This window comes from Kogia breviceps, chromosome 1, assembly GCF_026419965.1.
Source record: "Kogia breviceps isolate mKogBre1 chromosome 1, mKogBre1 haplotype 1, whole genome shotgun sequence".
In the NCBI taxonomy this organism is placed as follows: domain Eukaryota; kingdom Metazoa; phylum Chordata; class Mammalia; order Artiodactyla; family Physeteridae; genus Kogia; species Kogia breviceps.
The window spans coordinates 88,651,265-88,707,118 of record NC_081310.1 but is presented as its reverse complement, the minus strand read 5'-3'; the positions used below and the strand labels follow the sequence as shown (position 1 = coordinate 88,707,118).

Genomic DNA, 55,854 nt, shown 5'->3' with positions numbered 1-55,854 from the left:
GTGTGTGTGTGTGTGTGTGTTTAAACTCTTTATTGGAGTATAATTGCTTTACAATGTTGTGTTAGTTTCTGCTGTATAAAAAAGTGAATCAGCTATATGTATGCATATATCACCATATCCCCTCCCTCTTGTGCCTCCCTCCCACCCTCCTTATCCCACTGCTCTAGGTGGTCACAAAGCACTCAGCTGATCTCCCTGTGTGATACAGCTGCTTCCCACTAGCTATCTATTTTACATTTGGTAGTGTATATATTTCATTTCTACTTTGTCCCAGCTATCCTTCCCCCCTCACTGTGTCCTCAAGTCCATTCTCTACATCTATGTCTTTATTCCTGTCCTACCCCTAGGTTCATTAGAACCATTGTTTTTTTTTAGATTCCATATATATGTGTTAGCATACAGTATTTATTTTTCTCTTTCTGACTAACTTCACTTGGTATGATAGTTTCTAGGTGTGTGGTTTTAAAGAGTGTTCTAATTTTATTTTTTTATATGTAGCTGTCCAGTTTTCCTAGCATCATTTATTGAAGAGACTGTCTTTCCTCTGTTGTATAGTCTTGCCTCCTTAGTTGCAGATTAATTGGCCATAGGTGTGTGGGTTCATTTCTGGGCTTTGTATATTGTTCCATTGATCTAAATTTCTGTTTTTGTGTCAGTGCCATACTGTTTTGATGACTGTAGCTTTGTAGTGTAGCCTGAAGTCAGGGAGCCTGATTCCTCCAGCTCAATTTTTCTTTCTCATTGCTTGTGTGTCTCCATACAAATTTTAAGATTTTTTTGTTCTAGTTCTGTGAAAAACATCATTGGTAATTTGATAGGGACTGCACTGAATCTGTAGATTGCCTTGGATAGTATAGTCATTTTCACAATACTGATTGTTTCAATCCGAGAACATGGTATATTTTTCCATCTGTGTCATCTTCAATTTCTTTCATCAGCATATTATAGTTTTCAGGGTATAGGTCTTTTGTCACCTTAGATAGGTTTATTCCTAGGAATTTTATTCTTTTTGATGCCATGGAAATGTAATTGTTTAATTTCTCTTTCTGGTCTTTTGTTGTTAGTGTATAGAAATGCAACAAATTTCTATATATTAATTTTGTATCCTGTTACAATACTTTACTGAATTCATTGATGAGCTCTAGTAATTTTCTGGTAGCATCTATAGGATTTTCTATGTATAGTATCATAGTCTGCAAACAATGACAGTTTTACTTACTCTTTTCCAATGTGGACTTCTTTTATTCCCTTTTCTTCTCTGATTGCTTAGCTAGGACTTCCAAAACTATGCTGAATAAAAGTGGTAAGAGTGGACATCCTTGTTTGTTCCTGATCTTAGAGGAAATGTTTTCAGCTTTTCACCATTGAGTATTATGTTAGCTGTAAGTTTGTCATATATGGCCTTCTATGCCAACTTCCTGGAGAGTTTTTATCATAAATGGTTGTTGAATTTTTTCAAAAGCTTGTTCTATATCTATTGAGTTGATCATATGGTTTTTATTCTTCAGTTTATTAATGTGGTGTATCACACTGACTAATTTGTGGATATTGAAAAACCCTTGCATCCCTGGGATAAATCTCACTTGATCATGGTGTATGATACTTTTAATGTATTGTTGGATTTGGATTGTTAGTATTTTGTTGAGGATTTTTGCATCTGTGTTCATCAGTGATATTCACTTGTAATTTTCTCTCTTTTTTGTGGGTTTTATTTGTGGTTTCTTTTTTTGTGGTTTTTCTTTCTTTTTTGTGGTTTCTCTCTTTGTCTGGCTTTGGTATCAGGATGGTGGTCTTATAGAATAAGTTTGGGAATATTCCTTCCTCTGTAATTTTTTGAACTAGTTTCACAAGGAGAGGTGTTAACTCTTCTCTAAATGTTTGGTAGAATTCCCCTGTGAAGCCATCTGGTCCAGGATGCTTGTTTGTTGGGAGTTTTTTAATCACCCTTTCAAATTCAGGACTTGTGATTGGTCTGTTCATTTTTCTATTTCTTCCTGGTTTTGTCTTGGGAGACTGTACCTTTCTAAGAATTTGTCCATTTCTTCTAGGTTGTCCAATTTATTGACATATAGTTGCTTGTAGTAGTCTCTTATGATACTTGATCCTTTGTATTTCTGTGCTGCTATTGTAATTTCTCCTTTTTCATTTCTGATTTTATTGATTTGAGCTCTCTCCCTTCTTTTCCTGATGAGTCTGGCTAAATGTTTATCAATTTTGTTTATCTTTTCAAAGAACCTGCTTTTAATTTCATTGATTGCTTCTATTTTTTCTTCATTTCTATTTCACTTATTTATGCTCTGATCTTCATGATTTCTTTCCTTCTGCTAAGTTTGGGTTTTGTTTGTTCTCTCTCTAGTTGCTTTAGGTGTAAGTTTAGGTTGCTTATTTGAGATTTTTCTGTTCCCTGAGGTAAGATTGTATTGCTATAAACTTCCCTCTTAGAACTGCTTTTGCAGAATCCCATAGGTTTGGATTGTTGTGCTTTAATTTCCATTTGTCTCAAGGTATTTTTTGATTTCCCCTTTGATTTCTTCAGTGATCCATTTGTTCTTTAGTAGCATATTGTTTAACCTCCACGAGTTCTTTTTTTTTTTTTTACCTGTAATTGATTTCTAATCTCATAATATTGTGGTCAGAAAAGATGCTTGATATGATTTCAATTTTCTTAAATTTACCAAGGCTTTCTTTGTGGCTCAACATGTGGTCAATCCCGGAGAATGTTCCATGTGCACATGAGAAGAATATGTATTCTGCTGCTTTGGAATGGAATGGTCTATAAATATCAGTTAAGTCCATCTGGTCTAATGTGTCATTTAAGGCCTGTGTTTGTTTGTTTGTTTCTTTTTTTTTTTTTTTTTTTTTTTGGCAGTACATGAGCCTCTCACTCTTGTGGCCTCTCCCATTGCAGAGCACAGGCTCCGGATGCTCAGGCTCAGCAGCCATGGCTCATGGGCCTAGCCGCTCCGTGGCATGTGGGATCTTCCTGGACCGGGACACAAAGCCATGCCCCCTGCATTGGCAGGCGGACTCTCAACCACTGTACCACCAGGGAAGCCCAAGGCCTGTGTTTCTTGATTGATCTTCTCTCTGGATGATCCATCCTTTGATGAAAGTGGGGTGTTAAAATCCCCCACTATTATTGTGTTACTGCCAATTTCTCCCTTTATGGCTGTCAGTATTTGCCTTATATATTGAGGTGCTCCTATGTTGGGTGCATATATATTTACAATCATTTTATCTTCTTGGATTGGTCCCTTCATCATTGTGTAGTGGCCTTCATTGTTTCTTGTAACATTCTTTATTTTAAAGTCTATTTTGTCTGATATGAGTATTGCTACTCCAGTTTCCTTTTTATTTCCATTTGCATGGAATATCTTTTTTCTTCTTCTCACTTTCAGTGTGTATGTGTTGTGTGTATGTTATGTGTTGTGTTTTGATTCCTTTTTCTTTTGTGTGTGTGTATCTATTGTAGATTTTCATTTTATGGTTACCATGAGATTTTGATATAGCAGTCTCTATATAAACAATATTGTTTTAAGTTGCTGTCTTTTAATTTCAAATGCAATTCCAATATCCTGCATTTGTGATAGCCCCTTCTCACAATTGTTAGTTTTGGTATCATATTTGTCTGTGGATAATTTCCTACCTTTACTGTCTGTTTGCCTTTACCAATGACCTTTTCCATGTGTAATTTTGTTTCTAGTTGTGGCTTTTTCTTTTCTGCTTAGAGAAGGTCCTTTAGCATTTGTTGCCAAGCTGGTCTAGTGGTGCTGAATTCTCTTAGCTTTTGCTTGTTTGTAAAACTTTTGATTTTTCTGTCAAAACTGAATGAGAGCTTCGCTGGGTAGAGTATTCTTTGTTGTAGGTTATTCCCTTTAATAACTTTAAATATATTATGCCACTCCCTGCTGGCCTGCAGAGTTTCTGCTGAGAAATCAGCAGATAACCTAAAAGCAACCTATTTGTTGCTTTTCCCTTGTTGCTTGTAATACTTTTTCTTTGTCTTTAATTTTTGTCAGTTTGATTACTATGTGTCTCGGTGTGTTCCTCCTTGGGTTTATTCTGCCTGGGACTTTCTGCACTTCCTGGACTTGGTTGGCTATTTCCTTTCCCATGTTAGGGAAGTTTTCGACTATAATCTCTTCAAATATTTTCTCAGACCCTTTCTTTTTCTCTTCTTCTTGGACCCCTATGATTGAAATATTGGGGCATTTAATTTTTGTTCCAGAAGTCTCTGAGACTGTCCTCATTTCTTTTCATTCTTTTTCTTTATTCTGTTCAGTGGCAGTGATTTCTACCATTCTGTCTTCCAGGTCACGTATCCATTCTTCTCCCTCAGTTATTCTGCTATTGATTCTTTCTAGGGTATTCTTCATTTCAGTTATTGTATTGTTCACCTCTGATTTTTGTTCTTTAGTTCTTTTAGGTCTTTGTTAAACATTTATTTCATTTTCTCAATCCATGCCTCCACCTTTTTCCTAGATCTTTGATTATCTTTACCATCATTATTCTGAATTCCTTTTCAGGTAGATTGCCTACTTCCCTCTCTTTTAGTTGTTCTTGTAGGTTTTTATCTTGCTCCTTTTTCTGCCACAGATTTCTCTGTTGTCTCATTTTGTCTAACTCATTGTGTTTGTGGTCTCCTTTCTGCTGGCTACAGGATCATAGCTCCTTTTGCTTCTGGTGTCTGCTCCCTGGTGGGTGAGGTGGGTATTGAGCAGGGCCTCCCCTTTGCTCTGTGGTTGTAATTGCCCCGTGAGGGGCATAGTGCACCCCCTAGTTGTGGAAGTAGAGGCCTCAAGATCTGTTTCTTAACTGTGTTTCTGATCTGTGGTGCAAGGTAGGTGGGATTGAAGAACTTCCATTGGGAGAGAAGCCTCTGATTATTCCTCTCCTGGGACTGTTCTCCTGTGATTGTGCTCTGTTGTTCCAAGATCTTGGCTCATCTTCACTATCATTATTCTGAAATCTTTTTCCAGAAGATTGCCTATCTCCACTTCACTTAGTTGTTCTTCTGGGATTTTATCTTGTTCCTTCATCTATGATATATTCCTCTGCCACTTCATTTTGTCTTTCTGTGACTGTTGTTTTCATTCTGCAAGCTGCAGGACTGTAGTTCTTCTTGCTTCTGCTGTCTTCCCTCTGGTGGATGAGTTTAGCTAAGAGGCTTGTGCAGGTTTCCTGATGGGAGGGACTAGTGGTGGGTGGAGCTAGGTCTTGTCCCTTTGCTGGGCAGGGCCATGCTTAGTAAGACTTTACGCCACTTGTCTGCTGTTGGGTGGGGCTGTGTTCCTGCTCTATTTGTTGTTTGGCCTGAGGCTTCCCAGTACTGGAGCCTATAGGCTGTTGGTTGTGTTAATGGTAGCCATTAAGACTTCTCCCGCCAATGAGTACCCTCCAGAATTGTTGCTACCGTGTCTTTGTCCCCAGAGTGAGCCCCAGCCATTCCCTGTCTCCACAGGAGACCCTCCAATACTAGCAGGTAGGTCTGGCCCAGTCTCATAGGGAGTCACTGCTTTTTCCCCCTGGGTCCTGGTGTACACAGGTCCTTGTGCACATCCTCCAAGAGTGAAATCCCTGTTTCCCTCAGTCCTATGTAATTCCTGAGATCAAATCCTGCTGGCCTTCAAAGTCAGGTTCCCTAGAGATTCCTAGTCCCATTTCTGGACCCCCAGGCTGGGAAGACTGGTGTGGGGCTTGGAACTTTCACTCTAGTGGGAGAACATCAGTGGTATAATTGTTTTCCAATGTGTGGGTCATGCATCTGGCATCTATGGTATTTGATTTTATTATGATTGTGCCTTTCCTACAGTCTCGATGTGACTTCTTTGATTTTGGATGTAGGGTATCTCTTTTGGTAAGTTCCAGCGCTTCTTTTTTTTGATGGTTGTTCAGCAGTTAGTTGTGATTCCAGTGTTCTCATAACACAAGGTGACTGCATGTTCTTCTACTCCACCATCTTGAGTTTCTGAGGCCTCTCCTTCATTTCTGAAGTATAACTTGTCCAGATAGAGTATTTTTGGTTGGCAATGTTTTTCTTTCAGCACTTTGAATATATCATTCCACTCTCTTGGCCTGTAAGGTTTCTGATGAAAAAAATATGAAACACTTCACAAATTTGCATGCCATTCTTTCATAGCAGCCATGCTAATCCTTTTTTTTTTTTATAAATTTATTTATTTATTTGTGTCTGTGTTGGGTCTGTGCGAGGGCTTTCTCTAGTTGTGGCGAGTGGAGGCCATTCTTCATCGCAGTGCACAGGCCTCTCACTGTCACGGCCTCTCTTGTTCTGGAGCACAGGCTCAGTAGTTGTGGCTCATGGACCCAGTTGCTTCGCAGCATGTGGGATTTCCCAGACCAGGGCTCGAACCCGTATCCCCTGCATTGGCAGGCAGACTCTCAACCACCGCGCCACCAGGGAAGCCCCATGCTAATCCTTTTATCATTCAATTTTAGTATATGTGTTGCCAAAATGAGTATCACTTGTACTGATATTATGTTTCAAACCCCATAGCAGCTGCTTTCTTGTAAGTCTCATGTTGTCTCACCCACATCCATACAACCAAGGACTCAGCCAATGAATGTACCACATCTGTATACCTTCCTTCTCTCCAGAAACTCAGAGAAGTGGAGCTCTGGGTATGTTGGCTCCATTTATTCCTCTCTAGCCTCATTTTTCTGCACACTTCTCTACCTACCAAAACTTCATTTGTACAGAGCTCATTAGGCTGTTTCACACTTTTGAGTATTTACATGTGATATTTCCTCTCTTTAGAGTCTCTCAATTTCTTTATTATGCTAAGAATAATACTGTCTACCATAGATTGACTTCTCAAAATGTTCTAGAACTATAATAAGTAATGTGTATGCATTATCTCATTTTACTCTCAAATAATCTCTATGAAGTAGAGTGTTCCCCTATTTTAGAGAGACCTGTATAAACTATTTCCCCAATATCATGTGACTAGTGAGCAAAATCCAAGAATCAAACCAGGTCTGATTTACTCCATGCTCTCACTTTTGAACACTAGGTGACATCACTTCCCTGTCATGCTAATTTCTACAAATTTTTTCTCATTTAACAAAAGGTTTAATATCCTTTAAAGCTTACATGAATGTGATTTTCTTAATTTATTAAAAAAAAAAAAAAAAAACTCCCACTGGGACTTCCCTAGTGGTCCAGTGATTAAGACTCTGTGCAGGGAACATGGGTTCAATGCCTGGTCAGGGAACTAAGATCCCATACGCTGTGCTGCATGGCCAAAATTTTTTAAAAATCCCACTTAAAACATGAGTACAATAGAATTGTTTAAATTCTTATGCTTCCTGATGTATGATGTATGTGTAAGACAGGAATCTAGTTTCCCAAAGTCTAAACCAAATTATTTGCCTTTTTGAAAAGCTAACCTATCTAAAGTAAACTGTTTATCCATTTCCTACCTCAGTGAAATTATAGAATTTCAGGTATCAGCTTTGACCTCTGGTCTGTTGTTCTCAGTTGAACCAGGGAAACAAAATTCATCTCACCCACACTATATTTATGTTTTGTATATTATCCTTAATGATATGATATTGTGCCATTTTCTATTCCACACTATATTTATGTTTTGTATATTCTTAATTTCAGAGATTGTGGCCTTCCTATTCATTGTTTCTGCAACAGAAGACCCACATACATTTTTATATTTTTGAGAAAATAGTAACTACCTCTTATAAGGAAAGATGCTTGTAAAAGTATAAATAGAAGATATAGGACAACAATTATAGGTACACATATACATGTATCTTAGGCTAAGTCTTCTTGCAGAGCTCTCCTTTTAGGAAACCATATTTAAGCTTCTCTTGTAGTAGGTAGTTCTTTGCTTGACATTTCTGGAGCAATGGGATATGTTCCTGTTTTCTCCTGCTTCCACCCCCAGGGCAGCTGAGCTTGTTAGAGTACTTGGATACAAAGATATCAAATGTCTTGGAAGGGATTTATGTCAGAAAGAGTTGATATCTGCTACAACTATTCATTCAATAAACTATGAAAAATCTGTGTAACATGCGTGCTTCTAGTAACTCATTTTTCATTCTATCTCAATATATTGAGTCTTCCCCAATATCTGTTTCTTTCTTGGACTCTGGTTTGCCAGCTAAAATTCTCCAGTATTTTTTGCAAAGCAAGGCTATCTCTCATCAGTTCTAAAATTGAATTTTTAAGTAGAGCCTCTCAAAGAGAGTGTAGGAATGCAATAGAGATAAAATTAAGGAGCTATCCTAGAAGACAAATATAATGGAGTTACAAAGTTTTGGTCATATAAAAAGTTACTTGAGTTGATAGCAACATGTAGATGGTTTAATGGAGTTAAAAACCTTGTTCTAACTAACAAAAGTAGATAGAAATAATGTTTAAATCATATGCATAACTTTTGAATGTATTTTTATCCCAGCAAATAGCAACCAATCAATTTCTTACTCTGATGATGTCCTAACCATAACCCAAGCTTGGATGGGAATTCATTATTCAAATGAGAATAAAGCAATTGGGATTTTATGTTTCTGCTTCTGCATGTAAGGAGCTTGAAAGTCACCACTCCATCCTAACAACAAGTAAAAGGCTGAACATACTGAAAATCAACAATACCTCTAGGATCCTTAAGAGATGAGGATACAGGGCAAACTATTGCCCCCAAGACTGGAGAGACAGAAATACAAAATACAAGGAGTCACAGCTTTCTGGGTGGCAAGTAAGGTTCCCAGGGCTGGCAACTGTTATAAGAACCAGTGCTTGGGTAGAAAAGCCTGAACTATAATTGACCAATTGGTGGACGCTCAGTGTGGACAAACCTGAGAGTTAAAGTATACAGGGGGACCTGGAGGTATTATGTGCCCTGACTTCAGTTTATACTGCAAAGCTACACTAATCAAAACAGTATGGCACTGGCACAGAGACACATATGTCAATGAAACAGAATAGAGAGCCAAGAAATAAATCCACACTTACATCATCATTTAATCTGTGACAAAGGAGGCAAGAATGTACAATGTGAAAAGGTATCCTCTTTAACAAGTGGTGTTGGGAAAACTGGACAGCTACATGTGAAAGAATCAAACTGGATGATTTTCTCACACTATATACAATAATCAACTCAATATGGATTAAAGACTTAAGTGTAAGACCTGAAACCATAAAAATCCTAGAAGGAAACATAGGAGGTAACCTCATTCACATTGGTCTTAGCAATGTTTTTATGCGTCTGACTGGAAAGGCAAGGGAAATAAAAATAAAAATAAACAAATGGGACTACACAACACTAAAATGTTTCTGTGCAGTGAGAGAAATCATCATCACAACAAAAAGGCCACGTACTGAGTGGGAGAAGATATTTACAAGTCATATAACCAATAAGCAGTTAATATCCCAAATATTTAATGAACTCATACAGCTCAACAACAACAAAAAAGCAAACAACTTGATTAAAGAACAGGCAAAGAATCTGAATGGACATTTTTCAAAAGAAGACATACAGATGGCCATCAGACGTGAAAAGTTGTTCCACATCACTGATTATAAGAGAAATGCAAATCAAAACCACAATAACTTATCACTTAACAGTTATTTGTTAGAATAACTATTATCCAAAAGATAGGAGTTAACTAATATTGGAGAGTGTGGGGAGAAAAGGGAATCCTAATACACTGTTGTTGGGTCTGTAAATGGTGCATATATTCTGGAAAACATTGTGAAAAGTCCTCAAAAAAATAAGAGCAACCACATGACCCAGGTATTCCACTTCTTGGTATAATCCAAAGAACAATCAAAAAGCTAATTTGAAAAGATATATGCAATCCTATGTTCACTACAGCATTATTTACAAAAGCCAAGATATGAAACAATTTAGGTTTTTAATGATGTATGGATAAAAATTAAAAGATGTGTTATATATGCACAGTGGAATTCTACTCAGCCATATAAAAGAATAAAATCCTGCCATTTGTGACAACAAGGATGAATCTTGAAGGTATTATTCTAAGTGAATTACATCAGACTGAAAAAGAGAAATATTGTATGATTTCACTCATATGTGAAATCTAAACAAAAAAACAAACAAAAAAAAACCATATAAATAAGGAGAAGAATTTAGTGGTAATCAGAGGGAAAATGGATTGTGGGGTGGGTAAAACTGGGAGTCAACTGTATTGTGATGATAAATAGACCTGTGGCTGTGATTACTTTGTTGTGGATATAGATTTTGAATTACAGTCTGTACAACTGAAACATATAATAAAAAAGTCAACGATAAAGAGAATCTTGATAGCAGCAAGCAAAAAGCAACTTATCACTTACAGAGAGCTTAAATAAAATTATCAGCAGATTTCTCAGCACAAGCCTTGCAGGACAGATGGTAGTGGGATGATATATTTAAAGCGCTGAAGGAAAAATCTGTCACTCAAGAATACTATGTCTTACAAGTTAGTCCTTCATAAATGATGGAGAAATTAAGGCATATACAGATAAATGTAAGCTGAAGGAATTCATTACCACTAGACCTGCCTTACAACAATGCAAAAGGGAGTTCTTCAAATTGAAACAAAGGGTGCTACACATTTACTCAAACCCATACAAAAATATAAAGTTCTCTGCTGAAGGTAACTATATGGACAAATATAAAAACTTGTGTTATAAGAATTTAAGTCTATAACTCTATATTTTATTATTTTTAGGATTTAAAAGATAGAAGCATAAAAATTACAAATCTGTATTAATATGTACACAGTATATAAAGATGTAATTTGTGACATCAATTACATAAATATATGAGTGAAGTGGAGCTCTAAAAGTGCAGAGATTTTGTATGTGATTGAAGTTAATGTGTTATCAGTTGAAAATATATTGTTATAACTTTGGGGTTGTTTTATGTAATCCACATGATGACCATAAAGAAAATAACTATTGAATATACACAAAAGAAAATGAGAAAAGAATCAAAATATGTCACTATGAAAAATCATCTAAACACAAAGGAAAGTGACAAGGGAGTACTAAATGAGGTTCAAAGAAATTTTAAGACATACAGAAAGCAAACAACAAAATGATAATTTTTTTTTGTTGTTTTTGTGGTACACGGGCCTCTCACAGTTGTGGCCTCTCCTGTTGCAGAGCACAGGCTCCGGACATGCAGGCTCAGCGGCCATGGCTCACAGGCCCAGCCACTCCGCGGCATGTGGGATCTTACTGGACTGGAGCACGAACCTGTGTCCCTTGCATCAGCAGGTGGACTCTCAACCACTGCACCACCAGGGAAGCCCACAAAATGACAATTTTAAGTCCTTCTTTATAAGTGATTACTGTAAATATAAATAGATTAAACTAATGGATTAAATTAAATTATTTAAATAATTAAAAAGGCATTATTGGCAGAATGAATTTTTATAAATGAGGGTTCAACTATGCAGTCTACAAGAGATCTGGTTTAGATCTGAGGGCATGCATAGGTCAAAATTGGAAGGATGGGGAAAGATATTCCATGCAATAATAACCAAAAAATAGAAAAGCTATATTAATATCAGAAAAGATAAAGTTTAAGAAAAAAACTGTTACAAGAGATAAAGAAAGACATTGTATAGTGATAAATGGGTCAATTCACGAAGAAGATGTAACAATTATAAAATGTATGCTCCAAACATCAGAATTCTTAAACATAGGGAGCAAACATTAACAGAATGGAAGAGAGCAATAGACTGCTCTACAATAATAGTACCATATTTTAATACCCCACTTTCAATAATTAATTACACCACCAGACAGAAGATCAATAAGGAAGTAGAGATCTTGAACACTATAGACAAATTAGACCTAAGAAATATACACAGAACACTCCTCCCAACAACAGCAGAATAAACATTTTTCTCAAGTATACATAGAACACTGTCCAGAATATACCATAAATTAGACCACAAAATAAGTATTAATAAACTAAAAGTTTGAAGTCATGTAAAGTATAGTTTCAGTAGCAGAAAGAAAACTGGAAAATCCATGACTATGTAGAATTAAACAGCATGCTTTCAAACAAACAATCTGTCAAAAAAGAAATCACAGGAAAAATTATAACATATTTAGAGAAATGAAATGAAAGCACAAAATATCATTTCACTGGATGCAATGAAAGCAGTTCTAAGAGAAAAATTTATATCTGTAAACCCTTACCATTTACAAATAAGAAACCTCTCAAATCAACAACCTAACTTTACACCTCAAGGAACTAGAAAAAGAATAAACTATCCAAAATCCAAAGCTAACAGAAGGAAAAAAATGATTAAGATAAATGAAATAGATATTAGAAAACAATAGACAAAATTAATGAAAATAAGTTATATGTTTGAAAAAATAAAATCTACAAAACTTTAGCTAGACTAAGAAAAAATGATAGAAGAAGACACAAATAAAACTATTAATGAAAAAGGGACATTACAACCAATGTCACAGAAATAAAAAGGATTATGAGACTAATATAAACAATTGTACACCAACAAATTGGATAATATAGGTGAAAAGATACATTCCTAGAAGTATATAACCATCCCAGACTGAATCATGAAAAAATAGAAAATTTGAACAGATCAATGACAGATAAGGAGATTGAATCAAAATAAAAATCTCTTAATAAAGAAAGCCCAGGGCCAGATGCTTTTACTAGTGAAATCTACCAGACATTTAAAGAATTAACAACAATCCATTTCAAAAGAATTGAAGAGGAGAGAATACTTCCAAATTCTTTAGGAATTTGGAGGCCAGTATTACCCTGATACAAAAGCCAGACAGAGACATTACCAGAAAAGAAAACAACACATCAATATCTCTGATAAATATTGATGCAAAAATCCTCAATAATATAGTAAACAGAGTAAAATAGCACATTGAAAGTATCATACACCATGACTAAGTGGGATTTATGCCAAGAATGCAAGGAAGTTTTACCATATGAAAATCAATAAATGTGATAAACTGCATTAACAGAAAAAAGAACAAAAATCATATCATCTCAATAGATGCAGAAAAGCATTTGATAAAGTTAAACACCCTTCATGAACTCTCAACAAATTGGGTATGGAAGAAAACTACTTCAATACAATAAAGGCATACCATCCCACAGTTAATGTCATACTCAATGTTCAAAAGCTGAAAGCATGTCTATAAGTTCAGGAACAAGAGAAGGCTGACCATTCTTATCATTTCCCTTCAATGTATTACTGGAAGTCCCAGCCAGAAAAAGAAATAGAAGACATGCATATTGAAAAGGAAGACAGAAAATTACCTGTGTTTTCAGATGACATGATCCTATATGTAGGAAACTTTAAAGACTCCACCAAAAACTTAGCACTAATAAACAAATTCAGTAAAGTTGAAGGATACAAAATTAACATACAAATATTAGTTGCTTTTTTATACACTAACAATGAACCATCCCAAAAGAAAATTAAGAAAACAATCGCAGTACAATAGCATCAAAAAGAATAAAATACTTAGGAATAAACTTAACCAAGTACACAAAAGACTTGTACACTAAAAACTGCAAAACATTGAAGAAATAAATTAAAGGAGAAACAGTTGGAAAGATATCCTGTGTTCATGGGTTGAAATAGCTAATACTATTAAAATGTCCATACTACTCAAAATTACCTACAGATTCAATGATATCTACATCAAAATCTCAATGGCATCTTTTACAAAAATTGAAAAAAAATCCTAAAATGTATATGAAATCTCAAAAGACCCAGAGATAGTTTTGAAAAAAAAATTATAGTTTTTCAAAAAATATTTTGAAAAAGAAGAATAAAGCTGGAAGCATCACTCTGTCAGATTTCAAAATATATTACAAAGATATACTAATTAAAACAGTATGGTACTGGCATAAAACAGACATTTAAAAAAATGGAACAGAATAGAGAACACAGAAATATACCCATGAATATACAGTCAACTGACTTTTGACAAGAGTGCCAAGAATATACATTGGGTAAAGCATAGACTCTTTAACAAATTGTGTTGGGGATTCTAGACATCCACATGCAAAAAAATGAAAGTGGACACTACCTTACACCATACACAAAAATCAACTCAAAGCAATATGACCTTATATGCAGAAAACCCTAAAGATTTCCCTGTTAGAACTAATAAATGAATTCAACAAATTTGCAGGACAAGAAAGTCAACACACACGAATCAGTTATGTTTTATACACTAACAATCTGAAAAGTAAATTCAGAAACAATTCAATTTATTATGGCTTAAAAAATAATGAAATACTTAGAAATAAACTTAGCCTAGAAGGCAAAAGACTTATATAATGATAGCTACAAAATGTTTCTGAAAGAAATCAAAGACACAAATACATGGAAAGACATCATGTATTCATTGATTCGAAGACTTCATATTGTTAATGTGTCAATACTACCCAAAGTGATCTACAGAGTCAGTGTAATCCCTATCAAAATCCCAATGCCATTTTATTTTTGCAGATACAGAAATATTCGTCCTAAGATTTATATGAAATATCAACAGACTCCAAGTAGTCAAGACAATTTTGGAAAGGAATAACAAATTTGGAGGTCTCACACTTCCTGATTTCAATCAAAACAGTGTGGTACTGTCATAAAGACAGACAAGGAACAGGCCAATGGAATAGAATAGAGGGCACCAAAAAAAATCCTCACATATATGATCAAGTTATTTTTGACACAGGTATCAAGACCATTTAATTAAGAAAGAATAGGGTTTTTTTGTTTTTTGTTTTTTGTTTTTTTTCCGGTACACGGGCCTCTCACTGTTGTGGCCTCTCCCATTGCGGAACACAGGCGTCGGACGCGCAGGCTCAGCGGCCATGGCTCACGGGCCCAGCCGCTCCGCGGCATGTGGGATCTTCCCATACCGGGGCACAAACCCATGTCCCCTGCATCGGCAGGCGGACTCTCAACAACTGCGCCACCAGGGAAGCCAGAATAGTTTTTTTAAATGGTGTTGAGTAATAAGGATATTCACATGCAAAAGAATTAAATTGAACCCTTACCTGCATCATATACAAAAATTAACTCAAATTGATCAAAGATCTAAACATATGAGCTAAATCTATAAAACTCTCAGAAGAAAACATCAGTGGAAACTTCATGACATTGGATTTGGCAATGGTTTCTTTGATGTAGCATCCAATGTATAGTCAACAACAACAAAAAAGATAAATCGGAGGACATCAAAATTAATAACTTCTATGTATCAAAGTAAGCAATCAACAGAGTGAAAAGGAAACATATGGACTAAAAAATCATTTGCAAATTATATATATGCAAAGGGATTAATATCCATGATATGTAAAAATTTCTACAACTCAATGAAAAACAGTCAAGCAACTTGATTAGAAAATGTATGAAAAATTTGAAGTAGACATTTCTCCAAAGTTGATATATGAATGATCAATAAGCACATGAGAAAGTATTTAATATCAATAATCATTATGGAAATTCAAATAAAACACAATGAAATACCACATTACATCCATTAAGTTGGCTATTATATATATATATATATATATATATATATATATATATATATATATATAAAGGAAACAGAAGATAACAAGCTTTGGTGAGGATGTGGAGAAATTGGAACACTTGTGCACTGTCAGTGGGAATGTAAAAATGTACAGTTGTTATGGAAAACAATATAGGGATTCCTCAAAAAAATTAAAAATAATATTATGATCCAGTAATTCCACTTCTAGGTATATATCCTAAGAAATAAAATCAGGATCTTAAAGAAATATTTACACATCCACATTCATTGATGTATTATTCACAATAACCAAAAGATTAAAGCAATAAAGTATCCCTCAATAGATGAATTAATAAACAAAATGTGGTATACACATACAATGGAAAGTTATTTTACCTTAAAAAGAAAGGAAATTCTGACACATGCTACAAAATGGATGAACTTTGAAAACATTATGTTAAGTGAAATAAGTCAGTCACAAAAAGACAAATACTGTATGATTATATTTATATGAGGTATTTAGAGTATTCAAATTCATAGAGACAGAAAGTAGTGTTTCTGGTGTTTGCCAGAACATGGGGGGAGGGAGAATGGTGAAATTGTTGTTTATTGGGTATAGAGTTTCACTTTTGCAAGATGAAAAGAGTTCTGGAGATTGGTTGTACAACAATGTAAATGTACTTAACACTGTTTAATTATATACAGGCATACCCCAAAGATATTGTGTGTTTGGTTTCAGACCACTGCAAGCAAATATTGCTTGGTTTTTTGTGGTACGTGGGCCTCTCACTGTTGTGGCCTCTCCCATTGCGGAGCACAGGGTCCGGATGCACAGGCTCAGTGGCCATGGCTCACGGGCCCAGCCACTCCGTGGCATGTGGGATCTTCCCGGACAGGGGCACGAACCCAAGTCGCCTGCATTGGCAGGCGGATTCTCAACCACTGCGCCACCAGGGAAGCCCCACTGCGCCACCAGGGAAGCCCGCAAATATTGCAATAAAGCAAGTCACATGATTTTTTTTTTTGTTTCCCAGTTCATGTGAGTTATGTTTACTATACTGTAGTCTATTGTATACAATAGCATTGTATCTTTAAAAAACAGTGTATGTACCTTAATTTAAATATAATGTTATTGAGAAGTGGTGCTGATTAGACTTGCTGGATACGGGTCGCCACAAACCTGCAATTTGTAAAAACACAATATCTTCCAAGTGTAATAAAGTGAAGCACAATAAAATGAGATATGCCTGTACTTAAAAATGGTTAAAATGGTAAATTTTATGCTATGTGTATTTTAACACAATTAAACAAAGCAAAACTGTTCTCATATTCAAAGCTTCACAAGTTTTGCAACACAAAGACCCTTATCAACAGCTCTTTGGGAAGAACTATTCAATAAGGAAAGAAAAGTAAGGGTAAGCAAATGCCTTCATTAGATGTTTTACAAATAAGTAAAGCCAGAACAAAGGAGAAGAAAACAGGAAGTATGTCAACATGGTAGGTTTGGAGGTTGGGGGACCAGAGGATATGAGAATTCTCTAAGACACTTGTCCTTAAAAAGAAGATAAACACTTTTAAAGAAACTTGACAAGAAAGGAGAAGCAGAAAGCATAGAATAAGTGTTACAAATTTTAATAAACTCTGATGGAAGCATTAAGTTAAAATATATACATAAGTAGGTACATAAATGGACAAAGACAATTTTTTTCAATTTGGATTAAAAATAAATCCAGCTATATGTTATTGACAAAATACATATAAAGCACAGTCACTTAAAAGTTGAATAACTAGATATAATAGTGTAGCTTTAAATAGATTTTTAGAAAAAAGTATCAGTACAGAGTTTCACTACATAATGACAACATATTCAACCTCTGAGAAAATATAATTTATGTATTTACATTATATATATATGTGTGTGTATATATATATATGTGCACATATACAAAACTTGTCATTACTTTACATTGCTCAGTATGGCAACATATAGTAATTTTTTTCCCTTTATTTACATAGTCTATATACTTGTATTTATAGGTATCCTCTGCTTTCCAAGAGTTTACATTATGCCACTTCACTTTTACCAAAGACCTACGTTAGTGTGGTAATGGCTTTTTTTGTAAAAGTGAAATTCCTCTTTGGATTTTTTTCAGTTAGCAAAAACGGTACTAATATAGGTCTTTGGTAAAAGTGCAGTGGTGAAAAGCAAACTTTTGGAAAGTGGGGGACACTCTTTGCTTTACGCCATTTTGGCTTATGAAAGGTTTCATAGCAACACTCTCCTTTCAGATAGTGAGGGAAACCTGTATATATGTAAACTATATAAAAATATATGGAAGATTTCAAAAGAACTACAATGAGAAATTGACAAAACTACCATTACAGCTGGAGATTTCATCATATCTCTCTCAATTGTTGAAACAACAAGGCTAAAAAAAATAGTTATGATTAAGATTCAGAAGATTAACACAGTTAACAATTTAAGAAACTTTATTTGACTTATGACGTTTTGAATCCAACATTTATAAACTCTTCTCAGGCACAACTTAAATAATTAGAAAATATTTATCATGTAAAAATGGCCAGTTTTACTAGTACCTACACATAGTCAGTAAGTGTCTAGCACATAATAGGTGCTCAATAAATACTGATGAATGAACTAATGAATGAATCAGTGATCTCCTGTTATTCAGGAGTAGGAAATACTGGGAAATAATTTGAAAGGGAGAGAAGCAACTTGTATACGGTGCAGGGATTCTGGTATCCAGCAGACAGCTCCTAATCAAATTCATCCTAAACAATTCTACTTATTCATAGCAAGATTCCTTTTCCATCTCTCCCACCATCATGTTTACAACCACATTCTGGTCTGCTTGCCCTTTATTAGAAGAAGAGTTCAAATCCTCAAAGATAACTAAGTCTGAGTAAGTGTCTGAAGTGGTTCTGACCACTTTTAAGCAGCTTGGTTTATGAGTGGTTGCAGGGCTTTTGAAGGGACACTGTGACTACAGAACTAAGACTGTTTGGGATTTCAGCTCTTTGTTGAATTCCTCTTGTGGATTTAGGAGTCATCTCCTTGGTTCCATTAGGTATTAGACATGTAACTATAATGAATAATAATAGCAATCAACAAAGTTAGATTTTATTCTTGTAACACTTAACTGGTGCCTCATTTCTGCTCCTTTCAGGGGGGTGTTGAAAGTCAGCAGCTGAAGCAGCACATGGTTTAATCCTTGTAGAGGTAGATGGCAAGTGCCAATGGCAAGTGCCAATTTGTAGTTGACAATTCCAACATACGTTATCTTAATTCTCCAACAACCTAAAAGATAGGTGCTATTAACAATTTCAGTTTTGTAAATGAGGCAAAAAGGGGTTATCTAAACTGCACTACATTTTACAACTGCTGATTTGTGATTGGGATTTTACAACTGCTGATTCAAACCCAGGGTTTTCTTACTGCACGTTCTTTATATTATTACCAACACTGAAAATTGCACTTGTGGTTCTGATGTTTTGGTACTGTCTGAGAGTCATAGTGCCATATATGTGTCTATAGGTATGTAGACAAGCAGAGAAATGCAGACAGGAAGATGGTTAGAACTGCTTTATTTTTTTCTACAAGAAAATGATAGAATTTTTTTTTTTCCCAAAAAGGAAATGAGAGTTTAAAAAATGTTCTGAAAGTGCAAGGAAGTGTGGTAACACCTTCCTTTGTTTGAACCTAGACGGTATACACCCCTCTTTTGTTGGGGAGGGGTGTCTCTTGGGGCATATATTTATCTTACTCTCATATTCCTTACTTCTCCCTTTACCTCCTTTACACTCAATAAACTTATTTATTTATTTATTTATTTATTTATTTATTTATTTTAGCAGAAGTGAGGCTACTACACTCTTATTTCTTGATGCTGTTACCGGGGCTATCAGAACGAAACGCACATCACAGCTCAAAGAAACCATGTTTCTTTAATTCATGAAGTCCAATCTCCATATTTTACATATTAAAAGTAGTACAGGTCAAAAAAAAGTATATAGGTCAGGGAAGGTGTGTGACCCACTTTGAGTCAGAAGTAGTTTGTGGCAGAGCCTTGGTTAAATCTCAGGCCTCCTGACTTCCACTCTACCTCCACAGTGCCTCCTATGAATGTAGGGAACAGATGTCCTTCTGCATGGTTCAGGCAAAGCTGGGAGGCTGGTGTCTCCCGCAGGCCTGGAGAAAGGGTTCCTAGGAGGACCGTATCTTAGAGCTGCTTTTTTTGACATCCTGCTCTGCATTCTCATGTTCCCAATTAGTAGTCATTGCGGGAGGCAAGAGGAGACAACTGAGGCCTCCCCAAAGCTCCCTCCTCCTCAACTCAGGCAGGGCGAGGCCTCTGCAGAGAAACTGCTGATTATCACTAAAGTTGAGGCTCTGCTTCATTAAGGAGGTGCATCCCCTCCTGGGAATGGTTCCCTGGCCTCACCCCCTGGCTTTCCCAGCTCAACTAAACAGCTTGTTTGCCTTCTCATTAGCAAATTTGTTAGCACTTGCTCTGTTCCCGAGTTGCCCAGAAGAAAAGTTTTGTGGGAAGATTTCCTTAGCTGGATAGTCGGCCTCTCATGCTTCCCTGTGGGATACCTCCATAACCAGGTCCTTCAAACAAGCTGTGTGTGGCAGTGATAATTCAGCGATGGCCCCAAGGCTCCTCTGCTTGACCAAAGGGAAGTAGAAGGAAAAGCCTAGCCTGGCTAAGGATATGGAAGTTCACTACAACCACCTGAGATCTGAGAAGGAAGAGAATATCTGACTTGTGTTGGACACATTTCTCAAAGATTTCCAGGCTCATCTTGTGCTTTTGGTCCTCTGAGCAGAGGTGCCTGTGCTGTCTGGACTCCTCCCCACATACAGAATTCCTACAGACCCCACACATTGGTACAGCTCTTTCATATTCACCAAGCACTCTCACACTGCAGCAGCGCCTCCCCACTGAGGCAAGGAAGAACAGGATAAATGTTATTATTCTCTGTTTTTTAAATAGGGGCCTGAGGCCTACCTTGTACAGAGACTGACTTCACAGTTTTGGGGGATTTCTAACCCTTATTAGTTAAGATCAGGTGAAATGACATTCAAAATTGCTTAACATTTCAGCCCATTCAGACCAACCATCAGTAATTTAATTTGATACCTATATGTTTACCACCAACAAATTAGTAGCAATAGCAGTAATACTATCTATTGAGTGCCCACAATAATGGGTATATAAACTTATACTACATGAGGAAACTGAGGCTCAGAAAGGCTATGTGACTAGTTTAGGATCATAGCAAAAATGATGCATCTAATGATCATAGCTAGGTGAGGGGAGGGGGGCAGAAAATTTTATATAAACACTAATATAGGACAGGTAGGGAGATGGGTTCAATAATTAGTAACAGATGGAAAGGAAGGCATACAAGGGGAATAAATTGGAGGTGCAATCAAAGATAGTAGATTCAGAAAATGTTAGAGGTCACCATTACCCTGATTTTACCTTCCCTGACCTGTGGCATCTGGATCTACCAAAAGACTCGTCCTTAGTCTCTTAAAGTACAGTACCAAGTTTCTGTGTGCAACAGCAGAAAAAGAAGATTCATTAGTATGTCAGGGGCCTCAGCTCCTCTTCCAATTTCCCCATTTGCTCTGCCCCTCACCATTGGTAGGAGTGTTTAGTTAAGTTATGCCATCATCCAGCCCTGGGTTCCTGGACCTCAATCTGTATGCTGAGGCGCTAGTCTTGTTGACTCTTTTGTTGAGTGCACAAATTTATACTACCTGTTCAGAATACACCCTTGTCTATGTCTGCTACAGGTAGGCAGGTGTCCTGGAATGATGAATGCTCTTTCCTTCTTTACATTAGTTCAGCAATTGCTGTGTAGCCCTAGCACAAAGCAGATGCAACATTCTTGAAATATCAAAGAAGACACCAGGAAATCATCTGATCTCATATTTTCAAACAAACATACAGCATTAGAACCATAATAAATAAAATAGATGAGTACAATGAAGAAAACAGACTGAGATAGAAATTAGAAATGGGGACCCAAAGCCCTGGCCACTCCCTGTGCCCTCTTTTCTACCCTGGCTCCTCAACCACTTCCTCTGCTGAGATAATTCAGTTTCACCTTCTCACTTTTTCAGATGAGAGAACTGAGGGCCAAGGAGGTGACATGAACTACCAGATATGCCCAGCCTATTAGGGACTAAGACAAGACCAGAGTGTGGCAGAGACAGGTCACTGTATGGATCATGAATGTTCTTTATGAAAATGTTTTTAATGGTTCTTATGCAAAAATGAAACTAGAAATGTTCCTGGACATGGATTCAACCCCAGATCGACTCCAGTGGACTGGGTGACCTTGGCAAGGCTTCCACAGCCTCGTTCTCTCGCTTTGCCAAATGAGAGTAAGAAATGGGTGACTGAGCACATTCCTTTCTGCTTAGGGAGTTTTAATTCCACAACTGCAACATTTGTAAAGAAAGCAAGATCCAAACTCCACCTGGATGAGTAAGATAAGAATAAACAGAATATAGAGGAAATAGTGTTGGTCCAAATCCCAGTTTTGCCGCTTTTTGGCTCTATGATTCCAAATAAAAAAACTTAACTTGTCTGAGCAACCGTTTCCTCATATTTAAAAGAAAAATATTTATAATGATCTCTACCACACAGTCCTATAAAGATGAAAGGAAACAAAACATGTAAAGTGATCAGTACTTAAATGTTCCTGAAGCTTGTGGTACTCCATAAATAATAAAATCTTTATTATTCTAGAGGCAGGGTTGTGTATTGGTCAGAGAAGGGATTTTGAAGACTGGTACCTGGATTCAATCATCATCTCTACCACTTTCTTTCTGCACAACCTTAAACAATTCATTTAATCTTCCTGTTTTCCATCTGTAAGATGTTCCTTCATCTGTAAAATGGGGACAGCAGTAGAACCTCATTCAAAGAATTCTTTTGAGGATTAAATTATTTTATATACATAAAACATATAGAATAATTAACACTACATATGAGATAGTCATTATTACTTCAAATTTGTCACATATTTTTTCAAGGAGAATTTCTTCCCTTAGGCATGCCTGATTTTACATATATCTCACACTTTTGTCACATATGAGGGTCAGTAGAATTGATAATACTCCAAACTGAACATTTTCCTTGGGCCTAGGTGTCCAAAATCACCCTAGACATCCTGTGTGTTTCTCCTTGCCCTTGTGAAATTTATACTATCCCTTAATGCATGGCTTTGGGGCCCTTATCCTCTTCTTACTATTTCTCTTCTCTTACACTGTGGTCACCTCAACTTGCCTTTATTGGGGTGGTCATGGGGGTAGCAAAATACTATTCAGTCAGCACATTCCCAGGTGGCAGTCCAAAAGAATCACTGACAATTTCTTGGGTCACATTAATCAATACTGCGTAGTGAGCTTGAGGACTTACAATCCTATTGTGGAGACATCTTACAACTCAAGGTAGCATATATTTCACCAGTGATTTCTGGTATGGAGCCTCGTGTATTCTTTCATTTATGAATAAGTGAACAAAATCATGAATGAAAGAATGGACTCCTAAGGATCAAATGAGATGACATAGATTGTATCCTTTCTATAACCCCACCAGGAGTCATTACTCTTTTTTAGATCAACTCAGTTCTTCAAACTCATCTTACTCTTTACTTCACAATCTTTTATTCTCTAAACCTTCTGAGGTCCTTCGCTTCAGACCTTCCTTAAGGCAGAGCTTCCTAACAAACATAAGTATTAGGTGAGCTGAGTTGCCCATCTCCCTCTACTTTACCCTTTGAGTCATAAGATAGAGCCTGAGGAAATTACAGCCTCTGGACGGTTTGCATTTAAGCAGACTTTGTTAACACTTTTTACAATTTGCTAAGATGTGAAAAGAAGTGGGAAGCAATGTATGAATGTGACACATTGGGATGGATCCCTCAGGGTTACCTCTTCCTTTTTCTATGTTGACAGCAGTTTATCACTCTAGAAGAAGTTATATATATAATATCAACTCTGATTGCAAATTCTGTAGTAGTATCAAAGTTAACATTCTATCACGGAGGATGTATATTCAGTTTATCATCGAAGTAAAGCCCAAATGTTTTTAAGAATAAAGCAGGGCACTATTAATAATTATCTTGGGACAACAGACATTAACCAGAACTCACCAGAGCAAACCAGGGTGTATGATTGCATTATGCCACTGTATTGACATATATTTTAAGAATAAACACATTGGTTTCAATAGATAATATACCTACATTATTAAAAAATCAAAATAGTTCATAAAAAGGTATATGTAAAAGAGTATTTCTCCAACCCAGGCCCACTGGTCCCATGCCAGCCCTACTCCCCACAATAAGAAACAACTTTCATCAGTGTTTCCTACAACAGTGCGGTGTTTCTTTATGTAAAACCAAGTAAATATGAGTATTCTTATAAGCCCTATGGAGACCATTTCCTATCACTGTAGAAAGTGCTTTCTCATTTTGATAAACAGTTCCATGGTGCTCCATTGTGTGTTTAATTTAACCAGTCCCCTACTGAAGGGCTCATGGGTTGTTCCAGTCTCACTATTACAAACAGAACTATAATGAATAATCCTATGCATACATCATTTCATATACGTATCTTCAAGATGAATTCCTAGAAGTAGGATTGCTGGGCACAAGTGAATGTGTAGTTTGCATAAAGATTGCTCAACTTTCCTCCAAATTTATTTTGCTATTTTGTACTCCTATGAGCAATGTATGAAAATGTCTGTTTCCCTGCAGTTTCCCCAATAAAGCATGTTTTTAAACTTCTGGATCTCTGTAAGTCTGAAGGTAATAAAAGTATTTCAATGAAGTTTAAAGTTGCATGTATCATTATTAGTTAAGATGAATATCTTTCCATGTATTTAAGTGCTCTTATTGTTTTATAAATACCTATTTGGAGATTGATCACCCACACTCCAAATTAAGTATCTTGAGGAAAGGGATTATGTTTTATGCATCTTATACTTTGCTCAGTAAGAGGTGTGTGAAATAAGAAGCATTTAATAAATATATTTCATGAATGAGTAACAGAATCACTGGTTTCCTCTCTCCACACACTATTTAAGCTGCCTTGTTAATAACACATTTCCTAACCTTTGGATCATCACATTTTTTTCTCTTGGAAAACAATATTCCATATAAATATATGCATAATATAGAATATATAGATAAATAAAAATTCTAAATCATTTATAAAATTATTTTTAAACAATTATTCATCTATTCCTTTCTAATAATTTCCTGTAATATAGGGTTTTTTTCAAATGTTAATAATCATTGTACAGTGTTGACACTTGAGATAATGTTTTCTTCTCTTAACACTCGAATAGGCATTCTTTGTTGCCTCTTTTGCTAAATCATGAATTTCTTAATGGAAGCACCAGACCTTGTTCTTTTCTTTTGCTCCATTTCTAATACAGAATAAGTGTTAATTGAGCATGTTTTATTGGTGGGGGATGATATGAGAGGAAAATAAACAATTTGCTTAGCTAAGCAAGACCTAAACTTGAAATGCTTCAACTTTTATTTTCCCTCTTCATGCTACTTTTAGGTAAAGCACCTCATCCCTTATTCATTTACAGTGCTAAATATGTATTTTGCACTGATTTCAGTTTGTGTTTGAGCTTCTTATAAACACAAATTTGTATTACATTGATTGCTTTCTGAAGGCAAATGCATAGCCATTATATACTCTTTTGGTGCAAGCCAGGATTATATACAATTGAACACTGCAAAGCATGGGTGAAGTCTGTCCCAGAATCTGCCTTATAGATCCATAAACAAGGCTACAAATTGGGGTGTTTTGGTATTCAGGAATGTGAGGGATGCAGCAATTTCATAGTTGCAACTATTTATCCTAGAGAAATGTCAGGTATTTCACTTGAAGTGGAATCTATGCACAAGACTAGAAAAGACTGAACAAGAACCTCTAAATGCCCAAGCATCTGAAAAAAATTTTGCTCAAGGACAGATTCTTCCGATATTGAGCTTACATTATTTTCTAAAGCAAAGCTCTCAAAAACAAATATCACACTTTTCTGTTGTTAAAACAGTTCCAGCTCTCACAGGAAGATTTTCCTGGCTGATTTGAGATTTAATGGTTTCTCTTAGGTTTATGTGATCTATCGCAAATATTTCATGATTAATGTTCTGATAGCCAGTTTAATTTTGTTATTATCTTGTCCTCTGCCTCTGATTGCTAAATGTGAAACCACATTTGCATCGGCCAATGGTGCAAATCTACTATTCTCCAGTGGATTAATTCTTTCAATCTGTTACTTATATGACCATTATATCCATGCAGTACATGCTTATGTATAATGCCTAGTCAAGGTCAGAATTTGTATGCTGACTGCAGGACTTTTATCAAGATGATGCTGATGGTAATAAAAGTGACAACGATGATGGAAAACTGAATAAGCATTATGCAGACATTCTATGTAATTATAATGGTGGTGGTGGTGGTATAAATGATGATAGCGATTAGCAATACTGATGGTTGTATTGGTTTAGGATAGTATTTGGCACATGGTAAATATTCAATAAAGATTGAATCAGTGAATAAATGATAGTGGACATGGAGAAGGTAGTGGTAGTGATGATTGTCATGGGAATGAAGAGAGTCATAGCAGAAGTGATGGTGCCGCTGATCTTGTTTATACTGTAGTAGGCTAGTAGTGGACAAATTGATGATTTACTCTTCCTAGGTCACCTAGCTCTTATTGGAGTTGAGTGGAAATGAAACTAAGAAGTCTCCATGCAACGCAATTTTCAAGAAGATGAAACTCACTTCTGGGGCACTCAATGTGTTATAAAATTTGTGTACATAAGATTATGCAAGATGGGTTGTCTCTTTCCATAGAAAGCTATAGGGAATTTTCAGAAAGTTCTAGTGGCCTAGAAAGTCAATGTCCCTGAGGCTTGATCCCAGAGCTCAACAATCAGGGTTGCAGGGTTGAGAAAAGTCATTGTGTATATGTACCACACCTTCTTTATCCATTCCTCTGTTGATGGACATTTAGGTTGCTTGATTATCTTGGCTATTGTAAATAGTGTTGCAGTGAACATTGGGGGGCATGTATCTTTTTGAATTATGTTTTTCTCAGGGTATATGCCCAAGAGTGCTATTGCTTGGTCATATGGTAGTTCTATTTTTAGTTTTTTGAGGAACCTCCATACTGTTCTCCATAGTGGCTATACAAATTTACGTTCCCACTAACAGTGTAGGAGAGCTTCCATTCCAAAGGTTAAGGTTATCCTTGTGAAAAGAATCGATGTGCAGGATTGAGAGAGAGGGAAGGACAAAAAATGGTACATATTCAAAGCAACTTGAAGCACAAATACTAAACTTTGGAAGGTTTAGAGGAAATAAAATAGCCTAATGGCTGGGAACAATGAGTCTATAGGAACCATTATATTTCATGCCAAGAAAAACGGTGAATTCAATGAATAATGACACTTATTAATAGCAGTGATAATGATTCATTAGACTCCAAGGCCTGCAAAAGCCACTTAGTGAGCCCTCTGTACTTAACAAAGCATCTAACATAGAATTGCTATTCAAACTTTTTTTTTTAATAAATAAATCTTGAAATCTGGAGGAATAAACCCTTTTACCTCTTTCTGTGTAATTAGTCATCACATTTACTCACTGAATACCATATTTCCTTTGGAATTCTTCTTAGTTAGTAATTGGTCTAGGATCAAAGCTATGTAAAGTGAGCATAAGATCATGGCATATAAAGACCTGTCTCTGGGATCAGATAGACTTGAGTATCTGCCTTGAATTCCTAACAATTCATTCTGTGTACTTGGACTAGTTATTGAAACTCCATGTTAAATGTTTCTCATTTGGAAAAAAAAAAAAAGTTTTAATATTTATTTAGCAGGATTGTTGTGAGGATAAACAGGTTAATACACGTAAGGCCCTTACCATAAACTCAGACAGTTTTAAAAAAATCTTATCTCTTATGCATATCAAAGAGCCCTAGAGCTAGGAATGATCTTAGTAATTATCTAATCCAGGCATTCCCACATCTGACTCATCATTAGAATATTCTTGGGAACTTTTTTCTCAATCATAAGTTCTGATGATCGGTTTGGGAATCATCAGCTTGGGAAACTACTGATCTAATCCAAACATGTAATTTTACAGACAAGGAAAAGTCACAACTTAGTGGCAGAAAAAGGTATAAAATCTTGTCCTTGAACCCCATAGTCCAATAGTCTTTCCATGATGCAACAATCACCTGAGGAGTGAGAAATTCACAGAGGAAAGAACATACGAGTCCTAGTACTCATCAAAGACTGGTAAGATTTCATGTAACTTTTGGGGAAAAACTTGTATAATTTCTTTTCTTGAACACTGAATAGATTAAATGAAAGTGTGTATTTACAGGGGACAGAGAAAGAAGTAGAGTTCTGAGGTTAAGTCCCAGCTGTCACCAACGACCTATATGACTTCAGGCAAGTCTTTAAACTTCTTTGATCTTTTGTTCCAACACATAAATAATGGTGCTATCTGACATAATTACTTTAGTTCTTTTTAAAACATGAAGAGGATTCATATATGTAAAAATATTTTAAATGGTAAATCAGTAGGGAAATGTAGTAGACTATTACTGTTACTAATTTCGATGTCATTCCAGTGGCCTAAAATTCTACAACACATGGTGTACATGATCAGAACATGGCTGTTAATTAATTGTGGATTAAATAAGCTAAAAGCAAAGAAGCTTTCTCTCTAGTGTGAGGAAATTGTTTATTGATGTGGACTGCTGAACAACATGGGGTTCATTACTAGAAAGAGGGTTGGAGGAAAGTTAACAGCAACATCAAGAACCATGGTGTCTTTCATGTCTCTTCTGTCCTGTTCTCTGGTCTCACCAGCACGTGGGACCACAGAAAAGAAGGGCAGGAGTCTAGCTGATAGAGTGTAAGGAAGAAGCTAGCCTGCACTATAAAGCAGGAAAACCCACATATACTGTTTTCAGCTACCACAACCACGTTAAGGGCGTCGATGTAAACATGCTATATGATTGCTACCAATGACTTGGACACAGCAGTTTTTCATTCTTGCTTATAATAATAGAACAGGTAGCTGTGACAATAGAAAGAGAAGCATAATCATGAACAAGACAAGGAACAGCGCAATGCTGAACTTCTCAGGAGTGTTTTCAGACTCTCTAAGATCTCAATCTAGCTCCCAACCACACCAGCCCTCTTCTGGTAGCAGAAAAGCCTCCCAATTGCATCTTTCATATCTTTATTCCTCAGGCTATAGAAAATGGGGTTGAGGAAGGGAGCAAGGATAACAAAAGGGACTGCAATTATTGTGTCCCATAACACTGAGTAGGTGGCTGAGAATCGCAAGTACATGACAGCCACACTGCCAAAAAACAACAAGAATACAGCAAGGTGGGCAGCACAGGTAGAAAAGGCTTTGTGACAGCCTTCAGCAGAGGGCATCCCCAGAATCACCACAATGATCTGGTTGTGGGATAGGGAGATAACCAGGAAGGAGGCCAGGATCTCCACTGCACGGATGGCATCCACAATGACCACCAGGGATGTATCTGTGCAGGCCAAGCTCAGCACAGGTGTGGGGTCACAGAAGATCTGCTGGGTCTGATTGGAGTCACAGAAAGGCAGGGTGGCAATCCATGCAATCTCAGGAAGCACAAGGAGGAAGCCACAGAGACAGGATCCAGCTGTCAGATGGATACAAAGTTTGGGAGTCATGATGGTTGGGTAATGGAGAGGATTGCAGATAGCTATGTACCTGTCAATGGCCATTGCTGTCAGAACACAGCCTTCTGTGATACCAAGTGAATAGAAGAAGTATATCTGCATGAGGCAACCAGCAAGATAGGTGGTTTTCTGCTCACTGACTAAGCAGGACAGCATCTTGGGGATGGTGATCATGGTATACCAGATCTCCAGGAAAGAGCGGACACTGATGAAGAAATACATGGAAGGTGTTCAAGACCATGTCCAGCTGGATGACAATGAATATCATTAGGTTTCCTGTTATGATCAATCCATAGATGAGAAACAAGGGAATAAAGAGTAAGAGGGCACCTTCATGCAAGTGTGGGAACACAGAGAAGAGGAACACAGTCACCCTCTTCTGATTCCCACTGGTCATCAGCTGTGTCATCTGGGAAAGTAAGAAAGAAGACAAAGAAATTCCTGGAATTGGGATGGAGATTATCCATTGAAAATTGCTTCACTCCTTTCTGTAATCAGTTACTTAAGCTGACACTGAGGCCCTACACAGGCCAGTTAGAAATATCTCTCAGCTGCACCTCTATGCCAGAAACATCCGAAATATTTGCTTTTGGACCCCTAAATGAATCTTTTTGTAAACATCTTCAAATGATACAAAGAAAACACAAAGCAGCACACAAATTTAATCTTCTGGAAATATTTTCTGGAGGTTCAGCCACTTTAAGTTCTGAGTTTTTCTCCCCACTCTCTACCCCTCTGCGTTTAGTTTTAAAACACATTCCTTTCTTTCTAACTATTCTCAACTCCTGTTCTTTAGAAAAGCAATTAAGAATAGAAAATACTACCAGCAACCTTTCTGTCAATAAGTCTTCATGTTGCTCTCCCATCTTTCCTAGCTCTGATATCTAATCTTAGTCTGGCTAAAGTATTCAGCTTTATCTCTCTGCCTCTTTTCTGTTGGTTTCATAGTAACAAGTCTATTTTCCGTCTAGATAGTAAGTACCCAGATATCAGGACTATCCCTCCTCTCCTCTGCTTTCTCTGTAAGTCCCTTCCCTTTCCTCTCTCAGTTGTTGATATTGATAATTGCTCAGGCCAAGAGTCTCTCCAGAACCACCTTGTACCTGAGTAGTGGCCACTGAATTTTGAGCAAACATGTAACTTCACCCTTACACATCCCATCCCTCCTAGAAAGGCCACATATAAGAGCCAAAGGGGGGAAATCATCCTGAATTTAAAACAAAACAAAACAAACAAAAAAACCTTCTCTAATAACTACAACAATCTTGGGAAGAAAGTGTCACAAAAATCAGCTGCAAAAGAAATCAGGCCGGCATCTAGCTGTTGGGGAGAAAGGACAACTAAATTTTTTGCAAGGCTAATTAAACTCAGTGATAACAGTACGTTTATCTCTTACCTTGACTATTTTAACGTCTTTTTCACTGGTCTTCTTACCTCCATCAAGTCATTCTACAGATGAACATTTCTAAGCATGGCTTTTACTGTCCCTTGTCTTACCAAAAACATTCAAGGATAAAACCCAAAGATCTTAGCCTGATATTTATTGCCTTTTCTCATCAGGTTCCTGTCAATTTTTCTTTTTCCTTTTACCTTTTATAGATTTCAATTTATTTTTTTTTAATTTTAAAAAATTTTTTCTTGGAGTATATTTGATTTACAATGTTGTGCTAGTTTCAGATATACAGCAAAGTGAATCAGCTATATATATACCTATATCCACTCTTTTTTTAGACTCTTTTCCCATATAGGCCATTACAGAGTATGAATAGAGTTACCTGTGCTATACAGTAGGTCCTTACTAGTTATCTATTTTATATATAGTAGTGTGTACATGTCAATTCCAATCTCCCAGTTTATCCCTCCCCGCCTTGGTAACCACAAATTTGTTTTCTACATCTGTGACTCTATTTCTGTTTTGTAAATAAGTTCATTTGTACCATTTTTTTAGATTCCACATATAAGTGATATCATATGATATTTGTCTTTCTCTATTTGCCAGTCAAATTGTTATACCAAATATTTTTCTACATACCCATCAGCTCTGCCATATAGGACAAATTTCCTGCATTTTTATTTTTATGTAATTTCTTCTTTCTATTTTCTTGACCTCTTCCTATTGGAATCCAAGTTGCCAATGTCCAGTAAATGTCCCCATTATCATAGAAGAGTTATTGATCCTCACTGCCAGAAGTAAACCCTCTCATAGAGTTACCATATGACCCAGCAATATACTGGGCATACACTCAGAGAAAACCATAATTCAAGAAGACACATGCACCCCAATGTTCATTACAGCACTATTTACAATAGCCAGGTCATAGAAGCAACCTAAATGTCCATTGACAGATGAATGGATAAAGAAGATGTTGTACATATATACAGTGGAATATTACTCAGCGATAAAAAGGAATGAAATTGTGTCATTTGTAGCGACATGGATGGACCTAGAGACTGTCATACAGAGTGAGCTAAGTCAGAAAGAGAAAAACAAATATTGTATAGTAACGCATATATATGGAATCTAGAAAAATGGTATAGATGAACTGGTTTGCAAGGCAGAAATAGAGACACAGATGTAGAGAACAAACCTATGGACACCAAGGGAAGGGGAGGTGGGATGTATTGGGAGATTAGGATTGACATATATACACTACTATGTATAAAATAGATAACTAATGAGAACTTGCTGTATAGCACAGGGAACTCCACTTCGCTGTACCGTAGAAGCTAACACAACATAGTAAAACAACTATACCCCAATAAACAAACAAACAAAAACAACTAATAGAAAGGTTGGGACCAAACTTATGTATTTATGGAGTTGGTAAATTCATCTAGGCATTTTCAGTGCCTTGCTTTAGATTTAAGCTACGCTAACAAGCTGTTTTTACACAGTGAAGTAACATGTATATAGTTGTTTTATGTGGTTTATGTTAGATTTAGTGTTAAAATTTTGATAAAAAATTCTTGATAGATCTAGGGAGATGTCTATCTATATAAATGGTAAATATCTAAGTAGTTTATTGGTACAATTAGGGTTTATCCTCTAGGTCTATCTAATTTTGAGCATTAAGTTGTTCATGTTTATTGGGTAGATAGCTAAATTCTATGTATTTGTATGTTTGGCCTTGTTTGGAGGGTTTGGCAGGGCCTTACAGGCATGTAGAGCATGGGGTTTATTGGGGGTAACAGGGGTTTGTTAAACAGGTCATTTACCTGTTTAATGCATATGCATGTATGCCTACTTATATAAGTATGTATATGTGTATGTGTACACACATGCATATGCATGTACATGTATGTATGTGCGTGTGTGTCTGCAGTTCCCTTATGTCCTGTAACCATTGACCGAATAGCAACTTATTGTTGATGATGTTGGTAAATAATATTCAATTAAAGTCCAGCTACAATTTATTTGGCTGTGTCAAGGCCTCATATGGCCATAGCTGAGTCACAGCATCCCTTTAAAAATTAAAAAATACCAAATGCATGAAACCACAGTTATGTGTGAGCATGGGCTGAGTAGTCACTAGTCCATCAGGATGTCTTATTTAAAGGGAAAGAGTGGGTGATTTTAGGTGAGGTGGTCCTGAAGTAAGAACCAGATGTCTGATAAAACTCATTAATAGAAACTCCCAAAATTTATGGTTCCTGAGCGACAAGAGGGACACATGCCAAGCGGGTTGATGGTTTCATGTGGCTTGCTGATTAATCTCATGATCTATTGGATATGATAAGCATGTTGACTAGAATTGATTTGACTTAATGTGCTATGTATGACTAATAATAATATGAACTATGTAATATCAAATATATGACTTGCAAGGTTTTTTTTTTTTTTTAAGTATATTTTCCTCTTTCATCTTGCCTAACAGTTTTTGTTTTTTTTTTTTTTTTGCATTTTAAATATCTGAATATCAGCATTATCTCCCTCAAGTAGACAAAAATCTCCTCAGAGGGAATCATAAAGGATAAACAAAACAGTGTTATTGAAGAGTTCCCATGTGGTGGTCACGATATTAGGCACCTTACATATTTTATCTTATTTATTTCTACTTATGGTAGAGAGATGATTATTATTTTTTTACAGGTAGAGAAATTGAGAACCAGAGGGGAAAAATAACTTGCCCAAATTCACATAGCTAGGATCCAAAGCAATAACTGGAAGCCGGTTTGTAGGTCTTAGAAGCCACTACTATTATTCATACCCCACTGGGAAATTTAGATCAGGATTCATCATTCATTCTGTTTCTTACTCTGAGTACCACTATATATTTAAGACTGTAGTGGGTGTGAGATGAGAGAGCTAATGTGTTTTTTTTATTTTCAGGTCATACACAGATTAAAATAAATTCATTGAAGACTAAGAAAATTAACTTTTAGAGGATGCCTCTTGCCTTATGCCTCAAGCCTTGAGAAAGGAAGGTAGGAGAGACAGACTTTAGAAAGAAACAGGTACCAGTCAAGCAGAGGGCAGAGGTCCTGCATGGGGAAAGATGTGAGAGTTCTGAGTGTTCTCTGATGGAAGTAGCCACTTCTCTGTCTTTTCTGTGTTATCTTTTCTCAGCCTAAAGTACCAGAGAATGGCCATGCTGAGTAGTCATTATGGAGAGCACAGATGGGTAAAACAAGAAAAGACCGTGGGGCTATGAAAAAGTAAGTTCAGAGTTAAGTGGCTCATAAAAGGCAAATAGAGTGACTACTTTGTTGCTTTGAGTGAGGCTTTTCTCAGTAGTAAGTTTGCATTGTTATTGATACATTTATTCAATTAACATAATTATTTATTGATCCTCTGTTATGTGTCAATCACTGCCATAGGTTCAGGGGCTATATAAAGTTGAACAAAACATTTTTGCTCCTGAGACACATAAAATACATTTTAAAAAATCCTAGAATGACAGATAATCATCAGTGCCCAAGGAGCTCAGCCTACAAATATTCCTTGTAGAGTAAAAAGAAGCTTGCATTAGATTTTAATCCTGGAAAAAGCAGTAAATTTCTCTGAAAGTCCCTAGGAACCCAGAATTCTTTGAACTTCAACATTTTAGTGTTGGAAAGACCTTAGATATTGTCAGTATCTTTAGCTGTTAGCTCAACATATTCTTCCTAATATCACTTCTAGATTTCCTATATCATTATTCTAATTTCTTTACTTACGTGATGAAGTTCTAAAAACATGAAGTTTTACTCCATATATTGAAAAAATTTTACCCTGAAAGGCCAGGACAATTTGGGTACAGAAGATCTAAGGATATAGGGAAATTATTGGGCAGGCACAATAGGAGTAAAAGGCAAGTTAGCCGTCTTAACTGTATAATGTCCTTTTAATAGTCTTTAGCATGTACCTTGCCTGAGAATCTTGACCACAGAATCTCTGCAACAACCTGCCCCCTCTGTTAGTTTGTCAGTAAGGATATAGATGTTTTTGAATGCTCTTTAGGGAATATCTAGAATGCAAAGGTTGTCTTTCCTGGGAGTTTCTCTTAAAATAACGCAGGATCTAAAAAATGTGGTGCATCTCATTCTCCCCTCTAAGGGACACGTTAGGGGAAAAGTGTCACATAGGAATTAGGCATTCCTCAGGGTCAGGACTCAAAATCTTTCCTGTGGCTAAATAACCTTATCTCTCATAACGGAGCATAGATCTGGGCTCTGGGGCCCAGAATAGCTATGGAAGTCAAAATAGACTTCACTCAGGATCATGCTTCTCTGGAATAGACCATCAGTAAACGCTATTCTTTTCTCAGCTTTTCACTCATTTTTCACTACGTTTTTCATTTCTTCTGCTGAGATAATAATAGTAATAATATATTTTTGAAGTTTTAAATACACGTCTCATTTAATTCTTTTAAAAAATCTATCTGTGTGCTTAAAAATGTTTACTATGGTAAATTTTATGTTACATGCTTTTTTACCACAATTAAAAATAAACAGTTATTTGTATGAGGAAGCCAAGACAAGAGTTATTCCCCATTTTGCAGATGGAACAATTCATAGCAGCTAAAGGCTTGCTCCAGTTCACATAGGCAATACAAGGCAGGGAAGAAATTGAACCTTGAGCCTCTGAGCTCAAATCTAGCTAAACATTAACTTTTCCCTTCAATTACAACTCTCCTAATTATTCCCATATATTCCCTATCATGATTTTTCACTTAACTTGCAGTATCATTTAATAGGACTTGGTTTATCTAAGAAAAAGGAAGACAGGGAAAATAAAGGGAACTCCTGAGCTTTTGCTCACACATCTCTATAGCCCCATTTCCCACTCTATTCCCTGCCTTACACTGTAAGTCCCAGAAACCAAACTGTATCTATACTCTCACAATGCTATGTTGATCCATTGTGCTTTGGTTTTCTTCCTGTTCTTCCCTCTTCCTGAAATTTCAACCCTGCCTTTCCTCTCCCTACCCAAAACATGTGCACACATTTCACCTCTGTAATTCTTACCAACTTTTCAAGATTCAGCACATTATCCCCCTCCTCAAGGAAGTCTTTCTTTATCCCCAGGCTGGTTTGGGGGTCTTTTTTTGTGTTACTAAAGCATCTAGTGTATACATATGTTGTTGAAATTATCTAGCTATATGTCTAAATTTGATGATTATCTATAATTATTTATTCATATTTGAACTTCTAGTGTACAGCCCAGGGACTTACATGGGACTCAGTTAACATATGCTTAATGAAGAGGATAAGCTAAGGTCTAGAAGTGAAAATACAAGAACTATGTTTGTAGGATATTAAATATATTTGATTTGAAATAGAGGGCTTGTAGAGTGAATTAGTGGAGAAACAGCATTGGAGGGTCAGGTTAGGTGGATTTTGGAAGTCTTTGAATGCCTAGATTTGGGATTTTTAAAATATATTTTACAAGAAATATGAAGTCATTAGGTAATTTTTTGAGTGGACATTAATGAACAAAATTGCACCTTGACAATGTGTAGAATGCAGAGAAATTATGGAGGTAGGAAATATCATTAATTCATTTAACTAGCATTTATTCACCACCATTCAGACATCAGACTCTTCTGCAATAATCTGAGGTAATGGGCTAAATAAGACAGTAATAATGAAGATAAAAAGATAAGAATATATATAAATAATCAATAGGATTTGACAACTGAAAGATGACCATTAAAGAGACAGATTTTAAGTTTGAGTTAGTTTTCAGGCACCATTAAGGACAGATAAAGCAACAGCCAAAGCAAAAGCTAGTAAGGGAGTGGGGTGATTATAAGATGAGTTATAGATATGTTATTCTGAGATGTGAAAGAACTTCTAAGTAGAAATTTCTGATTGCCATAAAGGATGAAGAACTGAACTTCAGAAGAGATGACAAGCCTATGGACACAGATATAAGTGTTATTTAAGTAGAGATTATAAATGAACTATGAGGATGCACCAGGTACTAGAAAAAAAGTGTAGGGAATGACAGGAGAGAAAAAGAATATAATTGGTGGGTGGAGGAATTTGGAAACAGGTCCTTTAACAGATATGTATTTTGCAAATATTTTCTCCCTGTCTGTGATTTGATTCTCTTAAGAGTGTCTTTCACAGAGCAGAAGTTTTAAATTTCAATAAAGACAACATTTTCTTTCAAAAATAAAAATAAAAAAATAATAATATATAGTATTTACTAAGTATGTGTCAAAAATATGTTAAGGCTTTTATGTATTTCATCTCATTTAATCTTTTCAGTATTCTTGTAAATTAGGCATTATTCTCAACCACTTTAAAGGTGAGGAAACTAAAGTTGAAATGAGTTATGTATCATCCCTCATTGTCATGTAGCTAAGTAGGTAACAGAGTCAGAATTTGAACCTAAGTCTATTTTACGATCTTCTTCCAAAGTGTTCAGGGAACTAACAGAGAACAAGGGCATGACTGTATCATGAAAATCAAGAAAGAGAATTACAAGAACAAATAAATGATCAATGGGTGAAATTTGGAAATGATCTAGCTTTATTATTATCATTATTCCCTGTTTTTAATGTCTTGAAACCGCTTTAGATATATTTGCTGAGTGAATATTGTCAGGGAAAATGAAAACTGAAAAAATGGCAAAAAAATTTTGTGGTTAGAGGATCATTGGCAAATGTGGAATTAATGCAATTTTAGCCGTATGGCTTCTGCATAGTCTGTGGAGGATGAATAAATAAATTGATACAAAATTAACTAGTCAATGTGGATGACGTTTCAGAAGTTTGCTAATGAAAAGATGAAAGAACTGGAGTTGGTAATGTAATCAAGGTTAACTTTCTCTGAGGTATAGTAGATATCCTGTGTCTTAGATACTATGATACAGTAATAAAATGTGCATGTTTGAAAGAGAGGGGAAGGAGTCAGTAGTAAAAGAGAAACTAAAGATATCAAAGATAAAAGAGGTAATAAATAGAGCCAGTGGTAGGAAACTAGGCCAAAATAGTTTAAATGTAAGCTTTATCAAACAGCCAAGGAGTGTTAAATCCTCACTCCAGTTCCTTGGGGCTCTCTGCCTCTGGGTTCACTAAACCTGTGAAATCTCATGCATGTGAGCCCCTCCTTCCTGCCACGACTGCTAATGGTCCTTTGATACCCTGGATCCTTCTGAAGAAGTTCTGCCGAGCTGTGCTGTGCAGTTGCTGACAGACTACAGTATACTTCAGAGATGTGCTGTGCTACCTCTGAATTGCTCTGAATCTCCTTCAGTGAAGAATGGAGAAAATCCTTCTGCCTTTGAACCACATTTTGTTAGCTTGATTGTTCTTTATCTTTGTTCTTTATCCTTGTTCTTTGTCCTTCTCTGTCTATCCTTGTTCTTTATCCTTCCTCTGTCTCAGCAGACACTTTTTATATAAACAATTCTTTCACCTCTTAGACAGAAAAGAAACTAAGTATCTCTTTCCTTCTGATTTCTAGCCTGACTCAAAGACCTAGCTTCCCATAGGTATTGCAACCTCCTGAATGGGAGCATGGCAGCAAGTGCTCCTCTAATTAACCACATGAGACATGGAGTTGCTTTCCTCTAGGCATTGGGGGAGAACCCTTCAGAATAAATCCTTTCTCCCACTGGGCTATTCTCTGAGAAGCTAGATTTGTGGTTGTGGTTATAACCTGATTTGCCGGACTGCAGAACAATGAAGATGAAGACATTTGGGAAACAGGAGGCAGCCCTCAGTTTCTGAAAGATGTGGGTACAGGATGAGGGGTGGGCTCGGTACTTTGGCACATGGGTGAATGGTTTTGTTTGCTATACATTGGGGAAGAGTACAGGGAACCAGATTTTTTTCTGTTGGTTTTAAATGAAGAAAGATTGTGGAAACTTTGCTGACATTTTGTAGGTATGTGAGGTAGTGGGAAAGAGAGTAAGTAGTTCAGGGATGAGGGATTTTGGAGAATTCGTGTTGTAGCACTAGAGGTGGTCATAAGATAACCTATTAAATTTTGTCTGGGACAGTAGCCCTGGAGAAATTATCTATTAAATTTTGTCTGGGCCTCTAGAACTATGACCCTTCACCTCTGCTGATTAATGTTTGTTTATTTATTTAAATTAAAACAATTGATATTTGCAAATGAAGCAACTGACAAAGGATTAAACTCCAAAATTTACAAGCAGCTCATGCAGCTCAATATCAAAAAAAACAAACAACCCAATCCACAAATGGGCAAAAGACCTAAATAGACATTTCTCCAAAGAAGATATACAGATTTCCAACAAACACATGAAAGAATGCTCAACATCATTAATCATTAGAGAAATGCAAATCAAAACTACAATGAGATATCATCTCACACCGGTTAGATTGGCCATCATCAAAAAATCTACAAACAATAAATGCTGGAGAGGGTGTGGAGAAAAGGGAACACTCTTGCACTGCTGGTGGGAATGTAAATTGATACAGCCACTATGGAGAACAGTATGGAGGTTCCTTAAAAAACAACAAATAGAACTGCCATATGACCCCGCAATCCCACTACTGGGCATAAACCCTGAGAAAACCATAATTCAAAAAGAGTCATGTACCAAAATGTTCATTGCAGCTCTATTTACAATAGCCAGGAGATGGAAGCAACCTAAGTGTCAATCATCGGATGAATGGATAAAGAAGATGTGGCACATATATACAATGGAATACTACCCAGCCATAAAAAGAAATAAAATTGAGTTATTTGTAGTGAGGTGGATGGACCTAGAGTCTGTCATACAGAGTAAAGTAAGTCAGAAGGAGAAAAACAAATAGTGTATGCTAACATATATATGTGGAATCTAAGAAAAAAAAATGTCATGAAGAACCTAGGGGTAAGATGGGAATGGAGATGCAGACCTACTAGAGCAAGGACTTGAGGATGTGGGGAGGGGGAAGGGTAGGCTGTGACAAATTGAGAGAGTGGCATGGACATATATACACTACCAAGCATAGGGTGGATAGCTAGTGGGAAGCAGCCTCATAGCACAGGGAGATCAGATCGGGGCTCTGTGACCACCTAGAGGGGTGGGATAGGGAGAGTGGGAGGGAGGGACACACAAGAGGGAGGAGATATGGGAACATGTGTATATGTATAACTGATTCACTTTGTTATAAAGCAGAAACTAACACACCATTATAAAGCAATTATACTCCAATAAAGATGTTAAAAAAATTGAGATATAATTGACATATAACATTGTGTAAGTTTAAGGTGTACCTGTTCATTTGATGCATTTATACATTACAGTCTGATTATCATCATAGTGCTCCTTAATACCTCTATCATGTCACTAAATTATAGAATTTCCATCTCCAATAGCTAAACTATCAAGTAGTTTAATGTAATGAAGGCAGGTCTCAGAATTTTGCCATGCACACAATCATTTATTAGCCAGGAGGCACAGAAACCACTATCAAACTTGTTTTTGGAAGCCCATGGAAGTCCCAACTCTATTCCTTAGGCTCTCTGATTAGAAAAATGAATGAAAGATTCTATCAAAGACAAAATGTAACAAAATTCTCACTGGTAGAGGGGCTAACTTGGTGAGATCAGGTGATGGATCCTATGTTAAGGGAGGAGCACAGAAATGAATGAATCATGGACCTATTCACCCCTCCACACTGTATAAGCTGCTTGACAAGCTCACATTCTAATATCACTTCAAGAAATAGTTTAGGTTTATTTCTAGCCAGTCCACATATTCAGTCACTTGGCTTCTAACCAGAAAAAAAAAATCTAAAGTTCTGTATGCCACTGGTTTTCAACTGGGGCAGTTTTACTCCCACCCATCCCCTGCAAAAATACTTGGCAATTTCTAGAGACCTTTTGTTTATCATGGCTGAAGAAAGGGTCGGTGCTATTGATATCTAATATGTAGAGGCCAGGGTCGCTGCCAAACATCCTACAATGCATGGGAAACCCCTCACTTCCCCACCCCTAGCAAAAACTTACTGGTGCATAATGTTAATAGTGTTGAACTTGAGGAAAGCTTCTCTATGCTAATTAATGAGCCCTATGATGAAAATGCAGTTCTGGATACTTGAAGCTACCTGCCTCTGGCTGTAGACCACTAACTAAAGTCTTTGAAATATTACCAAACCAATCCTAGAGTGTGATTTCTAGATTAGGGTATTTCAAATATTAACTAACCCTCTTTACTGTTGACTATTAACTAACCCAGGTTAAGATTAACTTGCATGCACAGATATATCACACGGGTCTAAGGTGTTGTGCTTTAAAGTAAATTGAATTCAGTATGATATTTGGCTCTTCCATTTACTCTATTTCGTTAATTATGAGGCCAGCAAGGGAAGACAGTACTGTGCTTGGTTTTTTTGGTTGTTTTTTAAATTAATTAATTAATTAATTAATCTTCTGGCTGTGTTGGGTCTTCGTTTCTGTGCGAGGGCTTTCTCCAGTTGCGGAGAGCGGGGGCCACTCTTCATCGCGGTGCGCGGGCCTCTCACTATCGCGGCCTCTCTTGCTGTGGAGCACAGGCTCCAGACGCGCAGGCTCAGTAGTTGTGGCTCACGGGCGCAGTTGCTCCGTGGCATGTGGGATCTTCCCAGACCAGGGCTCGAACCTGTGTCCCCTGCATTGGCAGGCAGATTCTCAGCCACTGCGCCACCAGGGAAGCCCGTGAGCTTGGTTTTTAAGATACCTACTTAAACATGGTCTTATTCATATTGACAGAGGGGATCATTTTGTCACAACTAATTTTGTGTCTCCAATATTTTGTATCAAAAATAAAACTATCCACCTATCTATCTAGAGAGATAGATAAAAATATCTATAAATATTCCAGTGAATATCTTTGTACATATTTTAATATTTAAAATATTTTCCTTAGGCTATATGGTGAAAGGTAGGCTTTAAACAGTCTCAAGACTCTCAATAAAAATTGCCAAATTGACATTCAGGAGAGTTTGTACCAATTTATATATCCAAATAGCAAAATTGTTTGCTTAGCCAACAGAAGAGTTGATAATACAAAGTATTATCATTACTAAAAAAGTATTTGCAAGTTAGACATGATCAGTTTATAATTTGCAAAGCAATTCACGTAGTATATTTTATTTAATTTAATCAACCTCATTTCAAGGCTGTTGAGCTGTTTGAAAAGAAAGTTTCTATTGTTATTTGAATGTAGGTAGAGTTCTGACTCTTTATATTCGATTCCATCAGCCAACAAGTGAAACACCTGAAAATACGGATCAGGAGAATCAGACAATGGTGACTGAATTTTATTTCTCTGATTTCCCTCACTTGAGAAAGGTAGTCTCTTACTCTTCATTCCTTTGCTCTTTATTTATGTGTTCATTATTGTTGGAAGTTTCATGATCTTCTTTGCTGTCCAGCTGGATACACATCTTCACAATCCCATGTATAATTTCATCAGTGTCTTCTCCTTCCTGGAGATTTGGTATACCACAGTGACCGTCCCAAAGATGCTCTCCAACCTTGCCAGTAAAGAGAAGACTATTTCTTTCATTAGCTGCCTCCTGCAGATATAGTTTTTCCACTCACTTGGGGTCACAGAAGGCCTGTTCCTCACAGTGATGGTCATTGACAGGTATGTTGCCATCTGCCAGCCTCTCCACTATACAACTGTTATGACCCCTCAACTATGCATCCAGCTCTCCACCAGCTCTGGCATCTTTGGTTTTCTTGTGCTACTGCCAGAGATTGTGTGGATGTCTACCCTTCCCTTCTGTGGTCTCAACCAAATCCATCAACTCTTCTGTGACTTTGAACCTGTGTTAGTTACGTTTGGCCTGTACAGACACATCCATGATGTGTTGAAGATGTGATTCATGTTATTTCCATCCTGACTTCTGTCTGTATCATCACCCTTTCCTATTTAAGAATTATCACTGTGATCCTGAGGATTCCCTCAGGTAAGAGGTGTCAGAAGGCATACTCCGGGGCTTCCCTGGTGGCACAGTGGTTGAGAGTCTGCCTGCCGATGCAAGGGACACGGGTTCGTGCCCCGGTCCGGGAAGATACCAGATGCCACAGAGCGGCTGGGCCCATGAGCCATGGCCACTGAGCCTGTGCGTCCGGAGCCTGTGCTCTGCAGCGGGAGAGGCCACAACAGTGAGAGGCCCGAGTACCACCAAAAAAAAAAAAAAAGAAGGCATACTCCACTTGTGCGGCCCACATTACTATTTTCTTCCTGTTTTCTTTCTGTTCAAAGAACTATATCCATAATTTTAAAATGCTAACAAATCAGTTTTTAAAACTATTGTGCATGGTTTATTTTTATGTAGCGGTTTGGGTATGATTTCCAATTCTAACATAAGAATTATTGTTTAATCTGACAGAGGAAATCTGTGATTTACATATCTTTATAGCATTTACAGATTATAATGGAATATTTTTTAAACTTTGTAACTCCAAATCAATGAGGATACTGGGCTAAACAATAATCATATTTATTTCTTCAATATCTAAAAAGTTCCCTTACCTACTCTTTCATTTTATATTCACAGTACTCATATTAGTTATTATTATTATTATTTAATTTAAAAAACGATTAACAGGATATGTAACAGTGAGGTGGTTTAAGCCTGAACACGAAGACTGGCTTTTCCTAACGTTCATCTAAGAGGCCTTTACCCCTCCATAGGTTGTCTTATGATAGATAACAATAATTGTACAGCCCATATCGCCACTGACCTTGTGAAGTTTGTGTCATGCTGTTTCTATTAAGTCCTTCATGAGTTATGTTTCACATAGTTTTGAAAATTCCAGACCAAGCACTCTTGAAATCTTGAAAATTAAATAGGCAAGATATATAGGCTTGGGACCAAAAAAACCCCATTAATTATGTAAATATATATAGTTATACCTTACTGTCACATACCTTGATACTAATTAAAATATCAATATCACAATATAATGTTCTGTGTTATGTTATACTAAAATGCTGTGCCAGTATCATGCCTCAGTGTCTTTGTTCTTATCGCTTTTCTGCTCTGGAATGTTCCTCCCTTTCTTCTTCTCTGCCCTGGAACTTATACTCACCATTTAAAAACACACACATTTTATCCTCTGGGATAAAGGTCCATGCAGTCCTCCTACAAAACTGCACTAGTGGTTTTAGGGGTTGAGTAAATTGTCTCTAGAAAAAGAAAATTGCTGTGGGAAGCAAACCAATTGTCCGTGGTATCACAGAAAGCAGAAAGCCAACCAGAAGGTTAGGGAGGAAAAGAGGTGTCAAAAAATGGAAATATCAGTAGTATAGAACACAAGAAAAAAGTTTCAATTAGCTTCAGTCAAGGAGCTAGATAAATCCTTAAACCCAGTTGGGAGTATTAAGGTGGAAAAAAAGTGCTAACTCTCAACTTTGGATCAGCTCCAGACCCATTTCCTCTCATGCCTCAGGGAACCATCTCTATCCTTTATCCTCTCTCACTCCAGTAAATGCAAATCCTCTCCTATATTAATGTGAGTTTTTTGAAACCCACGAGAATTTTTTTGGGGGGTGAAGAAAAGTATAGAGAGTTTTCTTCAGTTATAAAATTAAAGTGAAATTTATTTGAAGTTAATGTTTAGAAACCTAGTTCTTCAATCTTTGAATTCCTGCTTTAAAATCTTAGTATTCCATTTATAAATCTAACAGATTTTATTATTCACTATTAAAGGTGTTTGACAAATATTTGGTCTGATTTATAAACTTGGCAATTAAATCATTTTAAATTACATTTAAATATAATATACACTATTTTGCTTTTAAGTACCTCAGTTTTCTGACTCAATAGACAAAGCCTCCACAGGTTTTAAAAATAACATTTATAAGCTTAAAAAAACCCTCCAGGGCTTCCCTGGTGGCACAGTGGTTGAGAGTCCGCCTGCCGATGCAGGGGACGCAGGTTCGTGCCCCGGTCTGGGGGGATCCCACATGCCGCGGAGCGGCTGGGCCTGTGAGCCATGGCCGCTGAGCCTGCACGTCCGGAGCCTGTGCTCTGCAATGGGAGAGGCCACAACAGTGAGAGGCCCGCGTACCGCAAAAAAAACCAAAACAAAACAAAACAAAAAAAACCCTCCAAAACAAAAAGCAAAATTATAAATATGGCTAATCCTAAATCCTTTTAAACATTTTAATACTGTGACAAATGTAGTAAGATTTCAATTTTAAATAAAAAGGTGTAATACCTTGACTTAATGTGTGCATTTTATGGACTATAAATTTTACCTCAGTGAGATTGATTAAAAAAATTATAAATTAATTGCTCAATTACAAATCTAAAATTAGAATTGCAAGGTAGATTTGGTATTCTAATAGGTCAAATTATCTTAAATAATGCAAATACATAAAATACTAAATATATACAAATTCCTTAGTGCAAAATATAAATAATATGTTTTGAGTCTATTAAACATTTCTATAGTTAGCTCTAAAATCTTGCTGAGTTTAAAAGATGCTAACACTAAGGAAATAATTATGTGACCCATTTCTTTATTCATGCAGCAAATGTTTACTAAGGCCACTATGCCAGGCACTGTTTTAGGTGCTTGTGGTAGACCAAAAAAAATTCCCTGCCCTTATGTAGCTTACACTGAGATAGGGGAGATATTAAAATGTATATATATTTAAAATAAGAAAAAGATTGCAAAATAAAAGGAAAGCATGTAGTCTGTATGAAATAGAAAAAAAAAACTATTGCAGGATAAAAGGATCTGGTGTGGGTAGGGAGATCATAATTTTAAATAAAGTGATCATAATTGGACCTCATCAGAAGGTTACATTTTAACAAAGATTTGAAGAAAATTGAGTTATTCACATGGATATATGGAGGGAGAATAATGAATAATACAGGCAGCAGTAAAAGCTAGTGAAAATGTGATTCAGAGGCATGATCAATAAGATAGAGCAAAGATCTGAACTTCAAGAGAACAAAATACATCAGGGAGAAAAAAGTGATTGGCTTTGTCAAATCCTGCAAGTAGTCAAGTAAGATAAGGACTGGAAGTTGACTTTGAACTTAGACACTTGGAGGTCATTGTTAAACTTAATGAAAGAAGTGTACATGAAATAGTGGAAGTAAAAGCCTGAATTGATCAGTTGAATAGAAAAGAATTAAAGAAAAATTGGAAATTTCAAGTACAGACCACTCTTTCATGGAGTTTTACTACCACTGAAAGCAGAGAAATGAGGTAATAAGCAGCAAGTGGGATCACTAAAATACTGTGTTAAGTGATTCACAGTATATTTTAAACCATAATATAGGACACACATATATGCATATATTTACATATTCATATCCATATTTATAACTAAAACAATATTTTTACAAATGACTATGCTTAGTCCACACAGTACTTCTTATCTTTTCTCTTCTTTTTTCCCCCCTATTCTGTTTCATTAAAACCATTTTTGGAACTGATTTCACCACTTACTATTGGGTTGTGAGCCTAAGCTTGAAAGAAAACTGAATTTCTATCTTTAACTTTGATTATCTTTGGATACATATTTAATAAGCTGTTTCTTTCTGTCTCTTTTTTTACAAGGAATAACTATGTTGTGCAAGATTGTACAGGTGAGGAATGTATTCTATAATTCTACTTTTTATTTATTTAGTCAAACCTTTTTAAAAATTTAGATAGAATTGATATATAACATTATATTAGTTTCAGAGGTACAGGATAATGATTCAATATTTGTATATATTGTGAAATGATCACCACAATAAGTTTAGTTAGCACCCATTACCATACATAGCTAGAAAATTTTTTTCTTGTTATGAAAACTTTCAAATATACAATACAGTATTATTAACTATAGTCCCAATCTCCATGTTGTAAATTACATCCTTATGACTTGTTAATCTTATAGCTGGGATTTGTACCTTTCAAACCCTTTCCCCACTTTATCCCCACCTCTGCCAACCATCAGTCTGTCTGTGTATCTATGAGCTTGATGTTTTATTTATTTGTTTTCTTTTGCTTCTTAGAGTCCACATATAAGTGAGATCATACAGTATTTGTCTTTCTCTGTCTGACTTATTTCACTTAGCATAATGCCCTCAAGGTCTATCCATGCTGTCACGAATGGCAAGATTCACTCTTTTTTATGGTTAAATAATATTCCACTGTATATATGTACCACATTTTCTTTATCCATTACCCATCGATGGACACTAAGGTTGTTTCCATATCTTGGCTATTGTAAATAATGCTGCAGTGAACAAGGGCGTGCATTTATCTTTTTGAGATAATGGTTTTGTTTTCTTCAGATAAATATCCAGAAGTAGAATTGCTGGATCATATTGTAGTTCTATTTTTAATTTTTTGAGGAACCACTGTACTGTTTTACATAGTGGCTGTATCAGCAACAGTGCACAAGGATTCCCTTTGCTCCACATCCTCAACATTTGTTGTTTCTTATCTCTTTGATAATAACCATTCTAACAGGTGTGAGATGATATCGCATGCACCCCAATGTTCATTGCAGCACTATTTACAATAGCCAGGACATGCAAGCAACCTAAATGTCCATCAACAGAGGAATGGATAAAGAAGATGTGGTGCATAGATACAACGCAATATTACTCAGCCATAAAAAGGAACAAAATTGGGTCAGTTTTAGAGATGTGGATGGACCTAGGGACTGTCATAGAGAGTTAATAAGCTATTTCTATTTTTAACTTTGTATTTATCTATAGTTTTCTAATTTATTTATAATTAAGTATTGCATTTTATTAAAATACAAGTTATACTTTTAAAAATGGTGACAAATTAAATGTGATGAAGAAAGTAAATATGCACTCTGACAGTACTGACAGGATATCAAAATAGTATAATCCTTTCTAGAGCAATTTAGCAATATGCATCAAAAGAATTAATAAGCCTGGGTGTCTATTTAGAAGTAGAGGCAGAGAATGCTTTTTTGATGAAGCAGCATTTAAGCTGATACTTGAAGACTGAGAAGGAGTCAGCCAGGAAAATATAAAAGATAAAACAATTGTGCACACATCCTGAGATTAGAAATAGCTGGGTTTCTAGGAAAACCATTGTAGGAACAAAATGCACATGTTCAAATGAAACAGTAAGAGTCATGAGATGAAGATTAGAAGGAAAATATACAAACTTGTGGGCCATGTTATGAGATACTGGAATTTACTCCAATTGCCAAGTGAAGACACTGAAGAGACTGAAGTAAGATATTAGATTCTTAGAACAGCATCCCTGTTGTATGAATACAAATTAGAGTGGAGCAAATGTGGAGGTGGAAAAGATGATTTAAGGGAACATAGTTATGCTTTTCTGCTACAAAACAGACTGCCCCCAGAATTAGAGCTTAAAACAGAAACTATCTCTTTATCTCATAATTTATGTGTTAATTTTGGCTGGAATCAAATAGATTGTTCTTTTAGTCCTGGTTCGCTCATGCAGCGAGAGTCAGCAACTGTTTGCCTAGAGCTGGCTGAACTAAGACAATGTTAGCTAAGACGGCTGCACTCTTTCCAAAGTCTTTCCTCCTGCAGCAGGCTGGTCTCTATTGTCCACATAAAGGCTGGCTGGAGTGTTAATACAGAGCCTGAATGCACGGGCTTCTTGAGACTCGGCTCAGAAATGAACACACGATGTTTTCTGTTGCATTCTGTAACCAAATTAATTCACAAAGGGGACTTCGAGGAGGGAACGAGATTTCACTTCTTGGTAGAAAGAGCTGCTAAATCACCTTGCAAAGGGCATGGATACAGGGAAGAGTTAAGATTGTGCCATTTTCTTTGCCATATGGAGATGATTGGTATCCCCACATTATGCTAAAATCTTTATTGGAACCACTAGAACTAATCCTGTATGTGTGGGGTCATATTGAGGGGTAGTGGTCTATACTTAGAGCTTGTGGTAAAGGAGTATCTTCAGCAAAGTAGAAAAATTTATCATGGCATAGTGTGTTACAGTCAACAATGTTATTGCAATGGATATTTTATCTCCCTCAGGGAAATTCAATAGGACTTGAAAAATGCCACTATCCTTTCAGAGGGTAGGGAAGTTAAAAAAAAAAAAAAAAAAAAAAAACACCCTAATCCTGTTGAAAGAAATTCTTCATAATAATGTGTATTCATGTGTATTGATTCTGAGCAAATCTATCAAAAGAGGCCCTACATAAGGAAGACTTGGAGTTCTTAACACAAAGGAGAACTAATGAGAGAAGATCAGAGGAGAAGGTTTCTACTAATTATCCTATGGGGAAACAGAATTGCTGTTTTTCTCCAGTCATCAGGGGAAATCTTCCAGTAGAGAAATCTCCACAAGAAGGTTTCAGAAACAGGTATAACAATCTTTCCTGATGTACTTAAGGGTCTTGAACTGCTTAAACACAGAAAAGGGAACAGACCTCATTGTCTCTGTCAGAGGTAAGAGGAGAATGCACGTGGGTCCAAGATGCAGGTTTGTCTGGTGTTAATGAAAAAGTAAATTACCTACTGGGTAGAAGGGAAGGACACTTATCTAGTGATCCTTCTGTTGATGTAAATACCAAATATTTGGGGACATATTTGAGATTGCATGAATGGCTGAATGGAATTAGGTTCAGAGGGGAGGAGATATACTTATAAGATTAAAAATCAGTGAAAATGTTATATTTTATCTGGGGCATGATGGGCTGAATAATTAAGACTTTTTCCCTAATAATGATATAGTTCCTCTGCTCTCACACCTTCAGATTTTCTCTAAATTAACTCTGATCCAGGGGATACCGTTTTACACACTGGCTTCTGTTCCCAGTGAAGTGAATATAAACCAAACGAGAACATGAAATAAAGAGAGGTTAAGTATATCAATAGCCTATTTCTGAAAATCATATCCCAGAATATTGACTCAAACTAAACAGTCTGTAACTCCAGATCAATTTTTTTATGCACATCTTCCTTTCTCCAGTGGGATTGGGTCACCTCATTTCTCTTCTCCCAGTCTCCAACATATAAATTTCATATTAAGTTCTGTAGAGCACAATATTGATTTTGCTAAAATATAAGCACCTAGATTCTATTAAAAGGATTAATATCAGTCACTCAGGGGAAATAAATAGAGACACTAGAAACACAAGAAGACAACAGCTGTGATTGCTTTAGAGGTCCAAAATCTCCCCGGTTTTTTGTTTTAGCAGTACACCAGCCTCTCACTGCTATGGCCTCTCCCGTTGCGGAGCACAGGCTCCGGACGCGCAGGCTCAGCGGCCATGGCTCATGGGCCCAGCCGCTCCGCGGCATGTGGGATCTTCCCAGATCGGGGCACAAACCCGTGTTCCCTGCATCGGCAGGTGGACGCTCAACCACTGCGCCACTATGGAAGCCAGGGAAACCCTCTCCATTTTAAGGAATTAGTAGTAGTTATCTCTTCACTGATTTGTAATTGGAGATAATATAAATCTTCTTTGCTCCTTCCCTTAATCTCTTTATGGGTATGTGTCAGGGCTCAGCTGAGCTAAGAGAGAGTTGAACTGCCAGGTGTCAGAGTAGTGGACTAAAGCAACAACTGAAACAAGTGAAAGTAACAGTGAAGCTTTGAATCATTTACTGTGATAGTGTGACGAGAGAAAGTGCCAATTCCTGCCCCCCCCACGGCTGTTTCATAGCTCCCATGAAACTGAGCATCAATATAGAAATATTTTAAACCAAGTTTCCAGATAATATTTGGACATCGTTTTCAATCCTAACATATTTGGCCATTATCTAGTATAATAGTCTTTTATCATTTGTCTGGGAGTCTTATCCCAATATAGCTCTGTTCTTACTAATCCCAACTAATATCTTTCCTTCCTATTCTTTCCTATGACTCCCCAACAGCATTTTTTCCCTTGGCAAATAACCTTCCCTGTGTCTATACTGTCTATATACTTCCTCGCTTAACTGAAATCAATCTCTTTTCTAAAAACAATACCTTTTTCAGATGAAAGTTGCCTGTTCTACCGCTTCCCATGTGCCTCTAGGCTGAGGAAAATTCTAGGGAAAATGTCTTATTGGTATTCTCTATCTCCTTATATTGCTGCTACCTAAAGATTGTTTCTTTGGCATATAGTTTGATACCTTCAGTCTTAGTTGGGTCATCTGAAGACATTAAAGTCCACAGGAATGACTCATCTAACAACTTTTCTCAGAAAATTTTACTAAATGCCCTTGAATTTATAACATCGATTTTCTCCCATGTCTAGGACTTTAGACATATAGTAGGTATTCCATCTTAAATATTTTAAACTCTAATATATTTGTCTTTAAGAATATGGTCTTTTCATTTTAGCTCATTAATTAGATTATTTCTGTTACAATTCCTCTTGAGTCTCATTGAAATATCAGTCTCTAGACCTCTATCTATTTTCACAGTTATCAATGCCTTATTGTCTTCACATTCTTATCCATCCATCTTAAACCCCCAAATCCACAAAGCTAAAGAACTTATGCCATTATATTTGGGTTTCTTTGTCTCTTGGACAAAAGTCTACCTTATTCTATCAAGTGCCTTGAGTCAATGCCACCATGTAATGTTTTAGACACTAGATTCCTGAATGCTGCTGAAGGGAAAAGAAAAGTGCAATCTCCAACCTCAGTTAGGCCATGGATATATCACAGAAAACACTGAATGTTTTAGTTTGCTCAGTTTTTTTCCTTGAGGCATTTCAGCCATTTTCTCCAAATCTCCTATCCTTAAAATTCTAATTCTCAGAAAATTACCTCATTTGTAATTCAGTTGAGGAACTTGAATAGGAAGACTTAGGTATTCATTAAGAATCTCTGATTCTTTTTAATATCTCTAATGGATCGACTCTTTAGGACCCTGATTGAAAAGATTTCAAGAACAAATTCCAAAGAGAGAGCTCATAGGTCACCTATTGGGCCTTCTTCCTACTTACAAAATCTTCTACTGCTTGATTTTTTAAAAAATTTATTTATTTTTCTTTATTTATTTTTGTCTGCGTTGGGTCTTTGTTGCTGCTCATAGGCTTTCTCTTGGTTTGCTTATTTTGAAGGCACATATGTCCCCATCCTATCCCCCAGAACTATGTATATGTGTCTGTGTATGTTTTGTGTGTGCCATTTAGGGATGTGTGTGTGTGTGTGTGTGTGTGTGTGTGTATGTGTGAGCATGTGTGTGTATGAGAACTCTACATTGGAATCTGCATTTTCAGGTATGGTACAACAGTTGGACAGAGGTTAAGGTATGTTAAAAATGGGCATATTCTGTTAATAATATCAAATATTTAACCATAAGTTGCCCTAAGAAAGAATTACAAAAATAATTTTAAATATTCTAAATTTAAATCTATAAAGAAATTGTAGAGGTCTTTTAATGTATGAAATGTATTACTTTGTTATGGTAATGTTAGTGATAAATAAAAATCATTAGAAAATATAAAAAATCAATGGAATAAGTAAAGAAAATATTGAACACTAGAAAACTAATCTAGAGTTTTGACTTGAGAAAATAACATAAAATTCAAAGAAAATATAATGTCATGCAAGATAGATTATGTGAAAACTAAATCCTAGAAATGCGATATTAATGAATTGAAATTCTGGAAATAAAGAGACTATAACATGAAGAAACTTTAAAATTTCTACAACAGTTATAATAAATGAAATTATCTTGAAACATAGTCATACAAAAATCAGTCTGTTTCTAACTAAAATAGAATATACTGTATTGTCTGTGTTTCAGAAAACGTAGGCTTGGGCCTCCCTCGTGGCACAGTGGTTGAGAGTCCACCTGCCGATGCAGGGGACACGGGTTTGTGCCCCGGTCCGGGAAGATCCCACATGCCGCGGAGCGGCTGGACCCGTGAGCCATGGCCGCTGAGCCTGCACATCCGGAGCCTGTGCTCCTCAACGGGAGAGGCCACAGCAGTGAGAGGCCCGCGTACCGCAAAAAAAAAAAAATAAGAAGCTCCTTTGCTCCCCAAAGGTGTTTAATATATGTGGTATGTAATTTAGGCTGCAGTCCTCTATACAAATGGAACTTCTTCACAAAATATTGAGCCCAAATAGACTAGGGTTTCAAAGAATTATACAATTAGTCCAACTTTCTTCCCCATAAGCTGGTGAATAGGCTGGTAAAGAAAGTCCTCCGAGGATTTACAGAGATGACAACAATAACAATTCTATTTCTGACTTTCTAGGGTCAGTGTAATTTTTTTTCTGAATCTATAGTCTTGTTTATTTGATCTTAATTTACTCTGTTACTTCAAAATGATTAATTGTATAAATGTGAATATAATACTAATAGGTATTACCTTTACTACTCAATACCTTTCTTTGATATCTAATCTGTATTTACAATACTCTTAGATTCCTTACGAAGCCCATGTAGTTCAGTGACAGTACATGATAACTCTCTGTGTTACTAAGGTGATTTCTCCCTTTCAATAAGTTACTGGACATTAAGAAGAAGCAAGAATTCCTGGCACCCAGGCCATTGACTTTATCCCCCTATCTTTGTTTCTTTTTCAGTCAGCTTTGCTGACATTTAGAATACATGTACTGGCTGGCTTACTTCACTTAGTATGATAATCTCTATGTCCATCCATGTTGCTGCAAATGGCATTATTTCATTCTTTTTAATGGCTGAGTAACATTCCATTGTATAAATATACCACATCTTATTTATCCATTCATCTTTAGATGGATATTTAGGTTGCTTCCATGTCTTGGCTATGGTAAACAGAAAAGTATATATATATATATAAAGTGTATATATATATATATATATATGTGTATATATATACATATATATGTGTATATATATATCTGAATCACTTTGTTGTACACCTGAAACTAAAACACATTGTAAATCAACTATACTTCAATTGAAAAAAGAAAAAAATACGTGTACTGAAGTGATCTGCATGTCATGCTATCATAACTGGGACATCATGGACTGCATTTGGTATTGTGTTAACTACTACAAAAAAGCAGTTAGGAAGGTCAGATTCCTACCCATGGAAACTTACTATCTTATTTAGAATCAATGCAAGAGAGCGTTAAAACCTAATAAATGCATATATTTCCATCTAAAGTCAATCAAATTTATTAATGATTTAATCCACCTCTCTAAAAAATTGTTTATTTTTCCTTCCATGTTGCGCTAAAATATATACTTTGTATAATATTTTTAAGATAATATATATGTGATATGAAAATAAATATGTTAAAACAAAATTAGGTACTAAAATTTATTCATGTTTCCACAATATATTTAAAACCATCAGTTTAATTACGGTAAAATATTTCACTGATTGGACATACAAATTATTTCTCCATTTTGATTCTCTATTGTTTGTTTCTCTTTTTTGACTATCACCATTCTTATAAATATGGCAATTATCATTTTCTTGCATAAAGTCCTTTCCATTTTCAAAAATTTGTTTCAAGATAAATTTCAAGAAATTGACATTAAAAGCAAATATGCAAATATGTTTATAGCTCTTGGTAAAAATATTGCTTTTGTAAATGGTTGTGCAAATAATGTATCAATGTAACACTTTTGATACAACTTCAGTAGTATGGAAACTGATGTATAGATTAAATGAAAGTCTAGTTATTCTGTGGAGCATATCAATTCTATCACTGGCAAGCTGAAATTTCAGTACAACTATAATAAGAAACTATGATAATTTGAGTCTTTGGTCCCAATTCTTCACATCCCTGCAACAGATTTATAAATTCATAATTTTACAATGAATGGATTCATGGTGGGTAGCATATATTTTCCTGTCACACAGATTTGGATTGGGTTTTTCCTTTAATTGACTATTGAGATATCAATGAATGTTACAGGTATTGAGTATGTTCCTTTGTAGTTAGGTTTGCTTCAGATAGCTGCTTCCCTTTCATCACTGGACCCATATGAAGCCCTGTCTCTGACAGTCACTGGTTCAGAGAACAAGAAATGTGTGGAGCTGACCTGAACCCAGCCTGCCTGAAGCCTGGTGCCTGGAGGCCAGAACTCAGAGCCCAGAGCCTGAAGCTGAGCATAGCTCATCCTATTGCAGCTGACTAACAGACTTACATGTGTGAGAGTAAATGAATATTGTTTTAAAATCCATGTGTGAAACAAGAAATTACTGTACTCTGCTGTATGTGGGCTTTGTCTGACATTGTACCATCCTGAGATTGCAGAAATTTAATAACTAATGCTTCTTATCTGAATCTTAAGATATTCTTTCAGGTTGTAGGTATTTTAGAACTGTATTGTTAATAATCTTTTAAAATAATTCTATGATTTCCAGAAAGATTACCTGCATCGGACGTGTAGTTATTTAACCATGCTGCCTGTTCTTTTGTATGTTAAAGAACTTTTACACATTAAAGGGATTTGAGATCATTTAGAAATAGAGCAGGGGCTGAGTAGTGGAAAATAAAGAGATGAAAAGGAGTCATTCTTTGGATGTTACATTCTCCTTCCTACATTTTGTCTTCATTGTGTGGGTGGCTTATAGTCACGTTGCACTTGATCTGTGCTTGACAATAAAGTTATGGAATTAAAAAAAATCTTTCAAGGTAAAATGAAAGCTAAAAAACTCTTCAAACCATGTGGGAAAAAGAAATATGCACAACAGATTGAAGAATTTTAACAAGTAGAAAAGACAATTCTACATTTTTATTCTTGTTGCTTGTCATATATACATAAGCAAAATGTTTTGAGTTCGTCCAAATGTGGCACAAAGTTCTTATTAATTCTATGTGATATTCTTTAACTAGTAACTGTTGTATTAGGAAAATTTGTGAGAGTGGTGTTTTTGTCTGAAAGCATAATACCACTTATTACTGCATATTTATTTAGCATATTTTGAGTAAGAAAAGTCATTACATTTAAAGAAATGAAGGAAATGGATTACATTTTATTAATCTTTTTTATTCTCAGAAATTTTAGTGAATAAATAAATGAAAATGGAAACAATCTTAATAGGAGTAACATACAAAACTATTGATTTGCTTTAACCTTTGGGGCACTGTCCTGCCTGTCATTTCTCTTCCCTGACCTTTATGCACAAAATAGGAGGCAATACAGGGAAAAATCAACATAATTAGCTAAAACACTGGCTACAAATTTCAATATGG

The 55,854-nt window shown here is 36.2% G+C and overlaps 1 protein-coding gene and 1 pseudogene across 1 annotated transcript; one reads left to right on the top strand and one right to left on the bottom strand.

The window, feature by feature from the left end:
- Positions 1–28,792: 28,792 nt before the first annotated feature.
- OR6K6 (olfactory receptor family 6 subfamily K member 6) lies at positions 28,793–29,820 on the bottom strand. Its single transcript, XM_059067844.1, is given in 2 exon segments — positions 28,793–29,569; positions 29,571–29,820. Coding segments are annotated over 2 exon segments (960 nt in total). The 5' UTR covers positions 29,754–29,820.
- Positions 29,821–42,016: 12,196 nt separating this feature from the next.
- Positions 42,017–54,701, top strand: LOC131759012 (olfactory receptor 6K3-like; annotated as a pseudogene).
- The last annotated feature ends 1,153 nt before the right edge of the window (positions 54,702–55,854 follow it).